Genomic DNA, 72,089 nt, shown 5'->3' with positions numbered 1-72,089 from the left:
TCTTGCTAGCCATAAAATGATGTAGCCTTTGGTTTGATTTAATGTGGAAATATCACCATCTTTGAGAGGGAAAGGAAGTGGTACTTCTCTTACTTCGACATCTTCAATTGACATGTCGACATACCCCAACGGTAAAGGAACTCTATGCATGATATCGACATTGGAGTTTACATACAACATGCTACTTTCGAATCATTGATGAATGTTTAAAACACCTGTGTCCCTTTTTTGAGTTAAGGAGGCGCCATATTGAGGAGAAGAGAAAGGGAAAAAAGAAAGAGATAAGAAACAAGAGAGAGAAGAGTAAGAGAGATAAATAAGAAAGGAAAGAGGACATATAGAGAAAGTAAATAATTATAGGAAGATCAAGAAGAGATAGGCAAGGGAAAGATATAAAGAAAGAAAATGAGAGATAAAGACAAATCATAAAGGGAGAATAAAAAAAGTTCTAAAGAGAGAATAAAGAAAGAAAGCAAGACAAACTTTTAGGGTTTAGAAGAAAAAACAGAGAAAAGTGAGAGAAGAAAAAGTTACTTATAGAGACAAAAGAAAGAAAAGAGAGAGAAAATAAAGAGAATGAGAAGAGAGAGGGAAAAAAACAAGAAAGAAAGAGAGAAGGGAAAGTTAACCACACAGAGAGAGAGAGAGAGAGAGAGAGAGAGAGAGAGAGAGAGAGAGAGAGAGAGAGAGAAGAAAGAGACAAAGGAAAGTTACTTATATAGACAAAAGAAAGAAAAGAGAGAGAAAATAAAGAGAAAGAGAAGAGAGAGGGAAAAAAACAAGAAAGAAAAAAAGAAGGGAAAGTTAACCAGAGAGAGAGAGAGAGAGAGAGAGAGAGAGAGAGAGAGAGAGAGAGAGAGAGAGAGAGAAGTAAGGAAGGGCTTTTGAGGGCGCGCAAGAGGAGAAGGGAAGGAGGAGGGCATGCAAAAGGGGAGGAGAAGGCAAGATCACGGCTCATTGCATTTAGGACAATGCATGTTTTTTGTATATTCTCCTCTAACAAGATACAATGATTAACACAAGCATGAATACACTTGTAATTCATGCCCAATTCAGATAACATGGACTTTGCCTTGGATCTTGACTATGGTAATATATTGTTTTCTACAATCTTGTCGATAGAAATTTGCAAAAAAGACACTCAATATAAAGTATACTCCCATATTCAATAATTTACGAAGAAGATAAAGGAAGACATACTTCATCAATATTGTTTGTTTCTTAAGCCAATAAAACAAAAGCAAAATTCAACACTTATATATCTATATCTCAATCTCTCTCTCTCTCTCTCTCTCTCTCTCTCTCTCTCTCTCTCTCTCTCTCTCTCTCTCACACACACACACACACACACACGCACGCACGCACGCACGCACACGCACGCACGCATGCACGCACGCACGCACGCACGCACGCACACACACACACACATTATGTGCACATTACTAAGATAGCTCATAAACATTAACTTCACACACAAATAGAAACATGTTCTTTCCTCTTATAAAATATCTGAGTACAATCATCTAAGTACATAAATATTTAAGTACAATCATATAAGTATAGAAATACCCGAGAACAATCATCTGAGTGCAAAAGTATTTGAGTAGAATAATGTTTGAGTACAATCATCTACGTACATAAATATTTAAGTACAATCATATAAGTATAGAAATACCCGAGAACAATCATCTGAGTGCAAAAGTATTTGAGTAGAATAATGTTTGAGTACAAAAGTATACAACAATATATAAGAACAAAAAAATATGAGTACAATCATCTAAGTACAAAAAATACATCTAAGTATTTGAGTAGAATAATGTTTGAGTACAAAAGTATACAACAATATATAAGAACAAAACAATATGAGTACAATCATCTAAGTACAAAAATATCTGAGTGCAATCATCTGGCTCCCCTTTAATGCCCCAATGGAATATCTAATGGTAATGTTGGTTGCTCACATGTATGATGAGTAGGAGTGGGTCTCCGAAATGTGTAGTACACCAACAATTCCTCCCCCCCAACTCATAAACTCCTAGAGTAGAAATGACTACTACATAGCTAGAAACTCACGCCAACATGTACTATTCAAAGCAAATGCACTACTCAAAAATACAGTTTGAGTACACTCCTAGCTCTCCTCTGCTACAATGTAGTTTTGTTTCCATGTGTACAAAAGGTGACCATGTATGAAAGTGTGCACTCCATGTGAAACTATACTACTAGATGTATGCTCTCTCTCAATAATGGATGTTGCATTGGAGCACATACCATATATAGCCATGTTGATCACGTAACGAGTAAGATGCTACCATACTCCCCAAGAATATAAAGGACCACAAAAGCTCATCAGTGCCACTACACCACCTATGGGTACATGTAAGTCTTGAGCAAAGTATAGATCATGACTTGCACCTTGAATCACGATGATGCTATAATAAAGCAACATCCCCAATGATTGAATACCAACAAGCAGCCCTGACAAAGGTGGAGTTGTTCCAAAATGTATGTGGTAGGAGGAACTAACCTCAACTGGGTTAGGGAAGAAATTATAAATACCATGATGGGTGCCTCATTTTTGTAGCTATTAAGATCTACATGGCTTCATTTTGGGTAACTATTGATATTTATCTAGAAGCTTCATTTTAGGGAACTACTTCTATAAGAAATGTTTGCCTACTACAAGGTTCTTTACCATTGGTAGTTGAAATGGTTTGATGATATTGTTTATCTATGTTATTGCCATGGGTGGTTAACTATTTCATTAGAAGAGGAAATACATAATTTAAAAATCCTTGCTTTATATTCAGTGTTATAACAAATGATCAAGCAATTCAGGACATAATTGGTTCATGTATGTTAAAAAATATTAGGTTATAACAAGTGATGAAGCACTTTAAGATATAATTGGCATGTAGATTTCATAGAATGGTTGGCTATTGAAAAGAGTTTTTACAGGATAAATATGGTTTATGGGGATGTTGGTTACATTAAAAACCGGGCGACTAAATGATGATATATAATTATATGCCTGATATTGATCAAGACTACTATTGGTTATAAAGTTTTGTGTTCTCAGGTAGTGCATTATACCCTCAAGTGATTTAATACTTAGAATTGGAAATGGGAGAACCGCTCAGTCTTTTGCCTTGCTCGGTTTTGATCGCTCGTGTTTTGGTTTTCCTCACTTAGTCATAATAAGGAACACATACACTTTGGTATTTTTTTCACATGGTTCAATTATACATGTTCATGACCCTATAAGTTTTATTGGGATTCAATATAGCCATGTGCGATATATAGTGTGGATCAAACAAAGCTTTTCATTGAGATTTTGATCAATTGGTGTTTATATAATGTGTATGTTCTTTGTTGGTAATTTCTCTTCTAATTTGGACAACAATAAGCCATCACCATGTTCAGGCATGTCTTGCCATGGGATTAAGAAGGTCCTTAAAAGGACGCACAATTTTAGGAGAAACATCTACATTACTTTAAAAAATATCTAAATCCTTTATTTTGGTTATATAAAGGCTTCAAAAATAGGTTCATGTTATAATAAATACTGGATTAAAATATTTTTGAGGTTTCCAAGTCTTAACACACATATACAACACCCACCTAAAGTAGAGAGAGAGAGAGAGAGAGAGAGAGAGAGAGATTAGTTCATAGAAAGACCCATCTGTTAAATTGGGACATGTGGCAAGAAAGTGGATCAAAGTGAGACAAGTGGCCTCACACTTGTTAGAAAGTGGATCAAAGTGAGACAAGTAACCTCACACTTGTCACTTCAGCTATCGTGTGACTCTCCACTTGTCATTATAGGCCTTCTCTCTCTCTCTCTCTCTCTCTCTCTCTCTCTCTCTCTCTCTCTCTCTCTCTCTCTCTTCTCTCTCTCTCTCTCTCTCTCTCTCTCTCTACTCGCTTGTTTATGCCATGTTTACACTTGTGCCCTACCTGCTGCCACCACTTGCGTGTGCACCTGCCTCCCCGCCTATGTGCACTTGTTGCTACTACCACCCGCCCGTTCTACCCTATTTGCACCTATGCACTACATGCACCCGTCGCCATCGCTTGTTTTGCCCCACGTTGCTCTTTGCCACCCGTTTTGCCCCACTTTGCACCTGTGCGCTACGCGCACCTAGGTCCCTCTACATCCATTATTCTACCCACCCTTGTTGAGGCCCCCAAGGCAGCAACATAATCTTCTCTCTCTCTTTTTTTCGTAATGGTTGATTGATTAGATGATGAAAATGTAATACAAATCAATGGTTGCATGACTAGCTATACAAACATGTACATAGAGGCCGTCAGACTGCACACACTAAAGGCCACATGAGGCATGCCCACCATACAAAGAGCATGTAACTAGGGGTTAGCTTGCGCCCTGGTGATAACATGTGCATCGATCAAAGAAGAAACTTGCCTAAGAATAGACCTTAAACACGTTGGGACATGACTTTTCACCCTTGATTGTGAATCAAAGATGAAAGCATTTCACATGCCAAAGACCCAACCATCGAAAGAAAACAAAGAAGACTTCATGTTGCTGGTTGTTAACCCCCAGGTTGATCATGTCCAAATACCCACTACCTGGGTGACAGTGTGTCTAGTCACCATTTTACACACTGAAGAGATGAACTCCCATATGTGGCGAGCCACCGACGGCAAGAAATAAACTTGTCTTTTTCTGTAAGCAATCTCTTCTCTTGGACCAAAACATGATATACAACATTAGCGGAAGCCTTCAATAGCCTGATCTTGCAACCCAAGACCCAATCATCCCATGCATGAGAAGAATCCATCCTAGGAAGGCACCCTAGAGACCGCACTTGTTGCTACTGCTTGTGTTGAAATGAGTGATGCTAGAGTGCCAAGTCACCTAGCCAAGTTTATCCCACATGAGCTATCATAGCTTTGTTGTACTTTCCTCATATAAAAGGAGGACATTTGAAGCATTGGAATACAAGCCCAACATCTCAAGTCTGTCTATGAGTACAAGTTTCCATCTTGTAACCTAACTGAACTTGAGTCTAAACTAAACCAGCTCACACTTATCACCATGAGTATTGTTCATTTTTATCCACCTTATATTAGTGTTGTCATAGTGTAAGATTAGATTAAGATTAGGATCTAATTAGGTAGTTGACTAGGGAGCTTGATCCATGATTTCAACATGGTATCCGAGCTTGGTTTAAGCTCCCTATAGCTTAGCATTCATCTTCCCTAACCCCACATTAGTCTAATCTCTTCACAAATCATCTCATTAGTCACTAATCACATCCTTATCTTCTTCTTCTACTTGTGGACCAAACTTGCTCAAGCTTGTTCTCCTCGATCTCTCCACCATTGGCCAAGCCTTTCAAGATGCATCTCACATAAGCCTAGGCAAACCTCCAACTCCAACTATTCATGCCAATTCAACACCAGCTGCCCGAGAATCGCGAATTAACGCTTATTGTGTTTCTGCACCATTCGCCGCGTGTAGTTTGAATTGGGGTAAGCCCCTTTAAGAGCTTGTTAGCAATAGCAAGAGGAGTCTACAACTTAAATTTGGTAGCATATTATCCACCGAGCTAGTCACGGCAAGCAGAAAACTAGTCAGCATGTATTTAGGGCAAATAAGCTTATTTGTTGAGGTTTGAGCTAAGGTTTCCTACACAGGCCTCTTCCACATTTCAAGCACAATATCCTCATGCAAAAATCCCCTTCAATGATAGCTTCCAAAAGCTCAATTGAAGCCTCCAAAAATCGGGTTGCTTATCATCATGATTAAGCACTAATTACCATCATTAGTGTTGCAGTACCAAAAATTGAGCTAAACCAAAGGTAAAATTGAAAAATTAGAGTGCTATTCCATTGTGGGAAACTTTTGTTGCATGAAAATTCATCTCAATCATTTTCTTGCTCAAACTAAAGTGATTTTTCACCGCATTGTTTATCTCTAGTTTGCAAATCACTTGTAAAAGGGTTAGACATTGCTTGAGCACTAAAATCAAGGCTCAAGGTAAGACCCCCTTCTCATCATGGAGCATGTAGAAGTCATCTCAAGATTTAATGATGATGGTTTTTTTCACATGGCAAAGCAAGACCATGTACTTGCTTATGCGCAAGGGGCTTTGGCACCTTATTGAGGATGAAGAAGTGGAGGTTGAGCCACTTCAAAACAACAAAGCATTGGGCCTCATTGCTCAAAATCTTGGTGATGATGTGATTAGTCATATTGCTGAATCAAGGATGCCAAATTGGCATAGCAGGAACTTAACAAGATTTTCGGCACCGACTCAAAGAGCTCAAAGAGATCAACCTTCTCATGCAGTTCTACAAGCTCGACAAGAAGGAGACAGAGACCATGGCACAACACATCAATAAATTTTCAAAGGTATCAAACAACAACTTAGTGCATTAAAGAAAGTCATGGAGGAAGATGAATCTATTACTGTATTGCTAAAAAGTGTTGATAAAGAACCTTATCAATCAATTATTGCTACACTTAAAAATGTGCCCAACACTAGACTTCAAGATGTAGAAATCATCTCTACTTGAACAAGAATCCAAATTCAAAAATAAAGAGTATTTCAAATCACATTCAAGTGAGCAAGCACTATACACAAAGGGTGGGAGATTTCAAAGGACAAATCAATCAACATCTCAACTTCCAAGATGCTATCACTGTGGAAAACTTGGTCATACCAGGAATGAATGTCGCAATAAAGATAAACCAAAGCTTGTTTGTGACTATTGTGGAAAAATTGGTCACCTAGAAGAAGATTGCTATCAAAAAAAGAAGCAGGCAAACTACATCGAGGGAGGCGAAGACAGGCACTTCTAGAGAAAGAACCATTGTATTTTTTTCACCCCTCTTGTCTCTACAAAAAGTGTGATGTAATCAACCTCGGAGGCCATATGATGCACTCATAATGCCAAAGTAGCATAAAGGCCAAAGTAGCCTGGCACAAGGGGAGAGAGGAAGAGTGAAAGCCTAAAAATTGTACCCAATCTAGCATCAAGGGGGGGTGTTGAAATGAGTGGTGCTAGAGTGCCAAGTCACCTAGCCAAGTTTATCCCACATGAGCTATCATAGCTTTGTTGTACTTTCCTCACATAAAAGGAGGACATTTGAAGCATTGGAATACAAGCACAACATCTCAAGTCTTTCTATGAGTACAAGTTTCCATCATGTAACCTAACTGAACTTGAGTCTAAACTTAATTAGCTCACACTCATCACCATGAGTATTGTTCATTTTTATCTACCTTAGATTAGTGTTGTCATTAGTGTAGGATTAAGATCTAATTAAGTAGTTGATTAGGAATCTTGATTCATGATTTCAAAAGCGTGCAACCAAATACACCTATAACTTCGGGGCACACGATGAAATCTATGATAAGAACGACAGAATGATAACATTCACAGTCGCCCGAGCAACAAAGTATCATCCTCACAACACCCAGTCTCTCCATACGATTGAATTACCATCTATGATTATTCTTCTCTGGCCAAATAATCACACGAGAGGTGGCCAACACCTTTGCAAGCAAGGAGTGCTCATTTCGACAAGAATCTGGAGGTCTCCAAGAAGTGAATCGTAACACCTCCTGCCATGATTTAACCAAATGATCTAGGAGATAAACACACAGATTGTGAAGCGTTTAGAACATCCCACCAAGATGCAATAATCCGGGTCTTCCCATGCACAATACCCACATCCTCCAAAAATGCAATAATCATGCCTATCCATGGTTGGGAATTAACACACATAGCCTAAAGTAAAGTCCACCTACGGGCAAGAAGGTGTACCTAAACATCCAATAGAGCTGCCTCTCCCAATCTCTTCGGGTTGGTAATATGCTTCCATGAAACCCGTCAACCCTAGATTATTACCTTTCTTTTTTCACAACATGAATCAAAGAGGTTGGGTGAGAGCTGTCAAAGCCTTTCGAGACCAAGTAAGGGCAAAAAATAAGAAAGCATAGCTAACATAATGACCTGTGCCACTTTTAGCCGGGTGTGAAATGGCCATGCCTAAGACTTCCAGTACACAAACTTATCCCCAATACGGCTTGAGATCCATTATAAAAGTTTTTTGTTGGTGACATCCACCTCGATAGGATAGCCCAAGTGATATACAATGGTTCTACGCAGCACAACATGACCCTACCAACCAAGCTTTTGTAAATCTCTCTCTGTGCAACTAAGAAGGGCTGACGTCTGGGTATTTATATACAACCTAGAATATTTTGCAAACAAAGACCAAGCTGCCATTGCCCTCTCAATGTTGGCTTTGTTGGCTTTAAGAAACATAAATGAATCATCAGCCAGTGCTTGACCCACCAATTGGTCACCCGAAGGTAAAGTTAGCATAACCACCTCCCCCTCCTGAGCCAACTGAGCAAGCAAAGTAAGCATGGGATGGGTAACCAAAGCAAATAGCAAAGGGCTCAATGGACATCCTTACCGCAGAGAGCGAGTAAGGGACATTGGGGACGTAACTCCACCATTCATCACATAATCTGCTGAGAATGAGATCTATGGCTGAGTGTAGATTAAATGAGACATACATGGCCCAAAACCCATAGAATGCATCAATTCAGCAAGGAAAGACTAGCTGACATGATCAAAGGCTTTCTCCAAATCTAGCTGAACCATCATCGCCTCCTGCTTTGTTTTCCTTGCATAATCAATTCCTATTTGAACATTAAGGATATTATATAGATATTTGTCCCTTTATAAACCCCTACTTAGCAGGGTGTATCAAGTCCGGTAGAAACTTGTGCAATCTGTTTGCCAAGACTTTAGAGAAAACCTTATACATACAACCCATCAAAGAAATAGGCCTCCAATGTTTTAAAGAAAAGGGAGAAGGTACCTTTGGCAACAATCGAATCACCCCCACTTTCTAAGAATCAGGCATAGCTCTAGATTGCCACATCTCTCGACAAATGGATGTCAATGGACCCTTCAACTGATCCGCATACTTTGAAAACAACTCATTAGTAATGTCATCCCAACCTAGGATCTTGTCTTTGGTCAAATGAGCAAGCACAAAGCCAGCCTCTTGCTATATAATATCAGCATCTAAAATATTGGCCGAGTCCAAAGATACTTGTTGCACCAATGCTAGAATACTAGCATGTGCTTGATGAACATCATTAGACAACACCTCAGGAGTGCCCAAAAGCTCATGGTAAAACTAGACACACAAATCAATGATGCTATGAGGCTATGAAATCATCTCTCCCAATGAATTTTCAAGCCTCACAATATTCTCTCGAGCATAAGAGGGATGCAACTAAGCATAAAATTTGTGTTTGACAATTATTATCCTTAAGGGCCTCCAACCAAGTAGATAACTTAACTTGCTTCCTGACATTTAGTAAATCATCACCCTTGATTAGGTGGAAGGGTGTCCATTGAAGAAAACATGAAAACCTCTATGTATAAAGCCACCACCCGCTTGATTATGTTGTTTGTGCTCAACTGCACAAAGAATATCCCATTGATTAGACAACAATGTTTGCCACAAAACATACTGATTCTTACAGGAGGAAATCCCGTGCACATTCTAATGAACCAGCTTCATAAAGACAAGAAACAAAGTCAATGAGAGCGAGGCTGTGGCCTTCCCTGCCTTTTATTTTAGCAGCCAGCGTTGCACATACATCACCCATATAGTCACCCAAAATTGCAAAAGCATTTTGCAAAGCCCTAGAAGATGGTTGACTGGATGAAGAGGGCTGATTCCATTGTCGACCTCACTCGTATACCTTCTATCCCAAGGGGTGACAACATGGCCTTGTCTCTATCAAAATCCAGAGGAGAAGAAGGCTCATTAGCCCTGGTAGATCAAGGGAGCAAATTATATTGCATAGGAAGAGATCCATGTCCCTGGGCAGAAGGTTGACGGTCCCGAGAGAATGAGCACCACCTTGACATGAACTAGCCCAACAACCATAAGTAATAAGAGGATTATGTAAATTCTGGATTTCCCCTTGGCTGAATGATTGATCCATCCTTTTGCCTTTACAACTAACCACATCTTTCCAAGGAGCCTCCTCCTGAACTACTTGTTTTTCTCTATCCTCAACCTGGTGTACATCAACATGTTGTACATTAGAAGTATTGCGTGTCCTCCACAACCATGTAAGAAGCCTCCTTGCCCACCTAAGACTCCACCTCAACAAACACCCCCTGATCCTTGTCATTGAGCTTGCACTCTGCCTGAAATGCCCCAATTGACCACATTGAAAACAATGTCCAGCAAAAGCTCCCCAACGGAGCTTGAAATGCATACACCTCATTCCTGGTGACTTGAGGCACAACCACGGAGGACAAGGACGAGCGGTATCCCACATACATAATCTATTCCAATTGTTGGACCTAGAATGGGGCAGAACCAAGACTTTTCCCAAAGATTACATTGCCTCATGTAGAGCAGAGGCCAATACATTGCAGGATAATTCTCCACCTCCACCCAAATGGGACATTCCTGTTTTTAAGAATTTCCTAAAACTCAGCCAAGGGTCTCCATGGGACAGCATGCACCAAACTGGCCCTAAAAAAATAGAAGCACCAACTGCCGAGCTTGAGGCGTCTTCAAAAATTTCATCTATCACATCTGACTGCAGTGGAAGGGAAGTCAACCAATTGACGGATCGTATGCATTGGCAGCAAGCACCATGTGAAAAAGAAAATTGCAACCTTCTCGTAGAAGGCTGCTAGGACTTGTAAAACACAGGGTGTGTCCATTGACACTTCCAAAACATCTTATTTAGGGATATCCATTGCCTTTGATTCATTATGTTCCACATATTCTTGAAGAAGGGACTTCACGAAATCCAACAAGAGATCCCAATCCACCTGTCGCTCTTGGTACAGCTTATTAGATCAGATTTCTGCATATTAATGCATAACCCTGAAGCAAGACCAAAAGTATCCCAAATAGCCATAGCCTTCTGAACATTATCTCTTTGAGCCTTAAGGAACATGAAAGAATCATTTGCCAATGCTTGGCTGACCATATGCTCTCTGTTTGAAAGTGTAAGCCCTATAACTTCATCGTTCTCCACTAGCTTATCCAGTGGAGATAAGATTGGATGTGTAACAATTGCAAACAAGAGAGGGCTAAGTGGGCATCCTTGCCTGGTTGATCTAGTCAAATGAATGGGCTTAGTCACCCCACCATTAATCATAAGCCTAGCCACTGCATGTTGGCTAATAGTATAAATCAAAGAAGACATGTGAGGGACAAATCCCATAGCCGGCATAAGCTGTGAAAGAAAAGACCAACTAACATGATCATAAGCCTTTTCAATATATCCAGTTGAATCATAACCACCTCTCGCCTTGAAGCCCTTGCATAATTAATTTCAATTTGTACATATTATGCAAAATATTCTGATCTTTAATAAATCCATATTGCTTTGGATGAATCAAAGTAGGAAGAAAACACTGCAACCTATTGGCCAAGACCTTTGCAAATATCTTATACATGGCCCCCATCAATGTGATTGGTGTCCATTGACGTAGATTAACTGGGGATGAAACTTTAGGCAGTAAACGTACAAGCCAAATCTTCCAACGCGTAGGCATAATACCTGTATTCCACACTTCTTGAAAAATAGAAGGGAGAGGGGCCTTCAACTCATCAACATACTTAGTGAAAAGCTCATTGGGGAGCCCATCCCATCTTGGACTTTTTCCTTTAGGCAAATGCTTCAACACAGCTTCCACCTCATCCTCAGAAATATCTATTTCCAATTCGTTTACAAAAACATATGACGAATCGAGTGAAACAAAGACTCTCTATCTGCAATGACATGAAGAGGTATGACCTCTTGCGGACCCAACAAATAGCGATAAAAGTCCATACACACATCTAGAACACAAGCACGATCTGTAATCAGTACTCCTTGCCTATCTTACGTCCTTACAATATTCTCACGTGTATGCTTTTGCTGCAAACCTCTCTCTCTCTCTCTCTCTCTCACCCCAGCCCGCATGAACAGTAGCACCCTTGATCTAAGTCAGCATTTAGGGCATCATTAGCAGTAGGAGCATTACCATCAGTAGTAGCACCATCAATATCATATTAAGCATCATCATCATCATCATCATCATCATCATCATCATCATCATCATCAATAACATCATCACCATCGTTAAACATCATCATGGGGGGACTAGGGATCCTGTTGACAGTCATCAAGGATTCAGCCTGCAACAATTGGCAACCCTTGAAGTGATCCTAGCAACCAGTTGACAACAACCCGGTTGAAGACCAACGGTTTAAGCACATCATGCATGAGCACAACATTTAACATGAGAAAATCAAGAATATGCATGTCCAAAGGTGACCGATAGCAGTCATGTTGGTCGACCAGCATTGCAATCCAGTATATAAGCATAAAGTCATTAATCAGCAGATTCATTCAGTTCATCTCATTCATTCATCGTCTCATAAGTCAGTAGAAATCATGTAGGGCTAGACGTCTCCCCTATGGGACTAACCAAGGGCCTAAACTATGTAAAGTCAATCAACCACCTTTTTTAAACCATATTAAATAGAGAAAATCCTGACACCAACCATCTCTCTCTTCTTCTCTCTCCTTTGTCTTAATCAAGTTAAATGAATATCTTGTTCTTAATTAAGCTTAAGAGTACAACAAATGTTTTCACGCATGCAACATTGGTATCAGAGCATTCAGGCTCCGCCACTAAGCATTAGTCCCAAGGAGATGCACATATCTAGTAGAAGAATGCAGCATGGTAGCCGATGGAGTGGACTACAACACGTGAAGCTAGATGAAGCATTCCTTGAGGGTATGTACGCATAAACAGTACAACATTAAGCTCGAGCTTAAGAATTTTTCTAGCTTGCTACTTGAGTAAAACTCACAAGTTTAATTTTTACAACATAGAAGTGTAGTAAAAGAAAATGATCAAGATCATTAGTTTCGAAGATCGAGGAGGAGGGACCTTCTAGTGGTGAAGACACCTCTGTAAATGAGCTTCAATGGAAAGGAACTCTTGCTTGCACTGTGTGTACTTACTATTGTGTGTTTTGAGAAACACTTATTCCTAATGGTACATCAAAGAAGACATGTCATGATTGTCGTAACTGTGGTTGTTGGGTTACTTATTGGTCACACGGTCAATTTGGGATAATTCCAGCTCGGGATTGACACCAAATGTTTGGGACATTATGATAGCCTCCGACATGGTTCGAACACTTCGTGAGAGAGCGAACCTTGAGATTCATGGTTCTGCTCTTGCTTCTTCATTGGAGCTTCACCTAAAAATATGATAATTTGTTGATTTACGTATCCAAACTCACGTCTCTAGGCTCACATGTTCAGGTTACATCTCCAGACTCACATCTACAAGCTCACATATAGACTCACATTTTTTTGTATGAATTAAGCTCATGTACTTTATTTTTATGAAATATACTTACCTAGGATACAAAATTTTATGTACTAGGTCCATGATAGCATTGGCGTATACTTATTGGATAATAATATTGTACTTTAATGTCGCAATCATTACAAAGGACAATAATTTTTCTTAAAAAATATAGCTTGTACCAAGAAAACCCTTAAAGGACATGAATAGGTGTGTCCTTATGAGTTTTTAAGGCAATAATAATTAGTTGATATAATAATAGGTATATCTACCTCTAGACTCACATTTGGTCGACTCATGACTTCAAACTCACAACTCCAAGCTCACGTGTGGTGACTCATCTTTTTTCATGAGACTGTGGACTTACATCTCCCAATCCCAGAGCTCCTTCGACTTGGTTTTTTCAGTTTTCTTGAGACTTTTTACACTTGATGTAAGTGATTAAGCATCTTAATCTTAGTTAAGGCTTGTTATGCAAAGAATACAGTATTTTTTGGTTATTTTTTCTTGAATTTGCATAACTCTAAGCTACCAATTTAAACAATACATGAAAAAATATGAAATGCATGAACACAAATTACCTACATCACTCTAATCCACACCTAATGGAGCTTTGACCCTTGAACTTGTATATGAGCTATCGTAATTACCTAATCACATATTTCACGGAGTTATTGAAGATTTCGGCACAGCAGCAAGAGTGGGACTATACTTCTCATATTGTAATTCTGCCCGATCAGATGCGGAGAAACATAGCTTTGTGCTGACCCACGGTGTCAGTAGCCTGATGACTTTGCGAAATACACTCGGCTAAGATCACTCTAAGATCTCTCCAGTCAAGTCAAGCAGCCAAAGCATTATAGCCCTTCTCGTGACCCTAACAGACACCCAATAGTTAATTATGCTAGAAGGTGCGAAATTAATTAGAGCAGGAGCGACTAACATGGCCTCAACGGGTACAATAGACAGATACTGAAAACGTATCTAGTCCTTCAACAACCTCTGTGGTGTGAAATTTCTCATTAGCCAAACAATTATTCGCTTATGTTACGTAGGTCTTGCCTTAACACAAGCTTAATGCTTATGTTTTCGAAGTTGATTTCACTTCTAATCATAATTGCTAAGCTAATAATTAGTTGATGTAATAAAATCTAAACCTTGTAGACTCCAAATTCATGTAAGTCACAAAGAAACTAGGATTCTTCTCTTCTAAGGTATAAAAATAGAATTCCCGAATGCAAATAAACTTAAAATCAAAATTGCGTCCAAAACGTGAATTTGGCTGAAAAAATGTAGTCCAATATGATAAAATACCTGCCCTGTAGCTTCACAGTAGGAGTTATGTTCATGATATAAAATGTTATAAAAATAGCCTCATCCCAATAGCTATGCGATATATTCTTCTTTGCCATCAATGCCCATGCTATTTGTGCAATGTGCCTGTTTTTCGCTCAGCAAATCCATTTGTCCCTGAATGCCATTCTTTCGCAAGAATTCAAAGAACTCAATGGAGAAGTATTCTGCCCCTCCATCGGATCTTAGGCACTTCACATGCTTTCCTGTTTGTTTTTTAGCCATCACTCTGAAATTCTGAAAATGAGTGAACACTTGACTCTTCTCGTTCACACCCACACTTTCTTCGTGTGGTCATCAATGAATGTTATGTAGTACCCATAGACAAACTCTTTGCAAGACCCCATACATCTGAATGCACAACACTAGTACATTTTTGCTCACATTTCTGTCATATGAAAGTACATGCTAAACAACAAAACTGACATATCCAAGACTTCGAAACCGTATGTTTTTCGGAGTGTGACCTTCTAATCACAACACTACGTAATATTGAGGAATTCCAATAGCTTAGAATGGACGGATGAACGAAGCTAAGACCTACCCTATTTCTTGACAATGGCACCAAATATGTTCAAGTCAAGAGCGTATCTTAGCCTTACTGAAACAAGTGTGTTGTCACACTGGAATACACCTCCATGCCTAGAGGAAGGCAGAAAGAGATGGTGATTCTTTTACACAAAAGACAAAAAATGAAAGAAAAGCTAATGCAAGAAGACAATCTACAAGCAAACCTATTCAAGCAAACATCCATCTAGCATGTATAAATCCAATAGCATACAAGCAAGCAAGAAGAGAGAAGAGACAAGGTTACAAGTAAACTATTGCAAGAAAAATGATTGTGTCTTACTTATTGTCAAAAATGACATATACAAGTGACTAGTTTTCACACCAAGCTCGCAAAACTTAAAAATGATTCGACCTCTACTACTGGTCTTAGGAAAGTATGTACACGAAGTCAATAGACTTTCCCTATTTGACATTAAGCACAAGATAAGGCTATTTTATATGTTTCAACACTATCTTACAAAAAAAAGTGCCTGTTCGAGTGGGCAAGATGGCAAAGCGCCTTATGGTAGGTCAGGAGAGTGAAACCATGCTAACCTACGGAATGGTTAACACAAGTCAACAGCTCACCTCTGATGATGATGAAACATTATCAAGATAAGTTGAAAAATAACACGTGTCGTCTTTCGGGGGGGCGGGGGGGGGGGGGGGGGGGGGGTAAAGCATTGCTAGCAGCAAGAATATAAGTCTCAATTCTAAAGAAGCTGTCAGAAAATGGCATTATTACAGAGACCATTGATGGAGGAGCGTATACAATGACAAGAATTAATGCTACAAGCTCTGCTGCAAGTGCAGGCTGGTCTTGCCATTACGCTTAAGGTGTCCAGCCTCCACCTAAATTAGTTGTTGATGAAATGCTATAATCAAGGACATCAAAGGTCTGCAGAGAACATTACGATGCTCCTTTCTCTATAAGCACGTTTGCCAAGTCTTGTACAAGCACCTCTTTGAAGAAGTTGCCCTAGCTACGGTACATTAAACCTTCACTGAAATGCCTCTACTTATTATGCATGTGCTTTTTTGATGCAGCCATCTAAATGTGACATGCTGCAAAATCATCCCACTGCATCACGATCCAGGAGAGATTAGAACCTCCACACAGAAAGAAAACACTCGTCTTCACATTAATTACCCACAGCCTAAGTGACTCCACTCCCGAATATTACTTTTGAATGGGGGTGAATTTTACTGAATACTGATTCCTTTTACACTGTTGTGATGAGTTTGGAAATCCAGTGCTTCAAGGTAGACTGGACTCTGCATCTCTATAAGCCTGGAAACCTGCACAAAAACACACACAGCTTGCATGAAAGAGCTACTTCTTGTCCACTAAAACTTTAGTACTCTATCTAGCAACCTCTAGCCCGAGTGGTAACGCCCCGAGGGTTTAAGCCCTGAAATCTGATCTAAACATAATTAAATTCTCCAAAAAAAAAAATGTACTTCTCATCCAAGTTGAAAAAGGTCCAAGAAGCAAAGACACTAACTGCACGTTGAAACGCAAAAAGTTCCTCCCTTCCAGAAAGAAGGAACTGAATTCTTGTTTTCTCTTCCTTGGTACTGCCAAGAGGGGCGACATTTCCTGAAAGAGTAACATCCCTGCGGAGGCGGGTGTTCTCGGCTTCTGTTTCGAACTGCAAGCTGTGAATACATCATATATTTGAGAGAGAGAAGAAAAAGTAGCCATGCTTGAATATAGGTCCTGGAAGAAGTGCTTGCTTGCCCCACACTCACCCAGGCCCTTTGGAATATGTTCAAACTTTTAACATTAAGTTGCTTATTTTTCCTTCTCTGCTAGTTTCTCTAAGCGCGCACTCCAGTGCCTTGTAACGAAATCAAATAGGAGATAGGCAGGTTTTTCAACCTACCTTTCCAGATCAATGAGGGAGCCCTCCTCTGAACCCAGAAAGAGTTCATCAATAGACGTTTCTGCAGTGCATATCATCCGCCGCCGATGATTATAGAGTTCGTCAACCAAAGTGATAAATCTCCGAGCCTATAGTGAAAGGCCAGAAGGGTAAACAATTACACAGCAGACTTTTTCGTGTTAAAAAATTCAAAGAACCAGTCTTCATCTGAGTGCCAAAATAAGTAGTTCAAAAGCATTGCAAAGACTTGCCTTATCGCGATTGCGCATGCTCATCATTGGGATGCCAGTGACGAAAACTGTATGGAAATTGCGTGCAAGTGATATGTAGTCTGCAGCCCCAACCTACACATTGCAACGCCTGCCATCATTACCAAACCATGATTAACCAGATCCTTCAGTCATGTCACAAGATTGCTCAAGTTAAAAATCTTGCGTACAGGTCTGTCACATATTTGCTCGAAAGAAAACCGGGCAACTCCATTACAACTCTCAGGCACTTCAAGGGTTCTGCCATTACGATAACAGAAGGGTAACTCGCAAGTTCATTACACAGAGCTCAACTGCTCGCAGCACAGACTACAGAAGAACGGGTTTACTGACAGTACAAGTTCCCAAGCAGGCCCAACAAGACTATCAAGTTCTTTTGCAGACTTTCAGTTCACAAAATACCTCCCAAACATCACAGATACTGTAGCAGGTACCACTTTGCCCCCAGCTTGTGACACCAACTCTTGCCACTTCTGTTCAAGAAGATTTTCCGTCTCTCTATCGAGTGGCCAGAAATAGTTCTTCCAATCATTCTATGGTCCATCACGGCAATACGAGCCCAATAAGCACCATTTTCACAATGTGTGTGAAGCTTCTGAACATCCTATGTAAAAGCTCACCTTCTCATTCACTCCATTTGCCAGCAATCTACGGTAGTCTCTGTCACTTCCCACCAGTATCAAGTGGCAATGGAGTTGCAGCTCTGCAATAAACTTGTCAAAAATCTCTTTCTGCATCCCTTCCTGCATAGCAGGAGGTAAAACAGCACATTATTCCAAAAACTCTGAATGTACTATAAAACCTGCAAACAGGTGTATAAACCTAGAAATGCCTTGAACCTTGTTCAAATCGCTAGGTGCACGGTTGCTTGTCGCAACTATAATAGTCCCTTTTTTTATAAGGGTGCTAAAAATTCCAGCCAAAGCTACTGCTGTGAATACATCAACTACCTGTCAAGAGCAAGAGAACCTTAGCAGAGTGGGAGGGCTTTAAATCATGCGAGCTGCCAAAGGACGCAACACATCATCTCTGTTGAAATACCTGCATTTCATCAAAGCATAGCAAGCTTGCACCACCTTCTGCAGAGTCTGCGTTATTACCAAGAAGGTTCTCGGCCACCAGATCAAGTAAGTTTGTCGGTGACTTATCCTCCTGAAACTTCTTTTCAGCATCAAGCCACCTTTTCATTGCCTTTTTCAAGGCCATTGATTCAGTTTCAGATGATTCAGAATCATCAAATATGTACTCAGTAGCGTCACACTCTGCCTTTTTTTCTAGCTGCTTTTTCCACAACTTGTGCATCCAATCATGCACTTCCAGCAATGCCTACAAAGGATGAAAAAATCATACCAAAAACATGACTAAAGATTTTTAAGCTCGAAAAATGCACCTCGTTATGCTTGATAGGATCTAAATCCAGAAGTTTGACTGCAATTAAGATAAATTACTGCATGGAAATGAAGTCTTCTTCGATGTTTGACAACTCCATCAGCCGCATTATAGAACATGTCCATAAGCATGGTCTTTCCTATCAAAGAAATTCCATTTTCAAAAAATCTATTGATGTTTTGGCTTCAGTACATAGAAATTTATGATCTGTTATACTTGACATTGCAAGTTACATTGATCTCTCTACTTGACAAGAATAATGCCCTCGCAGCTTAGAAGGAATCCACTTATATCTGCAAACAACTAAGAGGCTTCTTACTACGCTCAGGATCTCAACAATCACAGCTGTGAAGAATAGAGCAAGGAAACCTTCTGTAGTCCTCTCTCAGCTGCTTGAATCTGCTGCAGTTAGAAGCCCTACATATATTGTTGCGGTTTGGGCCGGTTTTCATACTCTTCAGGACAAGTCTTCTCTCCATGGCTGCCTGCTCTAAAAGATATATAGAAGATGGGTAAAATGGGAAGATGGGAGTTTTGTTTTCCAAGAATAGATCCTTCTCAGTCAAAAGAAAACATCTGCAAAAAACAAACCACAGCCCTCAATAAAGGAGCAAGATGAAAAAAGGTCCCCCATCGCCCACGGACTGTGGCTGATGTCCATCCAAATGAAGCGAATTGTCTCCTAGGTGGTGACCGATTCATCATGGCCTTGCTAAGCATTGGGCACGCCAAATGTGCTAGGCAGATATGCTACCAATGCGCTCCCACCTAGCAATGCTACCGATGGGCTCCCACCTCTAGCTCACCTAGGACTTTGAGATCCACTGGGGCACTGGATGTAATTCCACCAGTTGATATGGAATGTTTGGTTGAACACAATGCTAATTAATCTTAGATGCACTAAGATTTAATGGACAACAAGCAAAATACAAAGTGTAATTTGCTGAATTGACAAGAGATACACAATGAGCCAGAACGACCGGCCCCTCCCTCAAATAATGTATATTGATCTTAGGAGAATCAAGTACATAGCATCATGGGCATTTTTGCCCAGATTTCCATACCAATGCATATGAAAACAGTATTGCAAACAATATGGTTGTTGATGAAGATCTCCAAGGAGCTGTCTTCTCACACTACCGTGCCCATGTTCCCTTCCATCTGCTGTCATCCTTTTATGATCCCCAACAGTTGTCCAAAAGGTAATTTATCGTGTTTATATTCTAACCAACTTGTGTCCCAACTATTGGTGCATGTCTTGTGCACCTCCAAGCACCTATTGGGCTGCCAAAACAGCCCCAAACAGCACATACTCTACCACATGCTTTGCCTAGAAGGCTGCTGCAAGTAGATGCCCGTGCGGCGTGATGCATGTGACAAGGGTGACATGTGATTTTTTGGCATCCCCTGGCCCCCATCACCGCAAGTGCAATTTTCATGGCTGATGGAAGGACAGAGTTGTACCCTCCTCTTGTCCATGCCATTGCCACTGATTTTTACAAATCTCCTCTCGCAGCAGATATGGAGACCCCTTATAGTAACAGGGCATGCCAACCCGACCGGCAATATAGCGGGGGTGTTCCCCCTGACACTCCTTGGAGACCCCTTCTTGGATGACGAGTTGGAGTGAGCTCTCTCCCTCCCCTGCAAAAAGTGCCTCAGAGAAAATGGCCTGTTGGTTTCCCTCTGCAAGGATCTCATGAAGGCCGTCGTTTGGGTGGACTTCTTGTCATCAGGCATTTAACCCGAGCACCTTGCTGAGAGCCTCATTCAATAATCATGAAGAAGAGAAGCGATCACTTGGAGATTCCGCATTGGCAACCCATTACAGTGCTTGGCATTTCTTAAAAAATCCTTGCCAAAGCCATCAACCACCGCCTCCAGTCTTTCCTTCTTGACTTGATCCATGGTACTATAATACCAAAATTTTCCTTTTGTTTAGGCTTCTTTATTGCAATGTATAATATATATGTGTGGTGATTATCCATGTGGGACCTGACATTTTGTATGCCAATAATACCTAGAAGGGGCTTGTACAAGAAGCTATGCTTATGTGAATACTTTCTCATGAGATTTTGATGGCACCTTGGGAAGTGTTATGAGAAGTTGGCAACAGCTAATCTTCAACGGCTTTATGATGATTCAGCTCCAAATATATTGTTTCACATGAAGGATTCCAAGGGTTTCTATGTATTGGGTGTGAGAATGAGCAGAGTGTTCATTGTAAATACCATGTGTATAATTTAAAAATACATCGGTACCAGTTATAGTGCTAAGGATTCCAAGGATTCCAAGGATTCCAAGGATTCCAAGGGTTTCTATGTAATATTATGTATTGGGTGTGAGAATGAGCGGAGTGTTCATTGTAAATACCATGTGTATAATTTAAAAATACATCGGTACCAGTTATAGTGCTAAATGTATATAGAATGGGTGAGGAGTCATAAAATAGGAGTGGGCCTTATGTGGTAATTCTAGTAAAACAAGATGCATAACACATGCCAAGCTTGTGGAGGCATGTGGAGGAGTGTTATGAAAGTCCTATGTGGACTAAGGAGACTTTTGACATGTGTACTTGAGGGGCCTTTGTGTGGGATCAAGGTGGGATTAAGCCTATCTTCCAAGTCAACAAATCTTTGAATTAAGAAATCAAGAAGACACATGACAAAACTAGCCTTATGTAGGCCTAAACCAGCCTGTCAAATGGCCAACCTGTTGCCGGTCAGCTTTTAGAACAAATCCAAATAAATATTTTGGCCAACATTACATGTGTGCTCTCAAATGCTGGCCAATCTGGTCCTTGCCTTTGTGGATGTCCTCTAGGCATATCCTAGGTCTTGCTAGTGCCTAAACCAATGTTTATCTCTGCTGCCTAATAAGGGATTAGCCTTTGGTTAGCCATGTCCACAGCTGTGTACGTGACATCTCCTCTTGCTAAACTTGATGACGGGATTCCAACCTTTGACCTTGGATGACTGTCATCATTCCTTTGTCTCCTTGTGGACTCCCAAACTTGTCATGCTTCCTGCTTGGCAATCTTTTCACTGAAAACCTTGCTAAACTTTGATTCCACTCCAAATCTGATGTATAGATCTCTACATCTATTCCACTTTGTCCCCTTGCCTTCATACCCTGTCCCTGAACACTTTTCTAGCTTCCTTCAAGTGGATTTATCCTAGCATCTTTGCTCCACCCCTTGGATGATCATCATCCCTTGGAACCGTTTTCCTGAAAGCCTTTCTTGGCATGCCCCAAATGGCATCCAACCCTCGGGGCTACCATGACATTGACCAGCCCCATGGGATTTCTACCTGTGTTGTGTTACTCTTGCTTCGACCTGTGAACCTTCCTGGGCCATTTTCAACACTTAGCCTTGCTGAGCCTAATGCTGATACAATGTTGCATGGTCACCACACCACTCATGCGTTTCATCCATCATGATGCACTAAGGGTGGGTGGGACATGGACAACAACACCATCTCAGAATCAACCTAAAGCTCTGATACCAATGTTACATGCGTGGAAGCTTGTGTCTTCTTTCAGTCCTAAACATTGAGATAGGAACATCCTGATGCAAAATGCAAATAGAGAGAGAGAGAGAGAGAGAGAGAGAGAGAGAGAGAGAGAGTCTACTAAAGACCCAATGGGCCTATGAGACCAAAGTGGTACAATAATGTCCATGGCATATCTCATCATGGAATGGAAAATAAAACAGAATGAAAACATAAATATAGCTATCTCACTGGGGTGATACAAAACTGTCCATGGAAACTCGTCATGGAAAACTAGGAACATAAAAACATGGGAGCAACATCAGCTCCGAGTAGATGGTATACCACTCTCCAAAATGTCAAGCATGGGGTTGACGAGTATGGCCGAGAGGTCTCCCTCAGCTATGTCACGTGGAAAGGTAGCTCGATGGCGGTGGAGCATGTCTTGGATTTGGAGCTGATGAGGTGATCGTGGCCGACCGGGGGGGGGGGGGGGGTCGAGAGCGTCGGGCACGCTGGAGTGCAGAGGCTCGGTCCGAGGTAACTCCTCTTGGGTGAGGTAGGTCCAGAGCAGCTCGTGGAGGGTCCACAAGATCCACTATGTTGGTTTCCTCCACCTCCTAGGTCCGGAAGAAACTGGTGATGGTTGGCTGCCGAGGGAGGGGGCGGGGTGGCTGGGGCCTATGTCTCAAGAAGGTGTCCTTGTGTCTGCGGAGCTCAAGTAGGAAGAGGCCCAGGCAACGCTGGTCCTGGAAGTCAATGATCCTGGAGAGTGGACCGAATCCCTCACGAGAGAGAGAGAGAGAGAGAGAGAGAGAGAGATGGCTGTGTATTCACTATAGTCATATGGTACAAAAAGATAGTACAAAACCTGTGGCCTTTGGTCTTACAAAAGAGGAAACATAGAGCCTATCTATGACCTGCCCCATCTAGGGGGGTAGATGAATAAAACAATGCTTTGGCCTAGCCTTATATAGGCCCCAAACCAGCCCATCAAATGGCCGACCTGCTGTCCGCTAGCTTTTAGGACAAATCCAAACAAATATTACCGCTGACATCACCTAGATGCTCACAAATGCTGGCCGACCTGGTCTTTGCCTTTGTGGATGTCCTCTAGGCATATCCTGGGCCCTGTTTATTTGCCTTTGCTTAGCCATGTCCACGGCTGTGCACATGACATTCTCATGCTTGTGTTTGTGAATCTCTTGTGTCTCCCTTATTACCTCTTCTAGCATGTGTCTAATTGAGTCTTATCATCACTTCTCATTTTACTTCAACAATTGTGCACCCAACAAGGTCACAAATAAGGAGCCCTAGCATTTAGAGTGTACATATTTTGGTTCTGTTTCCGGACCTCATCAAATTCAAGGGAGAAGAAGAGAAGCTTTACCTCAACGTCATCGATTTTGGGTTCTTCAAGGCCACTGATTGAAGCGGACTTCTTGCAAATTGGTGTGGGGGATTTAAAGGCACTACAAAGGCTAAATCACAGCAGCCAAGATCTTTCTCAATAAGGGTATATGCTGTGAGTAACCTTCTTCACATATGGAAGGGAAAAGTTGCTATTTCAATTGTTTTTTTTTTTGGGGGGTATCCAACTTCACCTCTCTCAAACTATGAAGAATTTTAAGGTACTTCAAAAAGCAAAGTTGTATTACTCTTTGAGATCTTTGCGATGAGCCTATGGATGCTACTTTTTGAGTTTATATGCAGAATATATTGAGCTCTGAGAGTTAGACTATTGTGTGGAAAGGGCCGAAGATGTCTCAAAATGTAACTTTGGGCCCATGTAATTGCGCACCACCAAAGAAGGTATTTTCAAATTGATAGATGCAATTGAAAGTACTAATGAATATCTTTATTTAGCACCTTGGATCGTCTTGCAATCACCAACCCTTATTCTTCCTATACTTGAATATGAAGTAACATGGGATGTGCATGTATTGATCGTGTTTTAAGGTAATGAACCTTAATCAAGAAGAAAGAAAGATATGTGTTGTCCTCTGTGCATCAATTACCTCTTATGCCCAACATGCATGGCAACCCTTTGCTTGAGAGGAGTCAGGATTCTTCCTTGTGGGCATGACTCATGGATACAACATATTGTATAGCCGGTAAGCCAAATAGACTTGCAAGTGAGGGGTGTGTTATGTCCCTGCCATATATATAGGAGATAATTAATTTTGGGGATCTTGTTGCTTCTCTTCTTCTTTTTTCTTATTATTCTACACCATCTAAGTCATAATGAGAAAAATACCCGTCTTTCATGGAAGTCATGAGGAGGATCCAGAAGCTTTTCTTTGTGAGCTTAAAGGAACTGGAAGTCTACTCAATATGCAAAATTATTAACTTCATTTTTTGGAGCAAGAGCTCTTAAGTGGGTAGAAAAGCAAGAGGAAGAAGTGTTGATTGTCTAGGATAAGCTAAGTGTAGCCTTGTTGGATAAATTCTTCCCAAGGCAAAGCCAAAAACGCCAGCCAAAAACGCCAGCCAGTGGGTCGGAGGCTGGGTCGAAGCCGTGCTGCCACCTTGCAAAGAAGGCCTGGGCCGTAGGCAGTGCGACGGGGCTCAACTGCATGACTCTATCTGACGCCGCTGGCGAGTCAAAGTTGCCTTGCCATATCGGTAATCTTTCCAGGCGCAGGCCGAAGCTTGCTGGAAGAAAAAAGCTGCCCAAGAACTGAAGGTGGACGGGTGGCGGAGGGGGAAAAAAGGGAAGGGGGGAGGGGGGGGGAGGTGGGGATGGCTGAGGGCAAGAGGCGGAGGGAGAAGGGGTAGGGGGTGCAAGCGAGAGGCGAGGGAGGGGGGCAGCGTGCAGGAGAGGGAAAAGGAAGAGGGAAGAGGGGACAGTGCACATGCTCAAGGGAGGAGGGCGGAAGACGCCAGGGGCAGGGTGACGGGGGGGGTGGGGGGGAAGGGAAGTGAGGGCATGCGGGGTGGGGGTGGTTGGGGGAGTCAAGGGAGGAGGGCGGAAGACGCCAGGGGCAGGGTGACGGGGGGGTGGGGGGGAAGGGAAGTGAGGGCCTGCGGAGTGGGGGTGGTTGGGGGAGTTGAGGAGACAACGCAATGATGCTAATCGGCAGGGGAGGAGAGGGGGCGAAGGCGAAGTAGGGGGAGTGGGGCGAGTGAGCAGGGGAAGGGGGTGCAAAGGCGAGGAGGGCGAATGCGAGAAGGAGAGGGGGGCGGCGATGGCGAGTAGGGGGAGGAAGGGTGATGGCGGCGGGTAGGCATAGGACCAGGGGGGTTGTGGGGGCTCACAGCTCACGATTCAAGTGTTGCATTGAATGCTCTTTGGGATTGGTTTTGCTAATCTTGAGTAGTAATCGCTTCAAAAGATCTATAGAAGATGTGTAGAATGGGTTCTGTTTATACACCTCAAAAAGGTAAGCCTACTTTCATTGATTTGCGTTAGTTGCATTGTATCAAGACAAGAACCAGAGGGATGCAACTAATGCATTAATTTGCATTAGTTGCATTGTATCAAGACAAGAACAAGAGGGATGATATATGGAGGTTGAGAGAAATACGCTCACCGCATCCAACACTTCCATAAATGTAAAGACCTTTTGGGCCTGATGGTAGAGAGGGCCGAGGGCCTAGCAGTTGGTCCAGCTTCTTTTCTCTGTTGATATGAGATACCATTCTTCCAGCACCAGCCTCTACTTCTCTATTCCACCTTCTCTTCCTAAGCAAGAATCCAAAGTAAGAAAACTATAAGCTCCAGCACACCAATACCATAAATGTTCCCAATCAATAAGAAGCTCCCTACGTCCTTGAATGTATTACCTCCCTGAATCTGGACCTTCAAATCTGCAACTTTTTGAAGCCAAATCCACAACAAAATAGGGAGGCTGGAAAGGAGAAGCTAGGACTAAAGAATCACTTAATTGCACATGAAGTGCCCAATTTAAAGGCAAACCTTTTGTAAACTCCACTGGCCAAGAAATCATTCCCCGGTTTTGGTGGGGCCATCAGAAAACTTACACTCACATGCTGCCTCCTTTATTTATTAGTTTTACACCAGAGATGAATTAATTACCTCAGAATTTCACTTGCTGCCTGTCCGTATGCATGCAACTGCCATTGGTTTTCCTTCTCAGCTTCATATGAGAGCAGCCTTTTCCGCAACTGTTTATACTGTCTTCAACAACATAGAACAAATTGAAACGGTTGATAAGGGTTCAAAAATGCATTAATTACAGCTAGAAATCAAAGCAAAAGGAGACAGTTCTACCTAGAAAACCACTTGATAACAGAGTTTCCCTGCTCAGCTAGCTTCTTCTCAAGCTGACGTTGAGCTTCTTTCTCTCCTTCATCCTGCAGCAGCTGTTGTCGCAGCTGGTTCCTCCTTGTTTCCCAATCCCTTAATTGTGCCTGTTAAAATGGTGATGCACCCTTAGAAAGTTTCAAAATGGTGACCAACTTTGGAAAATAAGCCACTAAAGTAAACAAAGCGCATCACCACCAAGCGTAGGTGGCTGACTTGGTTTCAAATTAGTCCAAACTTTCTGTCCTTATTAAGATGTAAAATTAAGAAGCAAAAAGACAAGATTTCGTTAGAAAAACCAAATAACAACAGAACACGAAAACTAGTGAATAAAACAAAGCAGACTATTGATAAACAAGTATACAAGTAATGTGCACATGTGCATCGGTGACGGAAATAAAGGCTTTTAAACACATTCTCTGGACCTCTAGGCATCCCCAAATTTAGTGACATCGACACAAGAGAGTGCACTGGTGACTGATCTACATTCATTTGCCACTAGGGGGAAAACCATGGAGAAAGTGTAGCATCAAACTCCATAAACTCCTCCAACAGAAGGCTCTGCATAACTCTAGCTACATGGTAGAAATGTGGGGTCTCCTGGTGAGGCTCTTGATGGAGGCTCAAACCTGAGTTTATTACTGACGGAAAGCACTGGTCAGATTCCAGCTAAGAGTGGTTGCAGGTGTAAGTGTGATTGGAAAAAGTGTGAGCCCAACAAAAGGTATACAAATTGAGCAAGAAAATTAAGAACCCATTCATATAAGAAGGATCATGAAAAAAGACAGACATGGTAAGATAGAATACAAAATCATTACACAAAAAAGGATATCAACGTATGTCATGAAAGCCCATATAAAAGCACCCAAATCTGCATTAAAAGTAGTGCAAATAAAAACTGGCTATTTGAGCATACATGGTAAAGCTTCATCTTTTTGTCGTACAGAGCCATTTGTTGTAAAAGATTATCCAAAGCTTGCATGACATTTTGCTGCTCTACATCCGGCTGCAACACTCCTTGTTTTATAAGACCATTATAGTGCTCAAAGAGACCTGAATAATGAGATTTAAGTGGACAATAAGATGCAAATGTTGATTAGAACATGTTTGACTACTTTTCTTTACATTTGAAAGATGAAACTTGATCTCACTCTAAAACTGAGTGGTTATAAAACATAGAATGTAGATTTTTTTTTTAAATGAATATAATTTTGTGTAACAAAGAAAAAATTTCAAACTATAGATTTTAAAAAAATGAATATAATTTAAAATTTTGTGCAACAAAGAAAAAATTTGAAAGTAACTTAAAGAAGATTCTCTAGACATGTTTGATTTGTATGCATGCCTGTGTCCTATGCATAGAAAAGGTTCTAACTTAAATAAGATTCTATAGATATGTTTGATTTGTATGCATACCTATCTACTATGCATAGAAAAGGTTCTTGGCTGTCCTCTACTTGTGCTGTCACATGCACAGCCGTGGACATGGATAACCTCATTATTTCTCCCGGAGATTCAGGGGCTGATTTAGAGCTGATTTTGCAGCTCAATAGGGTCTCGAAGTGCCCAAGACATACACCCATATATGGGACACCTTTTGGGCACAATTTGGACACAAAAGATGACTTTTTGGACGAAGTTTTGTGGGTTGAAAAGGCAAAACCGAGTAAATAGTCAAGCTCTCATTCGTACATATCATCTAATCCCCCTTTGGGATCAGGTCATAGGCAATCAGTAGAAGGTCTAAAGTCAACCTTTTGGTCAAGCCAAAGGCCTCAAAAGTTGTACAAACATCATTATCTTTTTGTACCATATAATACATTGAACACATAGATCATATCTCGCTCTTTCGTCTCTATCTAATTATCATTAGAGTTTGCATCATTGTTCTTTATCAGGCTTAGGACTGAGGATCAAGTAAGCAAGGCTTCCGTGCATGCAACATTGGTATTAGAGCATTCAAGCTCAACCCTCTAAGCCGTCCCAGGAAGGTGAGCAGAATCCATAGCAAGATACGGCAAAGGTAGTATTATGAGGTGGTTTGCAGCAAGCAAAGCCAGAGGAAAGCATTCTTTGGGAGTGTGTGCTCAAAGTAGGACACCACTTAACTCTCAGATCAGTTCCCGAGGAAAAGCAACAAGCATGATCATTCTCGGTGATGGCTTCAAGAGATACTGCCTCTATAGCTCCGTCTGAAGCACACCACCGTGAGAGGACTCTATCACAAGCACCAAAACCCAACAAAAATAACAATAGAAGACACCAAAACACCTAGCCACTATTCCTTGGTCCTCAACTACCCCAAAGGGATACTTCAATACCCTCCCAGCCTCCCAAATCATTCCAGCAGCTAACTCAGAATGTCCTCTTAGGTCAGCTCCTACTTCCAATGACTCTGATCTACCACCTAATAGCCTCTCCTGATATCTAGCTGACTAAACTCATCTCCAGCTGGCGCAGAAGTGCTTAGATTTTGCCTCCGAAGTCCTCTCTTTGTATCCTGCCAAAAATCTGCTCTCCAGAGTCCCAAAGTGTCCTCCACCATCCGCTGGGCTCAAATCCTTGTCCTAAAGCCTCTCAAAACCAAGCAACTGCCCTCAGCTGACTCTGTCTGACCATAAACTCTCCTAGCTGCCACAGAGAAGTCAAATTTTGGCTGTCTTCTGCTTCCAAACTCAGACGGCTTACTCTAGTCCAAAATTGGTCCTCTAGTATCCGCTTTGATCCTCCAACGTCCGTGGACTTATAGACACACTCCACAGACCCTCCTGACTATCCTGTCAACCATCCTCTGACCTTTCCTTCACCTTTCTCCTGCAGAGTTCTTCCACATAACCTTTTGCCCTCTATCCTTTGAGTCAGCTAACACCACAGGGACTTCAAAACACCTAAACACAACCACAACCAGTTCTCAGAAGCTATCAGCTGACCACCACATACTGCTGCCACAGAAACCCTCTAAGATAACCAAGCCTTCTGACAGTTGTCCTTAGACAGCTCCAAAACTGTCATCTATACCTCAGAATCACTTCCATTCAACTCAAATAGATCAGAATCACTTCCATTCAACTCAAATAGATCAGAATAAGGCCCCAACATAACTTGCTGATCTTTTTGATGTCTAGCTGACTTAGAATCAACCCTTTCCAGGCTGACTGACTGTCATGTGCACAATGTGTATCTACTGTGTGCTACACGCACACAAGACTAGCTTTGAGGTTTGGGGAAGCTTGGAGCTAGGCAGGCTGATTGGCGAGTTGAATTAGGGATAGACTAACGAGCGGGCACCCAAGTATAGACGGGCGGGCGCCCAAGTGTGGACGCACGATGACCGGCCAAGAGCCTATAAAAGGGTGGCCAAGGTTAGTCATTAGTTCATAGAGTCTTGCGTGTCTTTGTGAGAGCTCTATGGTCAGGAGCCTGGATCTAGTGCAGACATGCACCTGCTTCATGTAGCCGAGGCCGACAGTAGTCTTGAGGCCCGCGAGGGTAGCTTCGTGGCGGTATGGGACGTCACGAGGTAGAGATTGGTCGGTACGTCCATCTAGTTAGCTCAGATCGTGGCTCGGTGGGGATAGCCAAGACTTGTGGGCTTGCCCACGGTTGTCAAGGTTGGGAGGTGAGTCAGGCCTGCACCCCCTTCACGTTTGTTTGGTTTGTTTGCAAGTTTCGAGTCTTGTACCAGGAGTGTTCTACGAGGTGATCCTACGGGGATTTGACAGTGGTATCAGAGCAAGGCTCGAGAACGAGCAAGTCGGTAGGTAGAGAAGATGAGGTCAAAGAAAAGGTACGAGTTCGAGAAGATTGCTGTTTTTTCAGATTTAGTATGTTGCTTTTGCATCGTAGGAACCCGTGAGGAAGATTGTGGTCTTGTATGGGTTGTTTGCTTTGCAAAGAAGAAGGATGTGTTTTGTAACTGTATGAACAGTTTAAGAGAAAAAAGAAAAAGCCACTCGGCTGTGTTTTTGTAAGAGAGAGAGAGAGAGAAAGTCGCCGACTGTAGTTGTGTAGCACTTGTATGGTTGCTGGGCAGCCCACTTGTATGAAGAGGACAGCAGCATGAACGCTGCACCAGTCAAGCAAGTAATACATACACGTTGACGAGCGTTGCACGGGCGCAGGCTGGTACACACAGGTAGGTAGGTGGCGTGCGCATACGGGCGAGAATAAGCGGACAGGCGGCACTCCAATAGGCGGGTGGTACACGCTCGCAGTCGGGCCCGTACGTGCAGGCAGACACGCAGGCAAACGTGGCGACCAGCGCTTTTTGTTTTTTTTAGCTCTCGTTTTTTTTAACGCACGTTGCTTTTTGTTTCTTTAGAACCTGTAGCGTGGGGTTTAAAACAAATCGAAGAGCGTAAAAAAAAAAAAAGAAAAAAAGAAAAAAAAAAGAAACGTGTGGCTTTTAGTAGATTGTGGCTTTTATGTTTTTTTTGTTTTTTTTTTTTTTAGTGTGGCTTTTACAAGCCTTATATGTGGCTATTATCCTGCCGGCTACGAAAGCCACCGATGGCAATCTTTTCGACGATTTTGTTTCAAAATCAGATTTCCACGAGTTTAAAGTTTCTCTCGAAGTTTCCTCCTCGGAACGTCAAGCACAAATCGCCGTGCGCACATGCAGGCTTTATAGAACACCATCTCTTTGTTGACCACTACCCTATCTACTCTTTCGGGTATGGATACTTTGGCATCTGCTTTAGGCCCAATATTACTCCGGAACAGTTTGAGGGCGAGCAAAAGCAGTGTACCAAAGAGATAGTGGACACTTGGCTACATAAGTGGCAAGTCCATTTTCAGTTTCATCCATATGACGATGGCAAAAAGATCCAATTAGCAGCAGGTTTCCTCTTAGGCAAAGCTTTGCTTTGGTGGAAAGAACTCAACCCTAAACCAACGACTTGGGCACAGTTCGAAGAAGTCTTCAAGAAGAAGGACGACTATGATATTGTTGCTCGGTTTGCTACTTTGACCATGATCTCGCAGAACCTCACTTATGAGGTCTATCTCCAGAAATTTAGAGACTTGCAGATGAAAGCTACGAAGATGGATTTCACCACTCTTTTGGGTTTCTTCGTAGCCGGTTTACCCGACTCATACCGTTTACAGGTTAAAAATAACAAATGCACAACTTTGGACGAGGCCATTCATTCCGCTCGTATCTATGATGATACAATGGTCTCTTCCAAGTCTAAACCCGTTACTGAGCAGGGGAACAAGCATGAAAGGAAGTTCTCTGCACCGATGGCTAGAATGACAGAAGGAAAGTCTTCGGACCAACCTTCGAAGAATTCAGCTTCGATCCTAGCGAAGAAAAAACGTCTCCTTAAGGCTTTGAAGCTCAAGGAGCAGGGACGTTGCTTCATTTGCGAAGAAAAAGGACATATGCGCAATGAGTGTCCGAAGCAAAAAGGTGCAAAGACCAACGCACGACCCAAGCCAAAGGTAGCTAATCAGTTGTCTTTGACAGGTACGTTAGTTACTGTACTTTTTCGCCCTAGTTCATGTTCTGATTGTCTGTTCAACTCTAAAGTTTTTGGCGTGCATGATCTTCTCCGAGTTTATGGAGAAGTGAATGGCCATAGAATCCACATTCTTGTAGACCCTGGCAGCTCTCACACAACTTTGTTAATTACAAACTTGTGCACAAATTGGGTCTTGATACAACACCCAGCGATCATATCTATGAGGTAAGCCTACCTGTGGGTCGGCAAGTATGGGATCGAAAGGTGGAGATGCTACCGATCCGGATTCAGGACTACAAAGATACTCTGAAAATTGGAATGCTATATTATGCATCTAGAGCATGTAGACTTGTTATTAGGGATTGAGTGGTTTAAAACTCTTCAAGTCCATATAGATTGGTCTAGTCATACTTTTTCTTTTGAACATAGAAACACCTAGTATAGTATCTTAGGTGATTGTATGCATCTCTCTCAGGGACCTCTTGTAAATACAATTGATTTTGGAAATATAATGGATTCTTCCTTGTATACTGCTTTCCATTGTGTCTTGATTCCACTTTCTTCATTTCTCATACCTACTATGGATGTCAATGAATTAAGTGTGTTTGAAAGCAAAGAATTAAAGAAGATACTTGATTTGTTTCAAGATGTATTTCCTAAGGAACTGCCATCAGGCTTACCACCTGAAAGGGCAGTAGATCATCGTATTGACCTAGTCCCTGGTACTCACCCTGTTAGTATTCCACCTTACAGGATGAGCCAAGCTGAGGAAGATGAGTTGACCAAACAACTCGTAGATTATTTGAGGATGGGCCAGATCCGTCCAAGTAAATCACCTTGGGGTGCACCTGTGTTACTCAGGAGAAAGAAGGATAACACCTGGAGAATGTGTATAGATTACAAGAGATTGAACAAGCTGACATTTAAGAACCGTTATCCTCTCCCTAAATCGGATGACCTGATTGACCGGTTAGCCGGCACAAAGTATTTCACAAAGATAGATTTATGTACTAGCTATCACCAGATACGTATTCATGAAAGGCATGTCGAAAGAGCCGCCTTTCGGACTAGGTATGGCCATTACGAGTTTCTCGTATTACCTTTTGGGTTAACCAATGCTCCAGCCACTTTCCAACAAATGATGAATGATCTTTTTCGTAAACATTTGGGAAAATTTGTGGTTGTCTTCTTGGATGATATTTTGATATAGAGTCGTACTCTTGAGGATCACGTTAGACACCTCACGATTGTCTTAACTATTTTAAGACAGAATCGACTGTATGCTAAATTAAGTAAATGTGAGTTTTTTATGACAGACATCATTTACTTGGGACACAAGATCACTAGAGATAAATTGAGCATTGACTATGACCGAGTTCAGAAGGTTCTGGCCTGGCCTATACCACAGACAGTGAAACAACTTCGTTCTTTTCTCGGTTTTGTTGTTTTTCTTCGAAAATCTGTGCGGGAGTACTCTCAGCTCACACTACCGATGACCGACTTGTTGAAAGGTCGTGGACATAAGTCGAATCAGCCTATCACTTGGAATAACGATCTGGATATGGCCTTCAGACTTTTGAAAGATAAAGTCAAGGAAGCACCTATCTTAGCATTACCCGATCCTAGTCGGCCTTATGTTCTTGAAACTGATGCCAGTGACTATGCAATCGGGGTTGCTCTATTTCAAGATGGTAGACCTGTTGCTTTCGAGAATAAAAAGCTAGACGACACTCAATTTCATTGGCCAACCCTTGAGAAGGAGCTTTATGCTGTGATTCACGCTCTCAAGGTTTGGAGACATTATTTATATGGCTCCAAGTTTGTGGTATTGATTATCAGTCAATCAAGTATGTGTGTGATGCGGATGATTTGAGAGGAAGGAAAGCTCGATGGGCTGAATTAATGCAAGATTTTGATTTTGAGATTCGTTATCGAAAAGGGTCCATGAATAGTATCGCAGATGCGCTTAGTCGAATTCGAGAGGTGAATGCTTTGTCGTTCATTGAGATTTCTACTGACTTATTTTAGTCATTAAGAGGGCTTTACAGGACTGATAGTTATTTTGGTCCATTTTGGCAGAAGATCCAAGACAGGAGCTCATTGATTGACCAAGATTCAATGACTGAGCAGCCTACCATTCAGGCTGCCGGAGGTTAGTGGATGATTCGTAATGGTTTACTATTCCGTAATGACAAAATTTGTGTACCACATATCCCGGACATTAGGTCCAAGATTCTTAAGAAGTGTCACGATGCCCCTTCTGCTGGACACCCTAGGGTACACAGGACATTATCGTTAGTGAAACACACTTTTTATTGGCCAAAGATGAAAGGGTATGTAGAAGATTATGTTCTCAAGTGTCAAGTTTGTCAAACAAATAAAGCTGAACGCTTTAGACAGGCCAGGTTGTTGCATCCTTTGCAAATCCCAAGTAATAAATGGGAAAGTATTTCCATGGATTTTATTACCGGATTGCCAAGAACACATCAAGGCCATGATTCTATTTGGGTTGTGGTAGATCGCTTGACAAAAATGGCTAGATTTTTATCGACACGGAAGACCATTACAGCTACGCAATTAGCAAGGCAGTTTATCGAGCAAATGTTTAGACTGTACGGGTTACCGCAAGACATAGTCAGTGATAGGGACTCTAAGTTTACAAGTGACTTTTAGAGACTTGTTTTTGAGAAGTTGGAAACAACTTTGAATTTGAGTTCCTCGGATCATCCTCAATTTGATGGCCAGACTGAAAGAGTTAATCAAATTTTGGAGAACATGCTTCGAGCATGTCTCCAAAAGACAGAGTTCATGGGAGGATTATCTTCCTATGTTAGAATTTGCATATAATAGTACTAAGCATACGAGTACAGGTTTTAGGCCTTTCATGCTTATGTATGCTTTTCAACCTAGATCACCTGTTGCAGTGGGATTCTCAGGACTTTAGCATGATGCAGCACGTAATTTTTTGCAAGATATGCAAGAAATGTTACAAGTTGCGAAAGAATCTATTAGAAGTGCTCAAGACAGAGAGAGATTTTATTCTAATAGACATCGTTCACCTAGAGAGTTCTATGAAGGAACGACGGTGTATTTGCGAGTTCCGAAAGATTCCAAGACTTCACGGACAGGTCGATCTCCGAAATTATCCCCTAGATACTGTGGACCATTTCGTATTACACGACAGATTGGTTCAGTCGCATATGAATTGGAATTGTCTTCTCATGTGAGAGTTCATCTTGTATTTCATGTCAGTAGACTTAAGTACTGGGTGGAATAGACCAGTTAGTTACTCCTCAAGAAATCATAGATGTCAAGGATATGACATTTGTTCCACATGAACCTGAAAAGATTCTTGGATTTCGTGAAAGAAGATTGCGTAATACGCTTATCACGAAATACAAGATCAAGTGGAAGGATCGTGTTGAGGAGGACGCTACATTGGAGACATTGGCTACCCTTCAGAGAGATTATCCTGGCTTTTTAGTGAGCTCAGGAGTGAGCTCTTAGAGGAAGGGGAGTATGTCATATGCACAGTGTGTATCTACCGTGTGCTACACGCACACAAGACTAGCTTTGAGGTTTGGGGAAGCTTGGAGCTAGGCAAGCTGATTGGCGAGTTGAGTTAGGGATAGACTAACGGGCGGGCATCTAAGTATGGACAGGCGGGCGCCCAAGTGTGAACGCGGCCAAGAGCCTATAAAAGAGTGGCCAAGGTTAGTCATTAGTTCATAGAGTCTCACGTGTCTTTGTGAGAGCTCTATGGTCAAGAGCTTGGATCTAGTGTAGACATGCACCTGCTTCATGCAGCCGAGGCCGGCAGCAGTCTCGAGGCCCGTGAGGGTAGCTTTGTGGCGGTATGGGACGTCACGAGGTAGAGATTGGTCAGTATGTCCATCTAATTAGCTCAGCTCGTGGCTCGGTGGGGACAGCCAAGACTTGTGGGCTTGCCCACTGCTGTCAAGGTTGGGAGGTGAGTCAGGCCTACACCCCCTTCACGTTTGTTTGGTTTGTTTGCAGGTTTCGAGTCTTATACCAGGAGCTTTCTACGAGGTGATCCTGCGGGGATTTGACACTGACCCAGCTTAAACTCAACCAGAGTTAACTCTCCACCTGTAACCTCTTCACCAAGAGAACTCCATCCATGTAACACAGAGTTGAACCAAAACACAAAAGAAGTCTTCAATACCATACAACTTGAATCTGTGTACTCAAAGAAGACGGTGCAACATGTAACAAACCCTCAGTCATCTTGAGCAGATGACTGAAACGAGCAACACATCAAAAGAAACTCTTACACACATGACCACAAAGAAACCCAAACATGTATTCTCAAAATTTTCACAAGATCATCAAAACAACTATATAATCTGCAACTGTCTGCAGGCTTCATTGGCTAATACAATGGGGAGATGCTTGAGCAATCCTCAAGTCTGGTCCAAGTTCCAACAATATTGCACTATGAGAGGTTCTGGGACAATCTCCCACACAGAACCCTCTCCCACTCCTGCAATTCTCTGCTCTGGACAGATCTTAGTCTTCTCTCACAAACCCCATGTTGCCTTACACACAAACCCTAAGATAACCAGCTTCATACCAATCTCAAAAAATAGAACTAGCTCTCTTAGCAATCACTTCTTCCACACCAATGCTTTCTCAAAACTGCTCTCACACATACCAAAAACGCTTACACCTCCCTCCTTCCTCCCTGCGCAACCATGCTCTATCTCCATGCATACTCCCACCTACCCTACCCAATCCTGTCGGCTAGCCACCATGCAACAATCCTAACAACAGCTTATTACGAGTTACCAATGCGCAGCTACCCATGCAAGATCCTATGTTTCCAAAGGTTTTTGATCATACCCCAATGTATTATTTCTTTTCTTGGCATTGGGGTGAGCATCTTCAAGGAGCATATCCCCTTGGCCACAAAAAAAACTATCATCGGCAGGAGACCATAGCTCTATTAAGGGAAAGGGATTGTAGGTATGGGGACAAAGAGGAACAGATGCACAGTTCTTCAATGAGACTTGCAGTGGAATCCGAGAAGTGGCAAGGTGTTCAGGCAATCAAAGTCAAAGTCAAAGTCAAAAGTCCAAGGAGGAAGAATGACTAGTTTCCAGCCCGTCATTAAGTTTAGCAAGAGGGGATGTCACGTGCACAGCCATGGACATGAATAACCTCATCATTACTCAACGTTTTAGGGGCAGCTTTAAAGCCGATTTTGCAGCCCAATAGGCTCTCAAAGTGCCCAAGACATACATCCATATATGGGACACCTTTTGCGCACAATTTGGACACAAAAGATGACTTTTTGGACGAAGTTTTGTGGGCTGAAAAGGCAAAACCGATTGTATTACGAATTTTCCTCTTCTCCCTATAAATAGTCAAGCTCTCATTTGTACATATCATCTAATCCCCCTTTGGATCAGATCATAGGCAATCAGCAGAAGGTCTAAAGTCAACCTTTTGGTCAAGCCAAAGGCCTCAGAAGTTGTCCAGACATCATCATCTTTTTGTACCATATAATACATTGAACACATAGCTCATCTAAAAGAGTGCAAAGCGGAAGCATACGAGCACTAGAGTGTGCTGAGAGAGAGAGAGAGAGAGAGAGAGAGAGAGAGAGAGAGAGAGAGAGAGAGAATGAAATGAATATATATATATATATATATATAGAGAGAGAGAGAGAGAGAGAGATTTTATTAACGTCTTCCAAAAGACCGAACTCGGCCTATGAGACAAATCGGTGTACCTATATGGGGTATCCTTTGTCATCCCAACAAAATGAAAAAGTACTGAACTAAAAAGCTGAATCTGGGTGTGCAATAAGTACAATGAAACAGTCCCAAGCAAGAGACATAAAAGGTCTCCTAAGTGAGGGATACAAAAGGAAGACTAGACTATGAGAAAAGAGGGAGGCAAGCCCACCTATATAAATGTAAAGAGGGCTGGCCAACTGGACACCTAGAGCTGGCCGACTGGACACCATGTAGTTGGCCGACTGGACATTAAGTACCTGACCTGGAAAAAATGCCAGAAAAATATGGAAAAAATAGGGTGGCCAGCCCACAACCAAGGGCCATGAAAAGGGACCAAAAGGGACTCCAAATATGAGCAGAAACTGGGGATGAATGTGCTAACACCCCCTCTCAGTACCAGATGTTGAACAACCTCCGAGAAGCCGAAGATGAGGAGCCAAGGAAGCCTAAGAAACCGGCTTGGTGAACAAATCTGCTGCATTCTCTGGCGAAGGACAATACTCCAAACACAAATCTCCAGCAAGAACCCGTTCACGAACATAGTGATACTGTATCTCAATGTGTTTCGTACGAGCATGAAACACAGGGTTCTTGGCAATGGCGATGCAACTCTGATTGTCACAGCAAAGAAGAGTAGATCCGGTAGGAGGAAAGCTAAGTTCTCCCAATAATCTCCGCAACCAAATTGCCTCACATGCAGCATAACAAACTGCACGATACTTCGCCTCTATAGAGGAAAGCATCACAGTAGGCTGCTTTTTACTGCTCCATAAAATGGCTGTAGACCCAAGTGAAAAAACACAACCAGTGGTCGATCTGGATCTCCAGCCCAATCTGAATCAGACCATCCAAGAAGAGTGCACCCTTGGCCACAGAAGATGCCAAAGTCCAAAGTACCATGCAAGTACCGAAGAACTCTGAGAGCACACCGCCAATGCTGCTGATGGGGTTTGGATGTGAAAGAACTCAATAAGCTAACTGCAAAACAAATGTCCAATTGGGAGTAGGTCAACCAAACCAAACAACCGACGAGAACCCAATACTGTCCTTGATCAATCCCTGGAGGAGTATCAAGAAGAGAAAGCTTCTCACTAGTATCCGTAGGAGAAGATACTGATCTGCATCCAGTCATCTGAAACCTGTCAAGTATCTCCCGTGTGTACTTCTACTGAGAGAAGAAAATACCCTTAGAGGTCTAGCAAATCTCAAAGCCAAGAAAATAATGCAAAAGGCCAAGATCCGTCATCTCAAACTATCTCCAAAGTATCCATGACTGAATGGATCCTCACAGAATAAGAACCTGTAAAGATGAGGTCATCAACATAGACCACAATGATAACAATCAACCCCCTCTCAAGGAGGATATAAAGGTTCGAATCTGCATGAGAACGGCATAGGCCAAGCTTCTGAAAGAACTCATCAATCCGCTGGTACCAAGCCCGCAGAGCCTGCTTCAGACCATACAAAGCTTTCTTCAATCGGTACACACCTGATCCTGTTTGCCTGGAATCTCAAATCCCGGCGGTTGATCAACATACACTTCCTGTGTAAGCTCTCCATTCAAGATAGCCGACTTGACGTCCATCTAGAATATGAGCCATCTATGATGTCCTGCAAGAGCAAGAACGGTGCGAATGGTAGTCATCCGGGCCATCGGAGCGAAGGTCTCATCGAGGTTGACTCCAAGGCGTTGAGCATAACCCTTGGCAACCGACCTCGCCTTGTGCTTGTCCAAGCTCCCATCAGCTCGGAACTTTGTTTTTTTTTTTTCGAGAAAAGATCCTTTCATTAGTTATATAAAAAACGCCCGTAGGGCTACAAAAGATCTCGCCTGCTCATAAGAGAGACAGAGCAGTGAATACAGCATGGCAGCCCGGAAGACTCTCCCTAGGTGCTGCAAAATACAAGCATCAGTACAAAGAACTGAGAGGCTAAATCATACAATAGGGGGGGGAAAGAGCCAAACAGGTGGCCTGTAGTGCCAACGGGGGGATCCCGTGTGTAAGGTGTAGAAAGGGCCACAGCGCCAAGTGGTGTGAAAGGCCTGGCGCCGTAAGATCGCCTCATCCGAGTCTCCCCGGATGCGGTCGTACTGTCCTCGCAGGGTGTCGATCAACTCCTGCCAAATCCCCCGTACAGTCTCTGCTGGTGGCTCCAATCTCCCCTCAAAGGCCGTAAAGCACCGGGCCCTCCAGGTGAACCAGATGGTGAGACTGCTGAGAAGCTCCCATCGTAAATCCCTCTCCTGTGTCCAGCTGGCGGACGAGAAATCCGGTGCCGGAACCAGGCGAGGCTGGCCCCTAATAAATCTGATGGCCTGACTGCCCTGCTCCATCTCATAGCCCATAGCAGGCCCTGACAAAGTCGACCAAGCAGCGGCACCCCACGTAAACATACCCTCTGGAGAGAGGGGGGCCAGAATACGCAGCATCCGCAACCAAATCTGCTGCGCCTGAGGGCAATCCCAAAGGCAATGTCTCTGTGTCTCCATAGGGTGGCCACATCGGACGCAGGCCGCCGGAAGACCGCTATAAACAAGCCAAGTACCAACTGCTGAGCCCCTGTGTGGGCGACCAGCCACTGAAAAGTCGAGATCCTGCGGGCCTGTCGACTAGCCCAGAGCCGAGCCCAAAAATCCTCCAGGAACTACTGTGAGAGTCCCTGTAGTCGCCAATGCCCCGCTGCCGCTAGAGAGACCGTCCTCCTCGCCGTCAAAATATGTCGCCCCAGCCGAACAGTATACTGGAAAAAGGTGATCTCTGTGGCCTCAAGGGATGCATAAGGATCATGCCACTCGTACTCCCCGGGGTCCCACTGTAGCCGGGCCAAGGGGCGCGCTGCATATGCCCATATGCGCCAATCCGGGAGCACATCAGCGGGGTCGGGATCAATATGCCACTTCCGAGAAGCGGCGGCCACTACCCGAATCCTCTGCAAGGTGCACTCTGCAACCAAAGGCGACTCCACCTCCACTCTCTGGAGTCTACCCTCATCCTGAATCTCATAGTAGAGGCAACTGCCATCCTCAGTGCAAGCTCTGACAGCAATCAGGATCTCCAACTGTGTAAAGGCTCCCATCCACCGTGGGGCCACTGGCTCGAGAGGCGTGAACCACTCCTCTGTGAGTGCCTCCTGAATATCATCCCTCATAATCAACCCTCCTCTGAAGTGACTCAGCCTCTCCACCTGGGTCTCCTCTGGTAGACTGCAGAAGGCCTGCCAGTCTCCAAAACTACGAGCTGGGCCTGCCGCTAAAGGCCCCCAGGCTAGCCGAGGCCGAGAACCCAGCATATGACCCTGCTCTGTGCAAACCGCTGGGCTCCAGATGAGCGGCTGTCTGGCCCGCTCCTCAACACAAGAAGGAGGTCGCTGAGAGAGCCCCGGTCTCAGCAGCTCCCAAGCTCTCAGGATACTCAAAGCAAATCTGTCCTCCCATCCTCTACTGAGGCCTGTCCTCCTCATCTCTATAAAGATCCAGCGAATCTCTGGTGCCCAAGTGCCCCCTGCTGGGGGCGCCCGAGCCTGCAGCCGCTGCAAGAGGAGCTCTTTCCAAGGCTCAACGCCTGGAAGCAACCCCCGAATGATAAGCTTCCCCAATAAAGCTCTACTCTGATCGACTGGATCTATAATGCCCAAACCTCCCTGAGCCAGCGGAAGTGTAATAACTGCCCATGCAACCTTTGCCCGAGCTGGCTGACCGTCCCGCCCAGACCACAGAAAGTTCCTGATCAGCCTCTGTACCTGGCTGATGCAAGAGCTCGAGAAGATCCAGCAAGACGTAATGTACCACATGGTCGCTAACAGCACCTGATTTGCCACCACCACCCTCCCAGCCAAGGATAGTCGAGCTGTACTCCAATACAAAAGCTTCTTCCGAATGCTCAGAAGAAGCGGGGCAATCTGCTGCTCAGGTGACAAATCTAGGCCAATCTGGCATCCCAAATACCGCACTGCTGTGCCTGGAGGAATCCATCTAAAACCGGGGTCCGGGCTCCATGCCGGAGTGGGAGCACTACTGATCCAAAAGGCCACTGTCTTGCGCCAATTGATCAATGCTCCCGAAGCTGCACTAAAAACCTGGAGCGACTGCTCTGCCCGAAGAAGATTGGCCTCTTGGCCATGCAAAAATAAGCCCGTGTCGTCTGCAAACTCAGCATCAAGCAGGTCCTCCCCCCGGACTGGGAGCTGAAGTCCTCTCAAACCGACCTCCTCTGCTGTCAAATACATGCTCATAGCCTCCGCAAAGAAGAGAAAAAGAAAAGGGGCGAGGGGACACCCCTGACGGACTGATCTGGTCAGCTCAAAACTCGGCCCCCGTCCTCCTGCAATCAACACCTGGCTGCGAGCTGTGGAATACAGAGCCGCCACCCCTCTGATCCATCCTGGCTCAAAGCCCAGGCGAAGCATAGTGCCCTCTAAGAAAACCCCAATCAACTCTATCGTATGCCTTCTCAAAATCGAGAAGCATCACGACCAAGTCCTCGCCAAGAAATCTAGCTCGGGCCGTCGCCTCCCAGAAAGTAAAGATGTTGTCAAGGATACTGCGCTCCTTGACAAATCCTATCTGAGTAGCGTGAATCAACTCACCCAGGAACGGCTGGATCCTCAAACTCAACGCCTTTGCTAAGACCTTGTAGACAGTATTGAGGATCGTAATAGGCCTCCAATGTCTAATATCATCTGATACTCCCTCCCCCTTGGGGATAAGATAGATCAAGCCCTCTGAAAAGCTCTGCGGCATCACCCCAGTGTCCAAAACATGCTGAAAGCCCCTGCGGAGGCCTGGCCCCAAAAGGTCCCAATAGCGCATAAAAAAGGCCGGCGTCAGTCCGTCCTCCCCTGGGCAACTATGTCGCGGCAGGACCCTCAAGGCCTCGGCAAGCTCAATCTCTGACAGAGGCGCACCTAGAACTGTACGCATACGGTCTGTGACCCTCCTCTGCACATGGGCCCACACAGTCTGTCTGCAAACATCTCGATCCTCAGTGGCAGGTTCCGCTGAAAGCAGGTCTCTATAGAATGCAGTGGCAATGGCTCTGATCTCCCCGAGCTCAGTAGCTACCGATCCATCCGGTCTACTAAGCTGGCGGACTCCTGCTCGCGCATGACGGGGCCCAGTGATCTCAAAAAACTCTCCAGTCACTCTATCACCAAGCTGCGTCCACTGAGAGACCTGACGACGATAGTAAAACTCATGTCTCTGCTCCTCTATCTCTCGAACCTCCTGGCGTGCCTGGCTCAGCTGGGACGCCACCCACTCACATGCAGGCTGCTGCTCCTGAAGGCGCTGTAGTGAAGCAAGGCTGCGTCTCAGCCGATGCTCCCGCTCGCGAATCTCTCCCATCTGTGTCAAAGCTGCAGCATGCAAAAAAGAGCTAAGATCGATGAGTCCCTGGGCACACTGGCCCGCTCCATCCTGGTCAGAGCACTGACTATCATGCCAGATCCTCTCAATGTCCTTAGCGAGACTGGGATCTGTAAGTACCCTCTCTGGGATCCTCAACTGCAAGATGGGCTCCCGTGTCCTCTCCTCCAATGTCAAGATAACTGGCGCATGATCTGAAAATGAGGTGCCAGCGAGAATGCCGACGGAGCCCCCTCGCTCCCCTAACCAGTCGCCCACATAAAAGCGATCAATCCGTGATAGATTAGTCCCTCCCTGCCGGCGATCCGACCGGGAGAAACTAAGACTGTCCTGAGACCGGGAGAAAGCCCCATGCTGCCATGCATCAGTGATCCTCAGTGACATGCACAACAGGTCCCAAGCTGCAAGCTCCGTGCCGTGCACTGTAACATGACTGCCTCCCACCCTATCTGCCGGGTCCTCAAGCATGTTGAAGTCTCCCCCGACACACCAATGTGCGGCCTCTGGCAATGCATCCGTAACCTGGGTCCAGAACTCTGCTCTGGCACTAGCATGATTGGGCGCATAGACGTTGAGCATGCCCAAAAGCTCATCATGCATCCTCAGAATGACATACTGTGCTCTACCAGGCACAATGATCCCTCGATCCACAATGGCCTGCCGCCATACATCTGCAATGACCATGCATACTCCTCCCTGTCCACCCAAAGGACCAAACCCTGCAGACCAAAAAGTGTCCCATCTACCAGGCATCACCGAACCATATTTCCGGATCCTGCTCTCACCCAAGTGGTGCTCCTGCATCATCAAAATATCAATGCTGCCACCAACCAGGCATCTCTGAAGCTCCTGCCTCAAGCAACCACGATAGCGTATAAAATGTGCTCCGCCAAGGCCCTGTACATTCCATGAGATGATCCTCATGGATGCCCTGCTGAGGTGGATGCTGTCTCAGCCGTACGGCGGGCCTTCGCAAGCGGCTTGGATGGAGAGTAGTCCCCATCCGAGCGGCTGCGAATCTGCCCACCCGGTGTGCTGCAAGAATCCCGGATCAGGCGCCAGTGGCTGTGGCCCATGGCGACTGCCTCCCGCTCTGACAAAGCAACCTCGTGTATACACACATATCCAGGGTCGCGTGCTAAGTCTGCCACTATGCGAACGACCAAATGCCGAATCCCTGAGGTATCCACACTCCCGGGATCCAAGAAAAAATGAGCCAACTCCCAAAGTCGGCCTATCACATCTGTCACCTCCAGATCGCTCATGTGATGAGAAAACTCAACTGCCTGAGTCTTCAAAGTGCTGAGAGCGAGCTCTAGAGTCCACTCCCGGTCGCAAGGGCCACATAGAGGGAACGAGAAGGCCACCGCTGAGTCTAGTGCCTCCTCCCCACGGGCCGGAGGTATCACTACATGAACTCGGATGGGTGCTGGCTCATGGGGGCCCTCTGCTCCAAAAAGCCGTGTGAAGGTATAATCAAAAGCCTCCGAGCGCTGTCTAATGCCAAGGCGACTCAGCCGACTGCGGATAGATGAAATCTGTGAAGCCCTAATCGGCATAGGTCTCCTCTGTGATGCTCGAGCGAGGTCAGTGCTCAGCGCTCTCCGGACTGTAGGTGAACGCCAGGGAACTGCCAGGGCCTCCTGGGAAGGTGAGGCGGGCGGAGGGGGAGGAGGGGGAGGCGAGGGGGGTGGAGAGGGAGCCGCTGCCAAAACCGGAGCGGAGGCGGGAGGAGGCGATGTTGGAAGCGAGGCGATGGGGGGGGACGGGGGTGGGGGGGGTGAAGGAGGGGGTGCTGGCATCTCCTGGTCCTCAGTCGTCGGCACGGGGGTCTCCTCCTGGAGGGGAGAAAAGCTGTTCCTCACGGGAACCCAGTGAGGCTGAGACTGTGGCTGCTGCTGCAGCGGTCTCTGGATGTGCTGCTGTGGTTGTCTCCCTCAGCGGCGTCCCTGTCCAGGCTGCCACTCCGAGGCTTCTGTGGCCTGAGCAGGTGTCCCGGAGGCAGCCTACCGAGCCGAATCTGTGGGCGGGCCATCAGTAGCCTGCTGTGGTGAGGGTCGGGGTCTCCTGCGAGGGCAGGCCTTGGCCAGATGGCCGACCTGTCTGCAAATGAAGCACTGATTCGGGAGCCCCGAGAACTCCACTCTCTGATCTATCCATCCCCCCCCTATCCTAGGTAGCTGAATGACCTTAGGAAGGGAGGAGATGTCAAACACCAACACTCTGACCGAAGGTAGCCCAGCTGCTCTGGCCACCACTGAAGCAGCTGAGGGGCCAGTCTCTAGTACCGAGCCCACCAATGCTCCGAGCCTGGGGAGGAGTGGAAGATACTCCCGGAGAAGTCCAGGGAAGCAAACTGTAACATGAAAAAGGTGCTCTCCCTGCTCCGCCGCTGCTGGGTCAAATCCATGCTGCCAAGGTCTGAAGAAAGCTCGACACCCCTGATGTCAAGGGGACTCATGGCAAGGACCTTGGCAACACTCTGGGTGGCCTCGAACTCGATCTGGTAATGTCCACGGCCCAATAGCTGTACATCCAGGATCTTGCCCACATCTGCAAGAAGGCGGGCCTGAAGAAGATCCCGGATCTCCCCTCTGCTAGGGCGAGTGCCGACTATACGGCAGATGGTGGAATGTGCCTGGAGGCGTTCCACCTCTGCGGCGAGGCTCGCTTCCTCTTCTGGCAAAAGAGAAAGCCTGATGGGGGTATCCTCAGGGGCGGTCGAGGGGGCTGCAGAAGAGTCCCTCTGAGGTGGGGCGGGAGGAGCCTCCATCAGAGTCTGAAGCTGTGGCGAAGGCGGAGCGAATGCGATACCTGCAAGAACCGAGCTGCACGCGAAGGGCGGAGAGGGAAGGCGGGAGGATTTTTTTTTTTTTAAAGAAGAAGAAGAAAAAAATAAGGAAAAAATAAAGGAGGAAGAAGAAAAAAAAAGAAAAAAAAGAAAAAATAAAAAAGAAAAAAGAAAAAAGAAAAAAGAAAAAAAAAAGAGCGGGGGGGGGGGATAAGGCGACGAAGAAACAGGGGGGGCGGGAGCAACGCGAAAGGAGAGGCCTGGCGGAGGGGGGGTGACGAGGGGAGGGGGCGTGAAGGCGAACTAAAGGGGGGGGAGCGTAGGCGCAACGAAGTGGGGGGGAGCGAAGGCGAACTGAAGGGGGGGGAGGGGGAGTGTAGGCGAAATGAAGTGGGGGGGAGCGAAGGCGAACAGAAGGGGGGGGAGCGAAGGCGAACTGAAGGGGGGGGGAGGGGGGCGCTTCAGCGCGAGAGAGGGAGAGAAAGCGAGGAGAAGGGGGGGCGCGATGGCGAGGAGGGAGGGGGGCGCAAATGCGCTGGTAGGCGGGGGACAGGGCACGAGTAAGGGGAGGCGAGGGGCGAGCAGCGCGAGCAGGGGGGTGACGGCGGGAGCTTCAGCGAGCAGTCTCCAAGCATAAAAAAATGAGATCAGCTCGGAACTTTGTTTTGAAGCTCCAACGCACACCAATCACCTTACGGTGCAGTGGCCTAGGCACCAAAATCCAAGTGCCATTCCATTCAATAGAATCCATCTCTGCCTGCATAGCACGACGCCAAGGCTCATGTGAAAGAGCCTCGTCCACAGAAGTGGGATCAGAAGGACCATGAATAATAGAGGACATAAGAGCATAGTTAACAAACATGTTGCCCTCATGGATTTGTTTCCCTGAAACTCTAGAAGATCGCCTAAGAGAACTAGGTGGAGGAGCAGAAGGAAGCTCACGTAACCTAGAATCACGAACTGTCTGAAAATACCATCCAGGCACAAATCTGCTTGAACTCGCTGGAGGAGGAGCTGAGTCATCATCATCTGACTTAGAATCCACAGCTGGAGGTGTAACAGAAGTAGAGGGAGGAGAAGGAGAAGGCGGAGAAGGAGGAGCTCGCCACCCCCCTTTGAAGATGTAGGAGTCTCGTCGAACACCACGACTCACAACTACTTTGCCGGCTTGCTGATCATATAGACGATATGTTTGGACACAAAACTGTATCCGAGAAAAGTCATGCGCTGAGACTTCAAGTCCAACTTGGAGCAATGCTCCTTAGGAACATGTACATACGACAAACAACCAAATACCCAAAAATGAACAAGAGAGGGCTTCTCACCATGGAAAGCCTCATATGGAGTTTTATCTGGAAGAGCAGCAGTAGGAGACCTGTTCTAAATGTAGATAGCAGTAGGAGACTTGTTCTAAATGTAGATAGCAGTAGAAGCCGCCTCAGCCCAGAAATGTCGAGGTAATGAAGAATGCTCAAGCATAGCACGGGCCATCTCCATGATGGTCCTACTCTTCCTCTCTGTAACTCCATTCTGTGAAGGAGTATATGCTGTAGTAAGCTGTCTCCGAATGCCATGATCCTTGCAATATTGCTGAAACTCCTGGAATGTAAACTCACCCCCTCTATTGGTCCTAAGAGCCTTGACCGAAAAACCGGTCTCTTTTTCCACCTCAACCGTCCAATCACAAAAGTGATGAGAAGCCTCATCCTTGGACTTCAAAAAGAAGACCCAAGTATATCTGGAGAAGTTATCCACCATCACGAGCATGTACAACGCCTTACTCAAAGGCGTCGTACTCATAGGACCACATAAGTCTGCATGAACAAGAGCAAGTGATGTCGAAAATCTGTGTCGCCTCCTTCGGAAAGGCGGCTCGGTGTTGCTTCCCTTGTAAACAAGAGGAACAAACAGAAGATGGAGCCTTGATGGTCGGTAAACCCTCAACCAACCCATACTTCGAAGCTCGTTGTAGAAGCTCATAGCTCAAATGGCCAAACCGAGCATGCCAAAGAGCTGAAGAAGGACCAGAAGAAAGCAAAGTGGTCAACTTGTACAAACCACTATCTTGGATTCCTTGAGCCAAGATGCTACCAGTCTCCTTATCACGAATGGTAATCTCATAATGAGAGAAGATCACCTCCACACCCTGAGTTGTAAGAGCACTCACTGACAAAAAGTTAAATGCCAAATTTGGAATGTACATAACGTCAGAGAAGTACTTGTTGTCCTAGGAGGAGCGGAAGATAGGGATGGTGCCATGCCCATGAACTGGCACGGAAGAAGAATCACCCAAAGTGATCTCGCCTGTCCTAGCAGTAAAGTCCTTGAACCAATCTCGATGGGGTGTCATGTGAGCAGTAGCACCGCTATCCACAATCCACAACCGCGACTGAGAAGTCACAAGAGCAAGTACACTACGAGTACCTGCTAATAAAAGAATACCATCATCCTTCTTGGTTTGAGACACTGTTGTAGATGTGATATGCAGCGGAAGTCTTTGTATTGGAAGATCCTGTCACACAAATGCTCGCACCGTCTTCTGTATCCTGAGTTTCGTGAGTTTAGCAATCCATTTCAATACTTCAAACTTTAAAGAGGATGAGAGAGAGAGATATGAGAACTGTACACCAGATTGGGTCCCGAATTACCCACTGAAGGGCCCCCTATCCCGATAACGAGATAGTATTTGCTTTATTTCTTTAGAGAGAATGACTGTGGACTGAAGATAAGCCAAACGCAAGATCTCGGAGGATCGGAGAGTGGTTGATTTGTACACTGCTGTAGAAACACCTCGATGACCTGATCTCGAGCCTATGCACTCTTCCCAAGGGCATGAGGAAGGGCTGCACACCTAAGGCTGAGAGAAGAAGGAGGTGGACTGTTCTACACTATGTTAGAATGCTGAAAACACTTATGAATGCTGTGTTACCTTCACCAGATGACTGCTGCATGTATGGATGATGCACAGAAGGCTGGATGCTGATGCAAACTGCAGATTCAGGGCTGGAAACTGCTGCAAACTGTTGATTCAGGGCTGGAAACTGCTGTGGACAGAAACGCAGACCTGTAGGGATGCTGATGGACTGAAACGCAGAGGTTCTGGGACTGCTGGACAGAAACGCAGAGGTACTCTGCTGCTGGACAGAAAACGCAGGCTGGCTGCAGGCTGATTGCTGGCGTTGAACTGAGGCCTGACAGTATGTTGAATTAGAGACTGTAGTGGACTGAATCAGGGCTGCTTTGATGCTGAAAACAAGCTGATTGGAGGCTGATAGCAGGCGCCTAGGGCTGACAGAAGCAAGCGTTCTCAAGGCTGGAGAAGCAAGCTTATGAGCTCCAAGGGCTGGATTAGTCTAGGGCTGAAGGCAAGGATGCTCCTAGGGCTGAGGAGGAGAGCTCTTAGCACAATGAAGACTGAATGAGAAACTAAGCTCTATGCAAGCCTATTTATACTAACTGGAGGTTGGTCATTTAATAAAGTTTATATTTATAAATGCCCAATAATGCAAATAATGCTAAATAAATACTATTAAATATGGGAAAAATACCAGATAAATCCTAGTAAATTCCCTACGGCTTCTGGGATGTTCTAAATGATGCACAGGTTATGCAGGATGCAGAGTGCTTTTTGATGCAAACCCTAAGGCTTCTACTGACTCTACATGCATGAATGATTCTCTCCAAGTGGGTTAAAGGACTTGACTGACTGACTGACCCGCTAAGGCTGAGGAATGACCTACGTAGCTCGTGCCTGACTTATCCTGGACTGAGGATGTACAATGGGGTCACGACGTACGACAATTATCATCCTATTGGGTTCTAAAACTGTACAACTGTTGCACTTCTGATGATGAGCCATCTTGTCACCATGCACTGAGTGCAAAGTGCATGTGACATTCCCTCCTGATTAGCTTGGCGGCAGGTTCATGGCTTCCAAGTAGTCCACCAATAACTGGGGGTACTCCTAGAAGAACTCCTCATCGAGCCATACGGCTTCGTGGGTACCTCGATCTCGGAATTTCGTATAGAATTGACGAATCCGGCGACCGGAACCATGCTTCCATCGATGAAGAAGGATCTGCTCAGGCTCAATCACTTCCGCCTCGTCTACCACGTCTGAAACATCAAACACTTCTGGACCAACATATGGTTTTAGCCAAGAAACATGGAAAACATCATGCATTGTCCAACTGGCAGGCAACTTTAATTTCATGGAGACATCACTTAACTTCTTAACTATTGGAAAAGGGCCAAAACTACGGAATGAAAGCTTGGGACAATGTTTGCCCACTTGTTTCAATCTTTGTTTCATGATGCACTGAGAGACCCAATCCCCTTCCTTGAAGTGGATATCTCGTCTAAACTTACATGCTTGTTTGTGAACTGAATGATGGCCAGGCTCAAAATTGAGGGCCAAACTGGGTTGAGTACCAAACTCTGCGGAATCGACATACTGATCTTCTAAGTCTTTTCCACAGATGTTGAGAATGGTAGACTCCTGACTGGTAGGGATGCTGGTCTTTCTACTAAGAACATCTGCTACTGGGTTATGTTGACCAGGGATGTACTTAATCATTCCTCCAACTTGTTGGAAGAGCTGACCCTATCCAGTGTGCTGAGCACTCCACTGGGCACTTGGCATCGTCGGGAGCCACTTAAGTGCTTGGTGGTCTGTGGTGACTGTGAAAATGTGTCCATAAGGAACTGCTGTTCTAGCTTGCCCTTGAAAGTCTTGGAAAGACAAGAGGGAAACTTGCTAGGAGGTTCTCCTAACTGTGGGATACTAGGTAGGAGATCATCCTTAAAAATGTCTGAATGAGAAAAAAGATCTGCTAATTGAGGGACTGAAGATGATAAGACAGCGGTTATTAATGAGATAGAAGCTGTCTGAGCATAAATTAATGCTCCTTCTGCTCCCTTGCATATAGCTCGTCGGGCCTGGAGATGAGAAATCATAGGAACGCCAAGAATGCGCCTATCCCCCCGAATCATGACAGGCTCAGGAAAACCTTTAGAGATAATAAAGGTGTCCTGCCCCCAATTGGGAATAGGTTCATACTGACGAAACCACTGGATTCCTAAGATCATGTCACATCCCAAAAGAGGAGAGACAATGAATTCTCGCTGGAATGAGGCCTTTTGAACTTGAAAAGAAAACTGTTGTGCCTTCTGAGAGATGTGGGTGCGGAGACCAGGTGTAAACCCATCTACCTCCAAATGATAGGGCACTAAGGTACAGCTCATGTTGGTAGCCAACTGGGGAGAGATGGCGTCCTTAGAACTGCCCATGTCAAAAAGGATTATGAACTGTCGGCCCTTGGCAGAGCCATAAGCTCGGATCAGGCTTTTCTGTGTGGTTGTTGCCTCACCCTCCTGCTTAGCATCAAGTACCACGCATGGCATGGAATGCATAGAAGGTAAGATCTGAACCGCATTGGTGGTAGCAGGCAGGTCTGGAGGAGCGGGGGATATTGCGGCAACTGTGGCAGAAGGCTCTTTAGAGGCTTGCTCCGCTTGTCTTTTTGGACAATCCTTCTTACCATGCCCAATGGTATGACAGAAAAAACATCTGTTTTTTGACTGATACTGTCTTTGCTCCTCTAGAGGAAGATAGCCTCCAGTGATGCCTACTTGAGCCTTTTCCTCAGGGGTCTTCTTAGGCTTGGATTCCTTACCCCCTGAACTAGAGCTAGGACTGTTGTCTGTCTTAGTGTCTTTAGAAGACGAATTACCCTTCCCCTGTTGGGGTTTGGTACTGGACTGAGATGACTGCTTGGGCTTGCCTCCGTTCATCTTCATTTCTTCATTTTGAGCGAGAGTCAGAGCCCGGTCATATGTACTTGGTTCAAAGTTACGAACTGTGAACCGAATGTTGGAGTCCAATCCACGAATGAATTGCTCCATCTTGGCCTGCTCATATAACCCTAACTGCTGTGCTAAAGTAATAACCTTACCGGAAAACTGAAGCACTGGGGATCCGTTCTGTCTGAGTTCATAGAACTCGTCTTTCAGACCGGTCATGTAGTACTGGGGCGGGAGAAATCTGGTCTTCAGGTCATGGACAAAGATGTCCCAGTCAAAGGCTGTGACACCTGTGGCCTGGTCTGTATGAATACTAGACCAATGCTGCCACCAAGTGACTGCCTCACCAGTGAGATGGGGAGCCGCTAAGTGGACTTTGTCTTGTGGAACTGTGACCCTAGCTAATGAAAAATGAGCATTAAACTGATGAACAAATTGATTAACTGATGAATGATCACACTTACCATCATACTTACTGAAGTTTGGTTGACTGCGAATGATGGTGGTTGATGCTGCTGCGGGCTGCTGGCTGGTGACACCTATGATGACTGGGGAGACTGAGGAGAGCTGCTGATACCTCAAGTGTATGGCCTCCTTTTCCCGTTGGTGTTCGAGTAACATACGTTCTCGATCAAGCTCACGTTGGTGTTCCCGAGCGGCGAGTTCAGCCTGACGCCGGTCTTCGTCGATCCTGCGTTGGGCTTCCTCATAGTCCCGTCTTTCTTCTTTTTCTCTTTTCCTTCGGGCCTCGTCCTCTCTCCTTTGTTGTTCCATCTGAAAGAAGAGGGAGATGTAGTCGGGTGCTGCTGGGGGTGTAGAAGGACGTGCTGCTGCTGCCTCCAAGAGTTGGAGACGCTCCATGAGTAGCTGGTTCTGAGCTCTAAGAAGAGCTATGGTGTCTGCTGTAGGCGGAAGAACAAGGTCTCCTTCGGGGGAGACGTCTTCCGGCTGATGAGTACTCTCTCCTGTAGACATGATGCTGAAGTCGGTGGTCGTGCCGGAACGCAATCTAACCATCCAAGGATGCCCCCACGCTAGGATACGGTGTGTGTGGACAATCTGAATCTGATACCAATGTGATATGCAGTGGAAGTCTTTGTATTGGAAGATCCTGTCACACAAATGCTCACACCGTCTTCTGTATCCTGAGTTTCGTGAGTTTAGCAATCCATTTCAATACTTCAAACTTTAAAGAGGATGAGAGAGAGAGATATGAGAACTGTACACCAGATTGGGTCCCGAATTACCCACTGAAGGGCCCCCTATCCCGATAACGAGATAGTATTTGCTTTATTTCTTTAGAGAGAATGACTTTTGACTGTAGATAAGCCAAACGCAAGATCTCGGAGGATCGGAGAGTGGCTGATCTGTACACTGCTGTAGAAACACCTCGATGACCTGATCTCGAGCCTATGCACTCTTCCCAAGGGCATGAGGAAGGGCTGCACACCTGAGGCTGAGAGAAGAAGAAGGTGGACTGTTCTACACTATGTTAGAATGCTGAAAACACTTATGAATGCTGTGTTACCTTCACCAGATGACTGCTGCATGTATGGATGATGCACAGAAGGCTGGATGCTGATGCAAACTGCAGATTCAGGGCTGGAAACTGCTGCAAACTGTTGATTCAGGGCTGGAAACTGCTGTGGACAGAAACGCAGACCTGTAGGGATGCTGATGGACTGAAACGCAGAGGTTCTGGGACTGCTGGACAGAAACGCAGAGGTACTCTGCTGCTGGACAGAAAACGCAGGCTGGCTGCAGGCTGATTGCTGGCGTTGAACTGAGGCCTAACAGTATGTTAAATTAGAGACTGTAGTGGATTGAATCAGGGCTGCTTTGATGCTGAAAACAAGCTGATTGGAGGCTGATAGCAGGCACCTAGGGCTGACTGAAGCAAGGGTTCTCAAGGCTGGAGAAGCAAGCTTATGAGCTCCAAGGGCTGGATTAGTCTAGGGCTGAAGGCAAGGATGCTCCTAGGGCTGAGGAGGAGAGCTCTTAGCACAATGAAGACTGAATGAGAAACTAAGCTCTATGCAAGCCTATTTATACTAACTGGAGGTTGGTCATTTAATAAAGTTTATATTTATAAATACCCAATAATGCAAATAATGCTAAATAAATACTATTAAATATGGGAAAAATACCAGATAAATCCTAGTAAATTCCCTAAGGCTTCTGGGATGTTCTAAATGATGCACATGCATATGCATGCATATTATGCAGGATGCAAAGTGCTTTCTGATGCAAACCCTAAGGCTTCTGAGTGCAGAGTGCATGTGACAGTAGAGGTAAGAGTTCTTTGCTTCTTCATCCCGCTTCTTCTTGTGACATTGGGGCGATTTATGACCCTTCTTGGCACAGTAATGAAACTCAATGTCCTTGTTTTTAGAAGATTTGTTTTTGTCTTTGTCCTTATCCTTGTCGCTATCCTTGGAGTTCTTGTCAAAACACCCTTTCCCTTTCTTCTGTTGATTCTTTCCTTTATCTCGTGCAGCCAAAGCTCCATCAGAACCACCAGAGGTACCAGTCCGCTCCTCAAAGCAAGACTCAATCTGCATAATGGAGGGAAGAACTTTGTCCCAAGTAACTAGAACAGGACGAGGAGAAGAAACAAGAGACTGAAAGTAAGCATGGAGAGAAGCCGAATAGCCATATCCACTGTAGAGATATCCTTGCCACAAACAGCAAGCTCGTCCCGAAGATCTTTCATCTTCGAGATGAAAGCAGATAAAGATGGAAAGGCAGAAACTGACAAATTCATAAGCTGCTTTTCCAAAGCCAAAATCCAACCCCGAGACTTAATCTCGTAAAGATCTGCAAATGCCTTCCAAACTTCGCACATGAGAGAGAATAGAATCCTGACAATTCAACATCAAAAAAGAGAAAACACGACGATCATTTGCCTGCCAAATATTAATTTGTGCCTGAGTCACACCAACGGAAGCAAGGGTGGGAGGGGTGGCATTGGCAGGTGTAACAAGCCAATCCTAGAGATCCACTCCACGCAAGGCTGATTTCACCTTCACCTTCCACAAAGTGTAGTTGGAGCCATCCAACTTTGCAGACTCAAAGAACATATGAAGTGTAGTCGGGGCAGCCATCACAAAAGCTCAGGCTCAATCTCAAAAGAAAAATGCACAATCCCGGAAGAAGTGTCCACCACAAGTACCAGATGCCACCAATCCTCAAATCAGAACACCAACTTCTGCAAAGAACATCTGTAGGGGACAAAACGCAGCACAACAGATGCTTCTGCCCTGAAACAGAGCAGCCAACAGGTGTGTAGGGGGATCTCAAGGGTCAAACCGGCGATGGAAGACCACAGGCTGCAGTGGAGAAGAGCCGAGAAGTGACCGGCCAACCAGCAGCAAATCTAAGAAGCCCACCTATATATAGGTAAAGAGGGCTGGACGACTGGACACCTACAATTGGCTGACTGGACACTATGAGAAAAGGGGGAGGCAAGCCCACCTATATATAGGTAAAGAGGGTTGGACGACTGGACACCTACAGTTGGCTGACTGGACACCATGTAGCTAGCCGACTGGACATGAAGTACTCAACCTGGGAAAAATGCCAGAAAAATATGGAAAAAATAGGGTGGCCAGCCCACAACCAAGGGCCATGAAAAGGGACCAAAAGGGACTCCAAATATGAGCAGAAACTGGGGATGAATGTGCTAACATCATCTCTCTCTCTTTCGTCTCTATTTAATCATCATTAGAGTTTGCAACATTGTTCTTTATCAGGCTTAGGGATGAGGATCAAGTAAGCAAGGCTTCCGCACATGCAACATTGGTATCAAAGCATTCAGGCTCAGCCCTCTAAGTCGTCCCACGAAGGTGCACAGAATCCATAGCAGAATACAGCAAAGGTAGCATTATGAGGAGGTGTCACCAGCCTCGACATTTCCGAGTATGAAAGGTGCCAACATTTGAAGAGTATGGTGGTGGTACAAGACCTATATAGTTGTGGACAACTTCTTATAAGGCGGAGGGGATGTCACTATTCTAGCCTTTTAAAAACTTTGATTAGTGTTTTGGGGGAAACCCACACATAAAAGTGTCATGTGCACAGTGTGTATCTACCGTGTGCTACACGCACACAAGACTAGCTTCAAGGTTTGGGGAAGCTTGGAGCTAGGCAGGCTGATTGGCGAGCTGAGTTAGGGATAGACTAACGGGCGGGCACCCAAGTATGGACGGGTGGGCGCCCAAGTGTGGACGCCCGATAACCGGCCAAGAGCCTATAAAAGGGTGGCCAAGGTTAGTCATTAGTCACATAGAATCTCGCATGATTTGTGAGAGCTCTATGGTCTGGAGCCTGGATCTAGTGCAGACGTGCACCTACTTCATGCAGCTGAGGCCGGCAGCAGTCTCGAGGCCCGCAAGGGTAGCTTCGTGACGGTATGGGACATCACGAGGTAGAGATTGGTCGGTACGTCCATCTAGTTAGCTCAGCTCATGGCTCGGTGGGGACAGCCAAGTCTTGTGGGCTTGCCCACGGCTGTCGTGGTTAGGAGGTGAGTCAGGCCAGATCCGTCCAAGTAAATCACCTTGGGGTGCACCTGTGTTGCTTAGGAGAAAGAAGAACAACACCTGGAGAATGTGTATAGATTACAAGAGATTGAACAAGCTGACAATTAAGAACCGTTATCCTCTCCCTAGATCAGATGACTTGATTGACCGGTTAGCAGGAGTGAAATATTTCACGAAGATAGACTTACGTACTGGCTATCACCAGATACGTATTCATGAAAGGCATGTCGAAAGAACCGCCTTTCGGACTAGGTATGGCCATTACGAGTTTCTCATATTACCTTTTGGGTTAATCAATGCTCCAGCCACTTTCCAGCAAATGATGAACGATCTTTTTCGTGAACATTTGGAGAAATTTGTGGTGGTGTTCCTGGATGATATTTTGATATATAGTTGTACTCTTGAGGATCATGTTAGACACCTCACGATTGTCTTATCTATTTTAAGACAAAATCGACTATATGCTAAATTAAGTAAATGCGAGTTTTTTATGACCGACATCATTTACTTGGGACACAAGATCACTAGAGATGGATTGAGCATTGACTATGACCGAGTTCAGAAGGTTCTGGACTGGCCTATACCAAGAACAGTGAAACAACTTCTCGGTTTTGTTGTTTTTCTTCAGAAATCTGTGCGAGTTTATTCATCAATTTATTGCTCATTTTCCATTAGCTAGGATCACAGATCCTTAGGATAGAGTCCACGTATCGGCTCCCCATCTCACTGGTGAGGCAATCACTTGGTGGCAGCATTGGTCTAATCTCTATACAGACCAGACCACAGGTGTCACAGCTTTCAGCTGGGATACCTTTGTCCATGACTTGAAGACCAGATTCCTCCCGCCCAGTACATGACCGGTCTGGCAGATGAGTTCTATGGACTCAGACAGAACGGATCCCTAGTGCTTCAGTTTTCCGGCAAGGTTATCACTTTAGCACAGCAATTAGGGTTATCTGCACAGGCCAAGATGGAGCAATTCATTCGTGGATTGGATCCTAACATTCGGTTCATTGTTCGTAACCTTGAACCCAGTACATATGACCGGGCTTTGACTCTCACTCAGAATGAAGAAATGAAGATGAACGGAGGCAAGCCCAAGCAGTCATCACAGTCCAGTTCAAACCCCAACAGGGGAAGGGTAATTCGTCTTCTAAAGACACTAAGACAGACAACAGTCCTAGCTCTAGTTCAAGGGGTAAGGAATCCAAGCCTAAGAAAACCCTCGAGGAAAAGGCTAAAGCAGGCATTACTGGAGGCTATCTTCCTCCAAAGGAGCAAAGACAGTATCAGATAGAAAACCGATGTTCTTCTGTCATACCATTGGGCATGGTAAGAAGTATTGTCCAAAAAGGCAAGCGGAGCAAGTCTCCAAAGAACCTTCTGCCACAGTTGCCGGAGTATCCCCCGCTTCTCCAAACCCGCCTGCTACCGCCAATGCGGTTCAGATCTTACCTTCTATGCATCCCATGCCATCCGTGGTACTTGATGCTAAGCAGGAGAGTGAGGCAACAACCACACAGAAAAGCCTGATCCGAGCTTATGGCTCTGCCAAGGGCCGACAGTTCATAATCCTTTTTGACATGGGCAGTTCTGAGGACATCAGCACCCACATCTCTCAGAAGGCACAACAGTTTTCTTTTCAAGTTCAAGAGGCCTCATTCTAGCGAGATTTCATTCTCTCTCCTCTTTTGGGATGTGACATGCTCTTAGGAATCCAGTGGTTTTGTCAGTATGAACCTATTCCCAATTGGGGACAGGACACCTTTATTATCTCTAAAGGTTTTCCTAAGCCTGTCATGATTCAGGGGGATAGGAGTATTCTTGGCGTTCCTATGATTTCTCATCTCCAGGCCCGACGAGATATGTGCAAGGGAGCAGAAGGAGCATTGATTTATGCTCAGACAGCTTCTATCTCATCAATAATCGTTGTCTCATCATCTTCGGTTCCTCAGTTGGCAAATCTCCTTTCTCATTCAGACATTTTTAAGGATGATCTCCCACCCAGTATCCCACAGTTAACACATCCTCCTAGCAAGTTTCCCTCTTGTCTTTCCAAGACTTTCATGGGCAAGCTAGAACAGCAGTCAGTTCACAAACATTAGAAACCTGTTCCTTATGGACGCATTTTCACAGTCATCACAGACCACCAAGCACTTAAGTGGCTCCTGACGATGCCAAGTGCCCAGTGGAGTGCTCAGCACACTAGACAGGGTCAGCTCTTCCACCAGGTTGGAGGAATGATCAAGTACATCCCTAGTCAGTATAACCCAGTAGTAAATGTTCTTAGTAGAAAGACTACTACTGTTCTTAGTAGAAAGACCAACATCCAGACCAGTCAGGAGTCTACCATTCTCAACATCTCTAGAAAAGACTTAATTAGCATAGAAGATCAGTATGTCGATTCCGCAGAGTTTGGTACTCAACCCAGTTTGGCCCTCAATTTTGAGCCTGGCCATTATTCAGTTCACAGACAGGCAAGTAAGTTTAGACGAGATATCCACTTCCAGGAAGGGGATTGGGTCTATCAGTGCATCATGAAACAAAGATTGAAACAAGTGGGCAAACATTGTCCCAAGCTTTCATTCCGTAGTTTTGGTCCTTTTCCAATAGTTAAGAAGTTAAGCAATGTCTCCATGAAGTTTAGGTTGCCTGCCAGTTGGAGAATGCATGATGTTTTCCATGTTTCTTGGCTAAAACCATATGTTGGTCCAGAAGTGTTTGATGTTCACATTATAAGAAAGTGCAATTTATAACGTCATGGTAGTCATCCACAAGACAATAAACCATCAACTCCATCATGCATAGATGTTGTCGATGTGGACGATTTGCAGAGTCCGTTCCGCATCTTCTTTGGTAGTGCGCGGAGTCCAGGACTTTCTTACAAGCATTGACTCGCAATCTCCGAGGACGTTTTCCATCCTTCAAAGAAGAAAAACTTTTTTGGGTTTTTGGTGTTTTGCCATCTTGCATGGTTGGATTTGTTTCTTTCATGATCGGATGAGATACTGGGCACTCTCAACTATTTGGAAGGCTAGGAACCATATTATGTTTCGCCAGCCTTCTCTGAATGCTTTCTTTCGTGCCAATCTTCGCCAGTCCCTACATGACTGTCGACAGCTAAGGACTATTGATACCCGACAGTTTGAGGTCTTTTTCTATGTTTCTGACTTTCTTACTTGGATGACTTCTCCATATAGCTCCTTGGTACATTGGTTTTTTATTTTTTTATTTTTAAAAAAGTGTGTGTGTGTGTGTGTGTGAGAGAGAGAGAGAGAGAGCAACGTGTATACCCTAAAGCACAATGCGTGCCATATAATATTAGATCGCATACCGATCTCAAATATCAAAATTCACTGATAAATTAATAATTGAAATCACAGTGAAATGCTGAGCTGCTAACCTGGTTGAGCAGGTGATGCAGAGTGTATGGCAGAAAGTCCATGAGGTTGCACTCTCCTCCTGTGTAGCAAGTGCAGAGTGTTGCCATGCACTCCTCGAAACGAAAGCAAGCGTTGGCGCATCTTGAATTTTTTATTGAATGCTACAACATTTAGTTTATTACCCCCTATCTATACGCTTCTAATAAAATCATGCACTCACGTCCACGCCTTAAAATACAGCATGTGGACTGAACCCATGCTTTCAAGAAAAAAATAAATAGGGCACCGAAACTCCTCTTTTGCTTATTAATTAATTAATCAAGATAATCCTCACAAGCTTTTCCGTGTTGTAATGTATATTTATAGAACGTAAATCTGTCTTGATTGTAATAAAAAAGAAATTTAACATGTGCCTGAATTTAGACCCTCCCTCTCTCTTGACCACTCTTTGTGCCACACAATCTCTCTCTCTCTCTCTCATGCTAACCCATTGGTAGATGGTTAGGCGATACTCCCTATGTCCCTTCAAAATGAGCAGTGGAAATGAGACAAATACAGAGCAGAAAAGGAACACAGGAATGCTGGAGAGAGAAGTGATGTATAAACTCTACTATATACACACGATCCGGTACAATAGAAGTGGGGGGGCAAGGCCCACACTATATATAGGTTGGGGCTATTGGTTGACCACTGCAAAATAGGCCGATAGCCCCAAGAAAAGCCCACGACTGGAAAATATCTAGTTGGCCAGCATAAAATGCAAGTCGGCCAACACATACCAAGTCGACCAGCAACATAGCAAGTTGGCTAGCAGAAAAATAGTAGGCCCCACCTGAGCAACCAAACCTACAGGCTGACAGGGAAAAGATAGTACCCCCATGAATGGAAAACTGGGAAAAATGGAGAAACACTCACATCGAGCAGGCACACCGACAACACTGGCCCTCACTCCCTACTGTGTAATATGGTACAGACAGGAGATGATTGCTAACACCCCCTCACTCCCTACTGTGTAATATGGTACAGACAGGAGATGATTGCTAACACCCCCTCTCAGCTTCTGGATGTGGAACCAACCTCAGTGAGCTGGAGTGCTAACAAAGCATTTGCTGAGGTAGAGGCTTCGGGAAGAAGTACACCGTATTGTCCTCTGTCGATAGCAAGATGTCACCAACCAAAATCTTCTCACGAACAAAGTGATATTGTATCTCGATGTGCTTGGTCCGAGCATGGAAGACCGGGTTCCGAGCAATAGCTATATAGCTCTGGTTGTTGCACAGGATGACCGTGGATTCTTTCTGTGAAAACCCAATCTCGCCAAGTAACCTCCGTAGCCACACCACCTCGCAAGTAGCACCACAAGCAGCCCGATACTCTACCTCAATGTAGAAGACAAGGCAATAGTTGGTTGCCTCTTGCTGCTCCAAGAAATCGCTCCTGAACCAAGGGAAAAGCCATATTCTAAAGTAAATCTCCTCGTGTCTAGATCTCCTTCCCAATCAGAGTCACTCCAACCACGGAGACTAACTCGGTCCTTCGTTCCCCCTCCAGTGTTATAAAAGAGTCTAAGATCCTTTGTACCCTGTAGATACCGCAACAAGATCTGCAATCTTGCATCCCAATGAGTCTTCAAAGGTGTCTGCATAAATGAGCTCAATTGCCCCACTGGAAAACTCAAGTCCAATCTAGTGTTCAGCAACCAAATCAATGAACCAACAAGCTTCTAATACAAGGAGGCATCAACCTGCTCACAAGTAAGTTTGGTGTTTGGGTCCATTGGAGATGAAATAGGCTTGTAGTTATCCATCCCAAAGGCCTCCAACAACTCATGAACATACCGCTGTTGAGAAACAAAGAACCCCCTCTGGGTTTGCCAAATCTCCAATCCCAAAAAGAAATGAAGTAAGCCTAAATCCATCATCTCAAACTCTTCTAACAAGGCAGCCTTCGTCTCACAGCTATGTGCTCCACATGATCATTAGTGAGAATAAGATTATCCACATAGAGGATAATCAATGTGACCATACCGCGTTCCTGAAAGAGATACAAGTTTGGATCTGCAAACTAATCTCTGGAAACCCTTTCTCACATACAACAAGTTTGGATCTGCAAACTAATCTCTGGAAACCCTTTCTCACATAGAAACAATCAATCTTCTGGTTCCAAGCCCTGGGAGCCTGTTTAAGACCATACAAGGCAATCCACAACCTGTAAACCATACCTTTTGATCTCGGAACCTCAAAGCCTGGAGGTTGCTCAACATACACCTCCTCCTGCAAGTCACCATTCAGAAACGCAGATTTCACATCCCTATGATACACCGACCACTGCTAAGAAGAGGCAAGGGCAAGAATTGTCCGAATCGTGGTCATCCTAGCTGTCGGTGCAAAAGTGTCTTCATAGTCGATGTTAGGCTGCTAAGCATAGCCCTTAGCCACAAGTCTAGCCTTGTGCTTGTCCACAGACCCATCAGACATATACTTGGTCTTGTAGACCCACTTTACACCAATGATTGACCGTTTTTACGGCCTCGGAATCAACTCCCAAGTTCTACTCTTCTCTATGGCTTCAAGTTCCACTTGCATGGCTTTCCTCCCAGTCTCTTGGGAAAGAGATTCCTTAACTGAAGTAGGATCTTTGTCCCGAATGATACGAGACATCAATGCATAGTTTACCTGTAAAGGCTCCTCTGATTGACTTTTATCACGAATGCAAGAACTTCAATGTCCTTGCTGCCAACATCTGGCAGGCCATCCACCATCTAGTCTCGGAAAGCACAGCGTGTCCACATTCAAGTGGCCAAAACGAGAATGCCACAAATCACCGAGCTGAGAGAAGAGAGTGCTGAGAGTTTGTAAATCCCATTCTCCACTCCACCTTCCCAAACAACCTAGCCTGTAACTTTGTCCCGGATAGCAACAAAATGTTAATCAAACTCCACCCGCATGCGAGTCTTGCAAACCTCATGCCATTGATATCAAGATGAAAACTAAGAGATGGGACATCAAGAACCTTGGGAGGAATGCTTCCCCCTCTACTATCGGGAATGATCTCCAACCTACCCTTATTGTGAATTGGGATAGTGGACTTGTCACCGATAAAGATGTGACCTATTTGCCTCCGAAGATCCTATAACAACTCTCGAGAAGGAGTCATGTGCCTAGAAGCACCACTATTTAGAATCCACTCCCGAGTATCCCCAATGGTGAGACCAACGGCCTCCCTACTCGAAGAAGATGAAGCTCTGATGTCCATAATCTCCAAATGCAGAAAAGCTGGAGTTGCGGTTGCAGCAGCTGAGGAACCTGCGCCTTTCTTGGTGCTCTGATGAGGACATTTCCTCCAGTAGTGGCCCTTTTGGCCACAATGGTTACAGATCTGCTTGGCCTTCAAGGCATCACAATCCGAGCCAGGCTCCTGCTCAAAAGACTTCTCCTTTGAAGACTTCCCTTTGCCCTTGTTGTTGTTGTTGTGAGGCCTTTCGACGCTGGCCAGTCAAAGCCTTAGAATCTCCACCTTGTGGAGGGTTCAACCTTCTTGGTCCAAAACCATTGGCACAAGCTCCTTCCATGTAATGGTGGTGAGCCTCCCACTCGTGAGATCGAAGAAGAATAGAAAGCTAAGTACTGAGGGGATAGATGAGACAGCAAGGTGATGGCCATGTCCTCTGATGATACCTCCTTCCCAGCCTGAAGAACCTCCTAATCTGAAGAGCCTGGAGTTTGTTGATGTGCTCTCACATCGTCAAAGACTTTGCAGGATTCATCACTTGCATCTGCACTTCCAAGGAAATTCTCTTCATGGGCGATACCCGATTGTACAAAGAAGCTAAGTGCTGCCAAATCCCTCGAGCCAGTGTCATGTGTTTGATGTGGTTGATCACTTGGGGTGTGCAATTAAGAAAGATGAAAGAACGAACACTTGGGGTGTGCAATTAAGAACGATGAAAGAACGAACACGGGCATTAACACGATCCCACAACTGTGCCTGGGCCTCCCACTCTTTCTTAGTGGATAGTGAAAGTTCCTCCTCCTCCAACTCTGGCCTTGGAACTCCAACCACGATGAAATCAGCCAAATCATAAGACTCCAAGAGAGACTCCATCATTACCTTCAAGATGCCATAGTTGTTCCCATCCAATTGTCGGTCCATTGGGAACGTCGGAAGGGTGGGGATCTTCACATGTTTCTCTGCCATCTCGAGCAAATCTACCATCTCGGGGGTTTACGTGGCCTTCTAAAGGGAGGGTGGTTGGGAAACAAATATGAAGAAGAGGCTGCACTTAAATGCAAGGTGGCTGTCAAGAAATGATGCTGCCTTCTACCTTCTTCTCCGCGTCTCGTAAAGACCAGAAGTACTCTAATCATTAGCACCAAACGTAGCAGTCTTGAATGCTCTCACCGTCTCCAAAGCTTCAAGCCACCTGGGGCTCTGATATACCATGTCAAAACGAATAGCCGAAATGAGACAAACACAGAGTAGAAAAGAAACGCAAAATGCTAGAGAGAGAAGTGCTATATATACTCTACTATATACACACGATCCTGTACAACACAAGTGGGGGGGCAAGGCCCACACTATATATTGGCTGGGACTACTGATCGACCATTGCAAAACAGGTCAATAGCCCTAAGAAAAGCCTAGGATGACTGGAAAATATCTAGTCGGCCAGCTTTAAATGCAAGTCGGTCAACAAATACCAAGTCGGCCAAGTAGGCTCCACCTGAGCAGCCAAACCTACAGGCCGATAGGGAAAAGACAGCACCCCCACGACTGGAAAACTAGGAAAAATATGGACAATGGGAAAAATGAAGAAACACTCACACCGGGCGGGCACACCCACAACACTGGTCCTCACTCCCTATCGTGTAATATGGTACAGATAGGAGATGACTGCTAACATCCCTTCCTCACATGTTGACAAATTGGGGTTGGAGGGGGTTGTTCTGCAAACACCTGCATCTTTTCGTCGTGCTCAATGCTAAAATTAGAAGCCTTCAAAGGGTATCAAAGCTTTAAACCTTCTAAAGAAGGCCTCTTAGAAAATAGGGTTACAAAAGAAGGCCACTATTTTGAAAATTTCTTTAAGTTTTACATATAAACATATAGATTTTGAAAGGTCAACCGAGTTTATGGCCTTTAAATTGAAGGTTAGGGTAGGCCTTCAAATTTCAGTTGTAGTCGTGCTGCTAACAAGCTCAGAGGGGCCTTAGTGATCCTCTCTTTCTATCTCCCTCATACCTTAATGACATGTGGCATGAGGGGTTCCATTTATGCAAAGACATTGGCCCAGAGTGTTGGGCGATCACAACGGCAGGAGGAGGTCTTTGCACTTGTAGGATAGGAGGTGGTTGACTTGAGTGTTGCATGTCTTTCCCTCCGCTTTTCTTGCTTTCTTTTTTGGCATTTAGAGCTCCAAATGTCAAACCTTTGGAACCCCTTAGCGTTTGCCTGATGCACTTTAATTAATGTGCCTTTTTCAACCTTTTAGGGGTCTATGCAAATGGAGTGAATATGAAAGCATGCCTTGAACACCATAAAACTTTTTATTGATTGAGAAACTTCAGTAGGTGGCACCCATCTAGTTTCAATGTCTAATCAGAAAACACAAGAATATTCCCTTGTTTTACATATGGCCTAATGTGCAAGCACCATTATAAACTTTACTTTCCTATAATTGGAGTTCATCATGTTCTTCAAATCCTTCTCCATCTTGTGCATCCCTCTCCTCGTATCCTCTCTTAGGAGATGGAACCCTATATCATGAATCTCTTCTCTACCTTTAAAAAAATCCAAATATGTGGTAGTTTTTTATAGATTTTTTGAGCTACAACGTTGTTTATTTCTATAGATTTTTAGGGACGCAACATTGTTTACTTCTATTTTTTATCACCAACCTATTTAGATTTTCTAAACAACTAGGAGCCATTAGGATTTTATGTGTTTATAAAACAATTATATTTATTTGTTCTAACAAAGAACATTAGATAGTGTAATGTTGTAATGTTTTACTAAGAAGCTATACTATTAAAGTTGTGATTGATTTTGAAAAGGTTACTTTATTCAAGGCATCAAACCCAAAAAGGAGATAAGTGCTATATAAATTTATAATCAATAAAAGTTAACAACAAGCTTATTTATGCTATAAAGAGAATGTGGGGGGGGGATAGAGAGACTTGAGTTCCTTTGCAACAAGCACACAAACACACACACAAAGACACAAGCACACAAGCACACACACACACAAATACACAAGCACACAAACACACAAACACACACACAAAGTTGTGATTGATTTTGAAAAGGTTACTTTATTCAAGGCATCAAACCCAAAAAGGAGATAAGTGCTATATAAATTTATAATCAATAAAAGTTAACAACAAGCTTATTTATGCTATAAAGAGAATGTGGGGGGGGCGGGGGATAGAGAGACTTGAGTTCCTTTGCAACAAGCACACAAACACACACACAAAGACACAAACACACAAGCACACACACACACAAATACACAAGCACACAAGCACACAAACACACACACAAAGACACACAAGAGAGCAAGACACAAGAGAAAGATGGATGGATGAATTTTCTTCTATCTTCTTCTCTTCTCTATAACCATAAAACTAAAGAGATAAGAGTACATACTATAAGGAAAAGTACTCTCCAAACATACAATGGTCGATCCATTGTGAACCTAAGTTGGCACTATAGCTATGCCGTACTCTAGTGATCCAAATATGGTTGTCGCATAGTCCATCGTCTCACCGGTGGTATATCAACCATACTCTCACCAACCATGCTAGTGGCATACACAAGTGGAAGCTATCACCCAGGCGGGTCATCAATGTCTACAGCATTAGTTGAGCTCAATATCTCAACACTCCCCCTCGAGCTCAACTCCACACACTGTACTCCAAGAAGCCCCTAAACCTAAAGAGCTTCTCTGTACCCAATGCCTTCATGGTAGCCACCTTATCCTCTGTGATAACATGTACTAGGTCTATATCACCTACTAGAACCTTCTCCCTCATGCATCTTAATGTGCCATGGTGTACTAGGTTACTAGCCTCAATTGTATGCTACTCATGTTGTCATAATAAATGACAACTATCCACAAAGTCACCCATATCACTAAGTAGCAACCAAGCTACCTCACAAGCTATCATAGCAACACCCTTGTACTCTACCTCTACACTTGACAAGGCAATTACTAGTTGTTTCGTGCTACTCCAACTCATATAGCAGCACTCCCAAAAGTACATGAAGCCACTGGTAAATCTCTTGTCTATAACACTACCAGTCCAATCAGCATATGTGTACCCCCATGTAGCTTTATCTCTATGCTAACTTTTGTACTCGACAAGGTAATTATTGGTTGTCTCTTGTTGCTCTCCAACTCAAACAACACTCCCAAAAGTAAACATAAAGTTGATGGTAGATCTGATGTCTACAACACTACTAGCGCAATCATCATCTGTGTACCTATGTAGTTGTATCTCTGTGCCAGCCACATAAAAATTTTCATAATTAACTATGGACTTGATGTACTTAAGACTTCTTCTAACCACATCCAAGTGCATAAATTGACTCATAAGTCCAACAGCATAGCTCAAGTCTGCTAGCTTAGTATAATGGTCATATTGATCAAGCCACCCACTATGTGCTTATGCATAGTGGGGTCCTCCAAAAGCTCAACCTGTATCTATGGAAAGCTTTGCGTTCTTAAGCCATACTACTATTATATAATAACAAAATGTCATGAGGTGATCACCACCTCTATATCTAAGAAATATCGCACCTCACCCAAATCCTTTATCTCAAACTTCAGCTTTAAAAGCATTCTGACATCATGCATGTTAGCATCACTATCACCAGTGATAATCAAGTCATCCACATAAATGACTAACACCATGATTGTTATGTGAGTGAACTTACTTCAATGGCATTGAATATAAGCTTAAAGCATGTTACACCATACGTGGAAAACATGTTTAAGCCATACTACTATTATGTAATAACAAAATGTCATGAGGTGATCACCACCTCTATATCTAAGAAATATCGCACCTCACCCAAATCCTTTATCTCAAACTTCAGCTTTAAAAGCATTCTGACATAATCAGTCGGCTGTGCCTCTCAATCAAGTCTTCATCTTATGTGAGCATTTACTCATTTTTGGGTATTTTCTTTTATTCATTGGATTTATCTCATCCCAACACTTCAATTAATCCTATTGGCCCATAGGAACCTTAATTGGACCATAATCCAGAAATTTCTAAAAATCTAGACCCTTAGGCTAAGGTTCCTTATATCATTTTTAATTGATTCCTAATGCACATTGGAGAATTTATTTTGAACTTCTGTTTCAGGTAAATATATTTTGGATATTAGGAGAATTTTTATATCTAAAAATATCTCAATATTGAATTACCTCTCTCTAGAATTTTTCTTCTCTCTAGGCAAAAACAAGGAAAAATAATATTTTCTTGCATTCTGAAATAGGGAATGATTACAGGGGATTGAGTTAAAAGCTTTTTCATTATTCAGGATGAGGAGGAATCTTACAGTAGCCCCTCGCTAGAGTTGTCTAAATGTCATGAGACTTAGTTTTCCTGAGTTCCTTGATGAGATAAACTACCATACCAATTCTTGTTTCATTCTGATATGATTTGGTCCTCTTTTTTTTGGGTGTAATGAAGTTTCACCTTTCTATGTCAATCTGCCAAATCTTTGTCAGGTGGTCTTTTGGAGTGCCTCAAAAATATAGGAAACATATCAGAAATGAGCCAAGTTTTAGTATGGATAAAGCTTAGGAAATTTTCTTGCCACATGTAACTCATTGGTTGCCTTTGAAATTGCTAGGCCCCTTTTTAAATGAGGCGTGGACATATGTTTGGTCCTAGACACCTGATTGCTCCAGTAACAGCCCCCCCAACTTGCTGAGATCATAACTTGAGCTGTACCACTCCGATCGGGGTGTTCTTGCAATCTAAATTTATCTATTGATTCCAAGATTTCCATTGGTTCAATCAATTTGTAAATCTAGGCACTTTTGCAGAAGTTATTGCTATTCAGGGAAAACTATCAATGAATTTGTTCTTAGAGGGTCCAATATACAACATTTATCAGAGGAAGGTTTTTGGAGTGCTTTGAAAATATAGCAAACATACCCAAAATGAGCCAAGGTTTGGTATGCATCAAGCTTAGACTTGTTCTTGTCACATGTAACTCTTTGACTGCATCTGACATTGCTAGGTCCCTCTTTGAATGAGGCATAGATATCTATTTGGTCCTATGATTGCTCCAGAAACACCCCCGACTTGCCGCCGAGATTATAACTTGAGTTGTACAGTTCCGATCGGGTGTTCTTGTAGTTTAAATTTATTTACTGATTCTAAGATTTCCATTGATGCAATAAATTTGTAAAACTAGGATCTTTTGCAAAAGTTATTGTTGTTTAGGGAAATTTATCCATCTATTTGTGCTAAGAGGGTCCAATATGTAACATTTGTTAGGGGGTTTTTGGAGGGCTTGGAAAATATGGTTCCCAATGTCCATTGACCATGGGATTTGGTATGATTGAAGTACATACTATTGATAATACACTTACTTAGCCTCATCTGATATTGACTTTATCTGGCTGCTCAAACTACCAGGCGTTGACATCATTTTGGCCATAATTACAGTTTGAAGTACATACTATTGATAACACACTTAGTCTCATCTGACACACTGACTTCATTTGGCTGCTCAAACTACCAGGTGTGGACATCAATTTGGCCATAATTATAGTTTGTTAGAAAACTCAGCCAGGATAGCCCTAACTTGTTGAGATTATAACTTTTGACTCACAACTCTGATTGGGTTGTTTTACAGTCAAAAGTTATCTATAGAAAACAAACTTTCCATTTCTGCAATTAGTTTTCAAAAGTGGGTTCTTTAGAAAAAGTTACAACCATTCAAGAAAATGCCAGTTTTGTTTGTATATCCAGTTAACCACAAGTATATTTTTGATAATTTCTATGCTTTTAAGCATAGAAATTGTGGTGCTGCCCAAGCCTCTGGTATTACACCTGTTACACTTAAAGGAGTGCTGGTTATACTAGAAGTTGGTCTAGAGATTGAGGGTAAGGCTTTTACCAGCTCTTTAATGACCTGCAAATCTGCCATAGAATGTTTTGCATCTAAAGCTCTTTTGCCTTTGTGTTTTTGAACCAGGGCTGTAGTTTTGTCTTTGTCAGGTGAAAGCCATGTGGGTTCACACATCCTCCCAGTGGATTCTCCATTGTGGGATCAGGTAGCCTTCTCCCGATTGATCTGAAGCCTTTTCTGCAGCCACTTCTCTTATCACTTCTAGTGTGATTCCTATTTTGCTAATTGCATATGTCTGTATATGTGGGTTTCCATGTAAATGCAGCTAACTTCCCTGTGGGAATCCATTTTAATGATGTTTTCCAATAGGTCTTGCTATTATTAGTGACATGTATATTTTTAGTATAGTGAAGAGTAGAGTTACTTTGCAGCCTCTTTTGATTTCTTTGAGGTTACACTGCTGATGACAACAGTGATGTACTTGCTTTTTGGGAGCCCAAAAACAAGTTTTATGCTTATGTGAAGCTGGATTCATTAAATGTATTTGTGCCACCCATCGGTATTCACTTACCACTACATTGGGCATGTCTGCATTTAGAAGAACCGAGACTACAGGAGATTCTTTAGCTGGAACTTGGTAAGATTCCAGAAAGGTTTTAGCTTCATGGGGAAACAATGTCATCAAATATCGCTCTGGTTCTGGTATACTTATTATAATCTTCCCTTTTGTATCTAACATTTAGTGCTTAGGTTCCCTTTATTGAGTTGGACCATATTGTTGGTATATCATTAATTAGATATACAATGTCTACCCTAGAGGGGAACATCATGCTCTCATGATATGATCTTTCTAGTTAGGGTTGCATTTGCACTTGGCCATCTAGTTTTGGCTCAATATCTCACTTGCGTTCATAACATAAAAACTACCTTCCAAAAGATCTTTTGCAACATGGTAGGAAGTAGTTAATATGTCGAGGCATTTGGAATCATATCCATTAAATGAACTCAGAACAAGATTTGTGTCTTTAAGTTTTGGTTTTCCCATTCTTTCCCATGTTTTGGTTTTCCCATTCTTTCCCATGTTTTGTAGGACATAAGGTTTTTATCAACTCTTGAATCTAAAAGGCCCAAGGCTAAGAAAAACTTACTTTGCGTTGGAAAAACCCAACCAAAGGTGGCCAGAAGCAACATATTCCTCATCATCATCCGGGATTGTGCATCAAGCACTCAATTTTATTTATATATGTCCTGTTTCTTTTTTGTTTTTCTTTTTTAGCTTGGGCCTTGCCTTTCAGTTGGGCCAGTCTTCTATTCGATGTTTCAAATTGTTTCTTTTATTGAGATGCATTTCATTCAACATGGATTTAGTTAGAGGTCCATAGAATTTACGCAATTTACTTCCATTCTCACGAAGGAATCATACGAAGGAATCAAAGGGGATTTTATCTAAGGTCTCAAGCCTCGCTTAATTGGAGGTTGTAAATTTAGAAATTCAGAAAGGTCCTTTACCCATCAGTTCCAATTTTTGTTTGTTCTTTTTAGCTCTCTAAACGGCTATTTTTGCCAAGTCCACACAAGCTCTTCGAAAGCTCTTCTTAAGATGGTGAGTTGACAAGCTCTTTAAAGCTCTTCTTAATATGGTGAATTGACAAGCTCGATCTCTAATGGATAGACTATTACTGTATCAGTCTGTGTTTGAAATAGATCTTTGAGAGAAAAGTTATAGCCTTGTCAAAATTTCTTTTCAATTCCCAAATTCGCTTCATAGAGTTGGACAAAATTTTGAGCTTTTCTCTCTTAAAGAAGCAAAAATAGGCTCTAATTGGTCCAAAACTAATACAAACTGAGCGAAACTTGATAGGATTTATATTTAGAATAGAAGGCCCAATGCAGATGCTTCAAATCCAGTTTCTATTGAATTCTTACTAATTTTGGCATGAACTACTAAAAATAGGTAGTAATCTTACCATGTCAGAACATAGCCAAATTTGGTGTGAGGGTAGTTCATGACATCGTCTATGACCATATATATTTAGTTTTTGTGAACTCTACCCAAAAAGGCAATTAGAGCAAGGCATGGACAAGTAGGAAGAATAGTGCTTCGTTTACACCTGGCCGATGTTTTCACACAAGTGGTCAGAATAAAATTATGTTTGGACAGGGCTGAAGACCTAGGCAAGGACCAGCTCCGTATACACAAGCTTTCTTAGAATAGGTATATAGATTGCTAATTATAGCTAGCTGTGGATAAGAGGCTTGCTAAAGTTTTGGGGTCTCTACAGA

General features: G+C 44.0%; 1 protein-coding gene across 2 annotated transcripts; it reads right to left on the bottom strand.

The window, feature by feature from the left end:
• Positions 1–15,993: 15,993 nt before the first annotated feature.
• On the bottom strand, positions 15,994–60,014 carry LOC147624682 (AFG1-like ATPase family protein). Of its 2 annotated transcripts, XM_086819699.1 has the most exons (16): positions 59,735–60,010; positions 27,525–27,661; positions 26,576–26,715; positions 26,381–26,482; positions 25,875–26,026; positions 18,910–18,989; positions 18,503–18,787; positions 18,301–18,411; positions 18,082–18,204; positions 17,864–17,994; positions 17,632–17,701; positions 17,444–17,536; positions 17,193–17,320; positions 16,812–16,965; positions 16,491–16,605; positions 15,994–16,387 (listed from the first exon to the last, which is right to left on the bottom strand). In XM_086819699.1, exons 1-15 carry the CDS (start codon positions 59,853–59,855, stop codon positions 16,510–16,512), a joined length of 1,923 nt encoding a protein of 640 aa, XP_086675825.1. In that variant the 5' UTR covers positions 59,856–60,010; the 3' UTR covers positions 15,994–16,387; positions 16,491–16,509. The 2 variants fall into 2 exon arrangements, with proteins under 2 accessions (XP_086675825.1, XP_086675826.1); XM_086819700.1 differs by lacking the exons at positions 17,632–17,701; positions 17,864–17,994 and having other exon boundaries at positions 15,994–16,605; positions 59,735–60,014.
• Between the last annotated feature and the right edge of the window lie 12,075 nt (positions 60,015–72,089).

This window comes from Cibotium barometz, chromosome 25 (genome assembly GCF_041138505.1).
Source record: "Cibotium barometz isolate CiBa-2024 chromosome 25, ASM4113850v1, whole genome shotgun sequence".
In the NCBI taxonomy this organism is placed as follows: Eukaryota; Viridiplantae; Streptophyta; class Polypodiopsida; order Cyatheales; family Cibotiaceae; genus Cibotium; species Cibotium barometz.
This window is presented reverse-complemented; position numbering and strand designations above follow the sequence as displayed.

What these genes read in the sequence shown, in the direction of transcription:
- LOC147624682 (XM_086819699.1), bottom strand. Translation starts at nt 59,855, where the DNA reads ATGCGCCAACGCTTGCTTTCGTTTCGAGGAGTGCATGGCAACACTCTG. An exon ending in GCAGCAAGTGAAATTCTGAG is followed by an intron (nt 26,027 to 26,380) that starts GTAATTAATTCA and finishes ATTCTTGCTTAG; the next exon opens with GAAGAGAAGGTGGAATAGAG. An exon ending in GCATGCGCAATCGCGATAAG is followed by an intron (nt 17,321 to 17,443) that starts GCAAGTCTTTGC and finishes CTTTCACTATAG; the next exon opens with GCTCGGAGATTTATCACTTT.